The following is a 72089-nucleotide window of genomic DNA, read 5'->3' as shown; positions in this document are numbered from 1 at the left end:
ATGGCTGGATGATACACAGATATATCGAGATATTCTCATGGTAGCAAATACAAAAAAAAATGATTAAAGATTGTCAAAAACTATGGCAGATGGGGCCCTTTAAGTTATGCAGATCCCCCCCGACAATTCACAACACGATTCCTGTAGGCACTCGGAGATGTTGACTAAGTATAGCACGGAATTATAATGCCGCTCTCTTCAATTCTCTCAAGATAAGTTTTTGTAATGGGAACAAAGGCAACACTGAAAGGAAGTGCTCAGTCTAATGATGTTACTATTGTACGTTTGCATATTGGGATAGTGAACACGCCTGAGATGATGACGAACGTGGAGATGGAGCAAACAGATCTGGAGCTAGCTGGAGTGAACCATTATGACCATGGCGCCATGGTGATACAATGCAGAGGCGTCCACCCAGAGGTGGATAGATGGTAGCTGATGATGACGATGAGTGCACGTGCTTCAATATAAGTTTCCAATACAGAACATCTACACAACGTTATGTACGAATAGGCATTTGTTTGGTTACATCTCTGCAATGACTGACCGTGACAACTTGTGACCCCTGCTGTGTTTTGAGAGCCTCTCCAATGCCTCGCAAATTGAAGATTGAGAATGATCCCCTCGTATCAATGGGTTTACTCCTCCGGATACTCTGGTTTTCTCCCACATTCAGCAACACTCATCAAATGAAATTGTCCAAACGTCCCAACGAAAGACTCTGTCAGTGAATCTACTGCCCTGGGATGTATTGTGCTGTATCTCTCTCCGAGGTGGTCTCAGGCTATACCTCGGTTTGTCACCTCTCCTGGTTTTCACAGGATCATCGTCTCTTTGAGGCAGCTGTTCAGGGGAAATCTGTTCGTCTTTCTGGGACATTAAAAGCCCCAGTTTTTTGTCAGTTGCGCAATAATACAACACTCAAGATTTTAAAAAATGACATCTATTTCTGCCCGCTTCCTGTCTTGCGAGATTTTCTTCTTTCCATGACATGCGCCACGGTGGCGAGATGTTAACTACCTCGCCTGATATACATGAGGTCGTGGGTTCAATTCCGACCCCGACGATACCTGTATATTCGCATGTTCTCCCCGTGGTCGCGTGGTTATTTCTCTGGGTCCTCCGGGTTTTCCCTCCACATTTAGAAATATGCGTTTGGAGTGTTTGGCTGCTTTACATTTCCACACGATAAATCAATTCGTTGAGCCATCATTTGTGGCCAGGTCGTTTCTGCAAGAGAGCTATGCAGCTCAGTGGGCCTTACCCAGTAAAATACAAAATAGTTTAGTAGTTTAATATGCTAGTTGTGTTGGATCATACACAGCAGCCATTACCCCCTACAGACAGGCGATGCTCCTTTGGAGGCCACGTGTAGCCCCAGGGACAGGTGCCATTGGGGTCGTCCTTTCAAATGCTTCACGAGAGATGCGATGTAAAGTAGTTTCGGACGCCCCAGGGCATAGGAGGACACCTCCACCATTATCATTGCGTGTTGTAGGGTCCCCTGCCCGACGTTTTGTACCACGTCGCGCTGTGCATGCTGGTCGTCACTCACCTGGCTCAGCCTGCTGAGATTCTGCCCAAGGTGCGATGAGATCAGGGCTCATTGCAGGTGTTTTGGCCGTGGATGTATTGTGAATAGATTAGCTCCACGTCTTGTAATGAATGCAATTATAAAACTTAAGTTCTGCTACAACAGGAAGAAAAAAAACTCGTCAATAATTAATGGCAAGTTCATAATCATTTAGGACCGCCTCGTTTTTTTTCTCTGGGTGCAAAATAAATAAACTAACTCTTTGATCTGCTTTACTCTGTATTGAGAAATATTCTTCTATTTGTTCAAGTTTGGTGTTTACAACATCATCGCTCTGTGCAAATAAACCATGATTATTCAAAAACCACGAAGAACAACTCTAAATGATTATTGCAGCGTTGTGTAAACATGTTTGTCTTCGGTGTGTGTGTGTCATGTGTTTGTGCATGCCAGTGTATCCCATGGGGCCATATCACATTCCCCGTTTGAAAAAGCATACGTCAATCCTTACCCCCCCCCCCTCCTCATTATTGCCACCTATTGACGAGATGGTCACACCACAACCCAAAAGCACGCGCGGACGAGGAAACACATTTAAATCTACGTCAAATATAGCAACGAATTGCAAATAACGTGTTGCATGTCTTTATGATAGGAAAAGCCTTTTGATATTGAAATTGGGATTTATACAAAATGCACATCGTCACAAAACAGAGTATGGGTTGCATGTGTGCGTGTGTGGTGTGGTGGTTAGCGCGCTACGCTTCGCTATGAACTCGGCAATCCGGGTTCGATTCCCGCTCACGGCCAACACCAGTGACGATTATCTGAACCGGTCCTGGGCCTCCCCTAGGTCGACTCAGCCTCAAAGGAGTATCTGATGCGGTGTGTAAACATTGCCACTGGGGAGACAAAGGCGATCGTGCGTGGTGCTGGCCAACCCACCCCCTCGTGTGCCGTGCCGGCCTTCATAGGTGCTCGCTAACAGCACTTGCCCCTACGGCCTGTTACGGCTATACGGGAGATCTTTGTCTTTGCGTGTGCGTTCAAGTCAATTTTATTCGATGTGCTCCGTTCCGTAAATGAGCAAAAACCTTCTAATGACCTTCCCAGGCCAGGGGGCTGCCTGTGAAGGCGCCACACTGTGTAATGTGTTGGGTTCGTGCTGGGAGCTGGGCAGGTAAGTGTCACACACACACACACACCACGTGCAGTGAGGTTCGGAATAGCCGGAGATGGGGGGGGGGGTACAGTGGGTTTCTGTTTCACAACTATTGAAAGTTTTTTTTCCTTTCTAAATAGAAAAGCCATACGCACGATGTATGACAACTCCAGGTTTTTCCCCGGAATCGTACTATTTTTGAAGTAGCCGTCCTGGTAAATATTTCAAGACAACGCATTCACGTGTCCCCCCCCCCCCTCCCACCTCTTCTGGCGTCGTGAAATATAACTCCTTCCCATCGTACGTCGTGGTTTATTTCTACCCCAGATGTGGCACCGCTCACTGAAACGCACGCTCACATTACAGGCGGCAACGTCGACCAGGCAATTCTGTTCTGTTAACCCTTGACACCTGTGTGACCTCCTGCCCGTGAGCTCTCAGCGTGGCCTCAAAGTGCACCTAGCCTGGCGTCAGTGCCGTGCTAATGTCACCGCCACATCGTGATGAATTGCCACCGCTGGATTCCGATTTAAAGCTTTCGTGACTGCAGGGATTCGTCTTCTTGGTTCTTTCGGTAAAGTCACGTAGAAGGGAAGTAATAAAATAATTTAAATAAAACATCATAAAATAATTCTCACGACGTTTCGGCCACAACGCAAGCAGCCGTCCTCAGGTGGAGAACAGGTCATTGTCATTCAGACTCTGTCTTCTCGACAGACCTGTTCTCCACCTGAGGACGGCTGCTTGCGTTGTGGCCGAAACGTCGTGAGAACTATTTTATTATGTTTTATTTCATCATTTTATTATTTCCATTCTACGTGACTTTACCGAAAGAACCAAGAAGATAAACCGCTGGATTCGTTATTGGGATGATTTAGTCTCCCTTATGCTGGAGCTATTTTCTTCATCCACGCCTCAAAATACCATCTGAGCATCTCCTTGACACGGCTGCTCACTGTTTTCAAGCCGGGCGTAAATTTCTCACTCGCGATATTTTTTTGGACCAATGCTTGGCTGGAATGACTCGTGGAAGGGAATTGTCGGCGTCAGGCTCCGCCGTTATAGGGTACAAGGTAAACCTATTCATAATAAGCCTATATTATTGTCCCCAACATTCCTATAAACCTAGCTCACAGGACAGTCACAGGTGCTTTGGGTTAACAGAATAAAGTAACTGGTCAACGCGCCGCCTATATTTGATGTGAGTGTTGACATTGTTTTCGTTTGTGTTTAGCGTGCCTTTCAATTCGGGTTGTCACTTCTAAGCACTGTTCCGCGTTTTTTTTTGCAAACCACTGCACACACCGCACCGCACCGCACACAACACACCGCACACACCACCCTAGACACACCACCCTACACACACCACGACACACACAACACACCGTACACACCACACCGCACACACCACACCACACACAACACACCGCACACACCACCCTACACACACCACCCTACACACACCACCCTACACACCACCCCACACATACCACCGTGTGCACCACTGCAGAGTGAGGACAAGACAAGAAGGCAACGCGATGGATGCGGCGTTGCCAAACTCATTCCTGGAACGGCGTTCCATGCCTCGGTTGCAAAAAATATATATTTGTTAATGTAAACTTCTCCTCGTGACATTTGTTTGCTGACATCGTCACGTCTCTTTGCACTTGCATCCAGCGGGGAGGGGGGCTGTGGGGGGCAGCGGGGGGGGTGGCGCTGTGGGGGGCAGCGGGGTGCAGCGGGGGGGGGGGCAGTGATGGCTTCGTGGAAATGGGCACCCGACTGCGCGTTGGGACCACTCGTGAGCAAGGGCGCGATGAGCCCAGAGCCTCCGCCACGGCGCGCAAGCCTCGGGATGAATTATTGAAGCGGGGTGCAGTTGTCGACGGGATTTCGGAAGTTCATCCGACTCTGCGTGAATCTTAATAAATGTCACCATCTGCCAGGCGCTCCTGGATCCGTGCGCTACATCGGCTCTCGGTGAAATAACGGCGCAATTAGTCAGAGGCGAGAGTTTATTTAAAAACGCCGCCCGTTTGGATTCGATTCCGCCTGCAGTTTGACTTTGCCGTGCCAGCTGTGACGCACGGCGGCACGGTGCAGTTTCCGGCTTTGCAAGTTGGAAGCGGCCGCTGTCTGTTCCACGTTGCATTGCTCGGCAGTGGCATGGCCCGAGATAGAGCACCTTCGCCACTTGTTGCAGCGGTTCGAATCTGGCAGGCCGCACCGATTAATACTGCAGAGATATTAAACACGGGTACGACCTTGCGCTGGCCACTTCACGGTGAATGTTAAAGATCCCGTGATGCCATTCGAAAGTGGAGGCCATCGTGTGCTGGTGTCATTGGTCCAAATCTGAAACGTTCCCTGCAAATTACGCAATTGGGATTACGCGTAACACCGTGACCCCCCTCTGTGAAACTACCGCAGGTTATGTTTGTGAAACGTAGCACAGTCCTTCGTGATAGCCTTGCGCCATAAGAACGGCATAAATACCAACTGTACAAAGTTATGTATTACACTGGTCAACAAAAAAAATATTTTTTTTCTGGCCTGGACTTTTGCAGCTGTTTTAGACTAATTTCAGGGTGCTGATTCCAAATCTGATCTCAGATTTGCTCTATCATATCTAATTTTTATGCTATCGACATGCCCCATTTTCATTGATTTTACCCAAAATTAACTCTGTCACTTATGATTGCAAATTGTTTTGAGTCAGTGACTGCTTTAGTTTTAAAAAATGGTGCTGCATTTTTAGGATATTGTGTTGATAATATCATTTTATGTAGATATCCACATTTATTTAATATTTTTCTTCTGCAGTTTTTATTGAAAATGCAATATTTGATATCTCAAAACCCAGTTGTGATAGACAAAAACAGATTTGGAATCAGCACCCCAAAATTACATTAAAACCGTTGGAATACCTTATGTCAGAAAAAGTGTGTTGACCAGTGTTATTAAGCCTGCCTACGACCAAATCACCCTAAACGCACACCAATCTCACGCGATGTCAGAAGCTAAGCAAAAATGTTACTCCACAATTAGTTGAATTGAAGTTTGGTTAACCGGGCGGCGGTGGCTATGCATGCCTCTACTGGAGCACTGTGGAGACGAGGCTTGGTGGACCACACAAATGTTGTGAAATTACTTCCCCGTGGACGTCGAGGTGCGATACCGTGGCTCGCCAGGAGAATGCGGCACACCAAAAACGTGGACTCCTTCTGTTCCATCTGTATGGGATAGAGTGTGCTCTCTCTATTTTTTTACGATCAGTGGTAAACAAGAAGATGCTCGGTGTAGTCGGCACTTTGCTTCGTTCATCATTTCGCAATATATATAGATTTTTTAATTTAAACTTTGCTTTATGTAAACCCCCACCTCTCGCTCACTCTGTCGCTCACTCTGTCGCTCACTATGTCGCTCACTCTCTCGCTCACTCTCTCTCACGCGTGTGGCTTCTCTCCGTGTGCTCCGGTTTCCTTCCACATGTAAGCACTCATTAATTGTCGATAACAGGTCCCTGCGGGGTGGGCTGGTAGGAACGAATAACCAAAGAATATAAACATAATGTATTATTACACTTGTTTAGCCAGGAAAGCCTCACTGAGTGTAAAGGTTTTTGTAGGGTCCTGCCAAGTGTTTGCAGTAGGGGGCGATGTTGCTACACCTAATCGGACGATGCGAAGGGAGAGTTTGAGGCCTAGTTTTAGGCTTTAGGCCTAGCTGTAGGCTTTAGGCCGCTGTGAGTTAATTTTTAATTTAAATGTTTTAATTATTAATGTATAATTTAAATGTTTTAATTATTAATGTAAAAGCTTTAAATGTAAATGTTTCTATTTTAAACCATCAGGGAATGTAACATTGTTAATCATTAACTCCCTTACACACAAGCGGGGGTACGATACGAAGGGAGAGTTTGAGGCCTAGTTCTAGGCTTTAGGCCTAGCTGTAGGCTTTAGGCCGCTGTGAATAAATTTTTTATTTAAAATTTTAAGTATCTATATATATAAAATCGTTCATGTCTGTCTGTCTGTGTGTGTGTGGACTTTGGCCCATACGCACTTTCATTGGACGGCGGTTGCCCCTGGCAACGGCTAGCCACGCCTTCGCCGCTTTCATTGGACCTGGCAACGGCTAGCCACGCCTTCGCCAAGGGCTGCAGTTTCATTGGACGGCGGTTGCCCCTGCCAACGGCTAGCCACGCCTTCGCCACTTTCATAAGCTCCGTATTTAATTAAATAATAGCCATTACACAGTATTGTTGGAGCGCTAGGGGGGGGGGAAGGAACGCCACCCGTACCCTGCCTCTTCCAAGCCGACAATTTTAGGCGAGGCCGCAGGCTTTGCACGCTACTAGGCCTCGACACCCACCACGCCACTCTGAGGTAAATTCATCAAAGTTTTTCCTACTCTTCACTACACCCCCACCACAATGTGTGCTATTAATATTACTTTTAAACCCAACGCGCCAACAATCGATTACTTTAATGTTCACTGTACAAATACTCATTAAGCTGGGTGAGCGTACTGCCAGTCTATCATGTACACTGTAGCCTGCTTATTAAGCTCGGTGAGCGTACTGCCACTCTATCATGTACACTCTAGCCTGCTTATGAAGCTGAGTGCGTGTACTGGCAGTCTATAATGTGGACTCTTGCCTGGTTATTATAATCGATTCTTTATATGTTCTTTGTACAAACAGTCATTAAGCTGCTTGAGCGACCCCAGTTCGATTCCAACTCACGCCCACCACCGCTGACGATTATTTGAAACGGACCTGGCCCTCCCCTAGGTCCACTCAGCCTCAAAAGCGTAACTGCTGTCGTGTGTGAACATCGTCACTGGGGAGACAAAGGCGGCGGGGCATCGTGGATCCAAGTCCCGGGCGAAGCCGGGTCATGTGTATGTGTGTTTGTGTTTATGTGTATGTCTGTGTGTCTCTATGTATGTGTGTATGTATGTGTATGTATGTGTTTGTGTGTATGTGTGTGTGTATGTATGTGGGTTTTTTTTATGTCTTTATGTGTATGTCTGCGTGTCTCTATGTATGTGTGTATGTACGTGTGTGCATGTGTTTGTGTGTATGTATGTGTGTGTCTATGTATGTGTGTGTCTATGTATGTGTGTGTATGTGTGTGTATGTATGTGTGTTATGTGTCTGTCTGTGTCTGCATGTATGTGTGTGTGTATTGTGTATGTGTTTGTGTGCATGTATGTGTGTGTTTGTGTGTATGTGTATGTCTGTGTGTATGTGTTTGTGTGTATGTGTGTGTATGTATGTGTGTGTATGTGTTTGTATGTGTTTGTGTGTTTACGCTCGCATTACACAAATGTGTTGCTGGTCTAAGGCGTTCCTCGCACAGCATTGCCGCTTTATTATTTCAGTCGTTTACTGCCTTACGCACCCTGAAAGTCGTGTGTGTCTGCAGCAAGCGCGTGTATGTGTACCTATGGACGCGCGCGCGTGTGTTGTGTAGGGGGAACGGTAGTGTAGTGCTTAGCGTGCTGTCTGTGTCTGTGTGTGTGTGTGTCTGTCTGTGTCTGTCTGTGTGTGTCTGCGTGTGTCTGTGTGTGTGTCTGTGTGTGTGCGTGTGTGGTGTGTGGGGAGCGGTAGTGTAGTGCTTAGCGTGCTGTCTGTGTGTGTGTGTGTCTGTCTGTGTCTGTCTGTGTCTGTCTGCGTGTGTCTGTGTGTGTCTGTGCGTGTGTGGTGTGTGAGGAGCGGTGGGTGTAGTGCTTAACGCTACGCTGCGCTACCAACCCGGCGAACCCAGTTCCATTCCCGCTCACGGCCACCACCGGTGACGATTATTTGAACCTCCCCTAGGTCCACTCAGCCTCAAACGAGTAACTGGTGTGGCGTATTAACATCGGCACTTGGGAGACAAAGGCGGCTGGGCGTGGTAGATCCAAGTCCCGGGCGAAGCCGGGTCATGTGTATGTGTTTATGTGTATGTCTGTGTGTCTGTATGCATGTGTGTTTGTATGTGTGTGTATGTGTTTGTGTGTATGTCTGTGTGTGTATGTATGTCGGTTTTGCCGCCGTGGTGGATCCAAGTCCCGGGCGAAGCCGGGTCATGTGTATGTGTTTATGTGTATGTCTGTGTGTCTGTATGCATGTGTGTATGTATGTGTGTGTATGTGTTTGTGTGTATGTCTGTGTGTGTATGTATGTCGGTTTTGCCGCCGTGGTGGATCCAAGTCCCGGGCGAAGCCGGGTCATGTGTATGTGTGTATGTGTTTATGTGTATGTCTGTGTGTCTGTATGCATGTGTGTATGTATGTGTGTGCATGTGTTTGTGTGTATGTATGTGTGTGTGTATGTATGTGGGTTTTTTTGTATGTGTTTATGTGTATGTCTGCGTGCCTGTATGTATGTGTGTATGTACGTCTGTGGATGTGTTCGTGTGTATGTATGTGTGTGTCTATGTATGTGTGTGTATGTGTTTCTGTGTTTGTATGTGTGTGTATGTATGTGTGTTATGTGTCTGTCTGTGTGTCTGCATGTATGTGTGTGTGTATTGTGTATGTGTTTGTGTGTGTTTGTGTGTTTACGCTCGCATTACACAAATGTATAATGCGGGTCTAAGGCGTTCCTTACACAGCATTGCCGCTTTATTATTTCAGTCGTTTACTGCCGTATGCACCCTGAAAGTCGTGTGTGTCTGCAGCAAGCGCGTGTATGTGTACCTATGGACGCGCGCGCGTGTGTTGTGTAGGGGGAACGGTAGTGTAGTGCTTAGCGTGCTGCCTGTGTGTGTGTGTCTGTGTGTGTGTGTCTGTGTGTGTGTCTGTGTGTGTGTCTGTGTGTGGTGTGTGTGTGGGGAGCGGTAGTGTAGTGGTTAGCGTGCTGTCTGTGTGTGTGTTTCTGTCTGTGTGTGTCTGCGTGTGTCTGTGTGTGTGTCTGTGTGTGTGTCTGTGCGTGTGTGGTGTGTGAGGAGCGGTGGGTGTAGTGCTTAACGCTACGCTGCGCTACCAACCCGGCAAACCCAGTTCGATTCCCGCTCACGGCCACCACCGGAGACGATTATTTGAACCTCCCCTAGGTCGACTCTGCCTCAAACGAGTAACTTAACTACTGTAGCGTATTAACATCGCCACTGGGGAGACAAAGGCGGCCGGCCGTGGTAGATACAAGTCCCGGGCGAAGCCGGGTAGTACAGCTAGTTAATGTATAATTTAAATGTTTTAATTATTAATATAAAAGCTTTAAATGTAAATGTTTCTATTTTAAAACATCAAGGAATGTAACATTGTTAAACATTAACTCCCTTTCACACACGCAGGGGTACGATACGAAGGGAGAGTTTGAGGCCTAGTTCTAGGCTTTAGGACTAGCTGTAGGCTTTAGGACACTGTGAGTTAATTTTTAATTTAAATGTTTTAATTATTAATGTATAATTTAAATGTTTTAATTATTAATGTAAAAGCTTTAAATGTAAATGTTTCTATTTTAAAACATTGGGGAATGTAACATTGTTAAACATTAACTCCCTTTCACACACGCGGGGGTACGATACGAAGGAAGAGTTTGAGGCCTAGTTCTAGGCTTTAGGCCTAGCTGTAGGCTTTAGGCTGCTGTGAGTTAATTTTTAATTTAAATGTTTTAATTAAAAGCTATCTCAGGGAATTTAAAGGGAATGTTACACTTGTTTAGCCAGGAAAGCGTCACTGAGTCTAAAGGTTTTTGTAGGGTCCTGCCAAGTGTTTGCAGTAGGGGGTGATGTTGCTACACGGACGGACGGACGGATGGACGGACGATATAATCTATTGTAGGCTGGTTCACTTCGTTCCTACCAGTAACACTGTAATATATAGAGGATCACAAAGCTTGGGCAATCGTTGGTGCAATCGTTGGTGCCTTCCTGCTCGTCTGTGGTTCCTCCTCACACGTCTGAGACCGTTCCCTGTCTTCGAGATTGAGCGAATACTGCGCGCGTTACAAGTTGAAATGATTCCTAGAAATTGGATGGGTGACCACCGTGACTTGCCATGCGCTGCAAGCATGGGGCTGCAAGCTGGCCAGGAGATAGCAGTGCTGAGTGCCACACTCTCGTGGCTCTTCCCTGCCTTCTCTGGTTTCCTCCAACACAAAGCCAAACACTCATTGCTGGTATCCAAACACCCCAATGCAGAAGCGTCTTGCAACAAAGCCTCTAGACTAATTCGCTTCATTATTATTTATAATTCAAGTAATTTGCATTCTTATCATTTAAATAGTGTCCACGTGAAATAACACGTGTTTGTTTTTATTCAGCTCTCTCTCCGTCATTGCAATGAACCGCACAAATTCACTGAATCGGTGGCACAGGCGGCACATTAAAATGAATACTGCCAAGGTTCGTAACTCTGGGATTCGGGCCATTTTCACAATCTGTGAGAACGGATGAGGTTACACCTTAGACAGTGGCATGAAAGTCTGGGAATTAAAGCAGAAGCCTTCAGAATTATATTTCTCATTACGCCTCGGCTTATAACTTGTGTGTGTGTTTAATAATTCATAAGAGTCAATGCAAGTTCATATTCTATCTTGCGATTAAAGTCACATATGCGATACTGTATTGGGAAAGCGGGTGGATTGGGAATCTTAAATTTTGGAGCTTTCGTGACTGCAGGAATTATTCTTTGTTTTTTTCGGTAAAGTCACGTATAAAGATAAAATAATAAATAAATAAAAAGCATACGACGTTTCGATTGCAACACAAGCAATCATCATCAGGTATAGTGAAATAGCGACATAAAATCTAACCAGAAAACTATAGACAGACATATAAGCAGACAGATATCTGTCTGCTTATATGTCTGTCTATAGTTTTCTGGATTGGGAGTGCTTACGAGAAAGATCTGTCAGCGAAGGGAATTTTACAGCTTATAATTCTAAACATGTACTACATCTATGCAGAATAAACTGCATGAGGTTGTGTTCACAATTCATTTTTATCTTTTTACTATCATTTTAATCTCTTCCCCAATGTTATTTCAATTGTACCATCCGCATCACTGCACGAGACAGTGTCCATTTTGAATGATCACAGTGTTCGAGAGCGGCTCACGGAAAATATATATCACTGAATAATTATTTCGAGATCCTTTCAAGTATGTTTTTTTTATTTAAATCTACACCAAAGAGGGCACTTTCCCACTGCTGCAGAGAGATTTGCGTGGCAGTTCAACCGGGATTCTACTTCTCAGAGCTGGGATTTCATGTAATGAAGTGAATCAAACGAACATAATGCAGTGGGCTTTTTTTGGTAATGGGGCTTAGACAATCAATCCACTACTCTTAAGAACCCAGTTTAATCACTTGGTGGCTGAAACCCAGATTCAAGCACTGCATCTCAACCGTGCCAAACTCAGTGATACGAACCTGTACTACCGGCAAACCATCTCGGTTATGTTCATATTCCACACTTTAAAAATAGACACAGATCTGTATTATGGGATGAAAGAAAAAAGATTTGCAAAAAAACACATCTTCAAAATTGCATATTGATTTAAGACTGCATTACGAAGGCACACATGTTATGTTTAACGTGTGTGTGTGTGTATAGCCTACAGATTTGGTTCCCAGGTTATATTTGTGCAATGAAAAAGCTCTAAATTTTTACCAGTGAGATCATTAACAACCGAAATATTTAGACTTTGTGGTCATGGCAAATCAATGTATTTATCTTTCAGTCAATTGGTGTGCATGTATACTGTATGTATGTTGAACTTCATTCACATCATACGTAGCAAACCATGGTAATCGGAGCTGCGAGATATGATTGTAAGGGTGTGTGTAGAATGTAGATGTGTGATCATGGATCTGTGTACGTGTCTTTGTTGTGTGAGCGCAGAGGGGAGCAGTGGCGCAGTGGTTAGCGCACTGCACGATAAAAGCTGGAGACCCAAGTTCGATTCCTGCTCTCAGCCTTAAATGAGTACATGGGTGTAGTGAGCAAACATCAGCATGGGGGATACAAAGGCGGTTGGGCGTTGTGCTATCCACTTACCCCCTTGTGCACCGTGCTGGCCTGAATCGGTGCTCGCTAAAAGCACTTTACCCACTAGGCTGCTAAATGCCATTTTGGAAATATTTGTGTTTGTGCGTGGAAATGCATTTATGTACGTGTTCACATGTGTGCACCTAGCCTGGCACAAAGCCCCGTGGGGACGCCACCGCCACTTAGTGGCGAATGGCGGTTGTTGTTGTTGTTGTTATTCCACATTGTGTGTAAGTGTAGGTCTATACGTGGGTGTATATACTTTTGCACGTGTGTGTGTGTTTTCATTTCCGCCAAATCCAAGACATTTAATTACTGCAGTTGTTTTATTTAAGACCTAACTCACTTGGCGTTGAAGGTCACGGCGATGCTCGTGGGGGATCTGCCACAGCACACGTTGCAACGAGCGTTCGTCTTTATTTGTCTTCATTGTAGAACAATTGCCTTTGCTTCCCTCCGAAGCAATACTTGTTTTGTGGCCCACAAAATTGATCATTAATATTTATGAAGGTAAACAAAACAAGTCTCTATGTTTATGTGCGCGTGCGCTTACATATAAACAAATGATAGAGTTCTAAATCTGACTTTGATATATCTCTATATATGCCCTATTTCAGCGCTTGCTTTACTTTATTGTGCACAGGGCTTTATATATCACGGGACGGTGGCAGCACTTATTGGTTGTGGTGTGTACCTGTGGCTGTGTGTGTACGTAGAAAGCAGCAATGCAATGTGCTACAATCTCCACGACCTGGGTTCAAACGCTGGTCACTCACACGAGTTTCAATTGATGATCGTGTTAAGCCATAGACCTTTCCTGGGTCAAACGCTTCACATGGGTATATTCCTTGTAAGGGTGAGTATATTAACTCACTCGCCTGGTATGAAGGTGGTTGTGGGTTCGATCCCGAACCTGACGCCTATATTTTTTGAGTTTGCGTGTTCTCCCCGTGGTCGCGTGGATTTTTTTTTTCCGGGTCCTCCGGTTTTTCTCTCCACATTTAGAAACATACGTTTAGAGTATTCGGCTGCTATACATTTTCACATGATCAGCCACTACGCATGATTAGCCACTTCGTTGAGCTATCATTTGTGGCCAGGTCGTTTCTAAAAAAAGAGATATACAGCTCAGTGGGCCTTACCTGGTAAAATAGTTTTACATTTTAGTTTTATATTCCTTGTAAAAAAAGGTTCATGGCTCTCAACGGACTCTTCCAAGTTTTAGGATTGATTTTGAGGGCACGCTCTTGACATATAACACTCGTCATAACCGTGGTCCCTCAAACCTAAAACAGCTGTTGGTCCCATACGTCCGGAGGAACCGCCTTCGTCTGTCACAGGATGCAGCCTGGCTCAGTATCTTCATGGTGCAGAGCTTTCACCTACTTATCATAAGCACCTACACTATGCGGTGACCTTACACGATCTGTAACGGAGGTTGCCTTCTGTTTCTGCTTTGACAGGAATGTTGCAAACAGATTTGTGCGATTTAGCATTCACATTCTTGTAAATTATGTGTTATCGCTAAAATTTAAGAACGGTGGTTTATTTAATTCATATGTATTTGCACTTATTACAGTATTTTCATTCGTATTCTTTATTATTATTGGTTTATCTGGTGTGTCTATTTACAATCTTTGATTCTTAACGTTATCTTCCACAAAGCGATCCTCTCGTGTATGCATGTTGAACTTCTTTCGCACCGTACGTAGCCAACCGTGCTAATCGGAGGGTGCGGGGGAAGGCCAACAAACTAAACACCAAAAGCAACACAGTGAAAGGCGCAATACAACACAAATCAAGAGGTGAGAGATTGAACACAACTTCTATTGTGATGTGCTGACATAATCGAGGACGAGAAGGACAAGGCTATCACTTGCCGTGTCGGTCTTCGTGGCTGCTCCACTCCGCTTCCTTGACGAGTTAACCGGATTGCACCACATCATTGTACACCACAATGTCTGTCGTTCCGCTCCGCGTGCTGTGAGCTTCTTCACATCCCGAGTCGGTTAACTCCGGAAGAACACGACAACAAACGTCGGGGCAGCGATGAGGATAGCTGCCCCAACCTCTGGCGAGTAAACCTTGATGGCCATAATAGGTGCGAGCGAATGTTAGAATATGTCCAACGTTTCAAACAAGCTAAAGAGTAGATGGTTTTTTGTTTGGGTGAATACACGGTGAGTTGTCTTGATCAAAGAAAATAGCATGACAAAAATGTGTTTAAAAAATTAACAATGAAGTGCACTGTGTTTTTACGACATTAAATGTAATGAAGCTGTTTTAAATGCATTAATTCTATACAAAACTATTGTACTTGCCTTTAATAACTTCACTGGTCTCGCTGCAGTGCGCCAGCAGGTTAAACAACATTCTTTTTATGAGAATAAATCTCATTAATTAATAAGTCTTTTGAAATGAGTCAGTCTAACCTTTAAATAAACTCTCATGATCTCGTACGTGGGCGAGTGGTGTAATTCGGCTCAGCGATGTATCTGAGCGTGTGAGACGAGTTGTGGTTTTGCGCATCCAATCACCCGGGTTAAATCCTGACAAACGCGAGTAACAAGAAGGAGACACAGCAAGGACAAAGATCCCCCGTATTGCCATAACAGACTGTTGGGGCAATTGCTGTTAGCGGTACACGAGGGTGTGTGGGTGGCCAGCACCACGCCCGACTGCCTTCGTCTCCCGAGTGGCGATGTTTACACACCGTACCAAGTACTCATTTGAGGCTGAGTCTACCTAGGGGAGGCCCGGGACCGGTTCAAATAATCGTCACTGGAGTTGGCCGTGAGCGGGAATCGAACTCGGATCGCTGGGTTCATAGCGCAAAGCGCTAACCACTACACTACCGCTCCCCACAACGAGAAAACCTACACACACATACACATACACACGAGGTCTACAGCGACAGGTTCGTGAACCTACGTTCTGAACTGGCATTCCAAATGCAGACAGCGCGTATTTTTTTCTGTGGTTAACGCACCCGCAGTCAGTTTAACACGTAGGCTATCACGACCAATATTATCCATAATAGAGGATTTTGGGGGTTACATCGCGTGGATATAAACATGTTGCGACCGAAACGTCGTGTTATTATTATGTATTCTATTTACGTGACTTTACCGAAAGAACCAGAGAGTATGACTATAAACGTGTCGTTAAACCCGCCACCACCACCAGCCGACACAGGCAATTAGTAAGGTTTGTCACGTAAACAAAACATGCAAATTCGTTACAAGTACGGCACACCGACGTGTCGGAGTAATTCCATTTAATAGCCCGCACCTCCGATGGCAGTGCGAAAGAAGCTCAGCATGCATACGTTTACCAGGGCGGCCTTTTGAATTCAAACCACGAACTTCTTCCACAAGCGCCGATCGCGCTACCACTGGGCCATGTCACGACCTCACGATGATGGTGACCCCAATGTTGACCTTTAACTCTGATCATAAATCTTAGCCTCTACTCGGACCTTAATTTTAAAATTCTAAAGACGCAACCGCTATTGGCACGCACTGGCTCGCGCACACACGTGCCCTGATGACTCATTGTCAAGATAGGTCGCTTCTTACTCTTAGGTTTTTTTCGGTAAAGTCAGGTAGGTAATAATAAAAATTATAGAAAAATAATAGAAATAAATTAATAAATCACGACGTTTCGGAGGCAACACAAGCTTCCGTCTTCAGGTGAAACCGTCACAGCACGGCGTGATTTATTATTTTATTTCTATTTATTTATTATTATTATTTTACCTACGTGACTTTACCGAAAAAACCTAAGAGTATGAATCCTTGCAGTCACGAAAGCCTCAAATCGAGAATAGGTCGCTTCTGTTGTCGATTTAATTGTAGAAAAATATGTCGCAGGATACCATTGGTGTGTTTACTTCCAAAAAACAGGAGACTGATGTAATGTTCAATTATAGCTAGCTTCCTTCAGTACTGAGTATGGAATTATAAAAAGCAAAACGATTGTGAATGTAGAATTAATGACGCTAAAATGTACGTAGTGTTAATAACGATGTCCTGTATAGGTGTAAATAGAGGGCAGCTCGTCCCGACAGACGCGGTTATCTTTCCCAATGGCTGTCCCCTTGGCTCAACTATTTTCCCTTTTCTGGTTTCTCCACCTCTCCTCTGTTGGCCACTCTCAACACTCACCAGACACTCCTCACCCACCTGCCATTGTCTGGAGATACTCACCTATCACCACTGCCAGTCACCCACCACTCACCTGACCTCTGGTCCTCACCAGACACCTCACCACCCCCACGACACCACTCCAAAGTCATCCACCTGACCATCACCAGACACACGTGACACCTCCACCACTCGGTAGACGCTTAGCAGGCACTACTCTCGATTTGAAATTTTCGTGACTGCGGGGATCCATACTCTTTGGTTCTTTCGGTAAAGTCACGCATGTAGAAAATAAATTAAACCACGACGTTTCGGGCGCAACACAAGCGTCCGTCATCAGGTGGGACAACCACAGCAAGAACCAAAGAGTCAAGGCACTACTCTGCTGATACCAGACATACGACTCTCCTGAAACTCAGCAGACATCACCCAGCACAGCATCAACCACCGGTCTCAAGGTTCTCACACACACACACACCAGACCTCAGAATCAGAAGATTTTTGTTTATACTGGAGGAATCCGATGAGCTATGAAGCAATTTTTTCACAGATGTCCAGTAAGGGCAGGTAAGAATGTTACAACAACAAACAATACAAACACATTATAGTCGTGCAAAGTACAGGAAAGATAATCAAATCACCCAAACACATACAAATACATCACTAAACCATCCCCATGGTATTAACTTATTTTTCAAAAGGGACCTGGCCACAAATAATAGCTCAACAAAGTGGCTAATGATGAAACACTCACCACACACACACACCTTTGACAAATCCCGACTTGATATGACGGCACGACTTTCCCACACAACACAACTACACTACACCCCTACTCTACACCATTACATCACACACTACACCACTGCTGTACACTACTACACCAGTTCACTATACAACTAACGATTTACCACACCACTAAACCACTGTACACCCTCAACTACAACACCAAACTATACTCCAACACACCACTTATTTACTCACTCATTCTCTTATTTATCCATTCTTTCCTAATTATATCATTTATGCCTCATCCAGTTACTCATTCCCCATTCATTGGCGCACGCGAAACCTCTCATTCTCACCTCGTTTTGCTCATTTGCACCGCACGCTGTGTTCTGCCGAAAAACATCAGCAACACATTTACTGGGCGTCTGTGAAAAAGCGCTTTAGAGCTCATCGGATTCCTCCAGAATGAAGAAAGATTCTGATTTGATTTTTCAATGCACATACATGTTTAAGGGCACAACTCCTGATATTTCACAGCGCATATAAACGGCATTGTGAACGATTTTTTAAAACAGGTTTTAAATGCAAATTTGTCTCATTTCTCCCTCATCCAATCACTCATTCATTTAATGCATTTTTTGCCTCATTCAATCAAACATTCCCTACAGCACCTCCCCACCAGGTTCCACGATGCTCACCAATGGCTTCCTGCAGGCCCAGCCGTTGCTAGGGATGCCGTTGCTAGGGATGCCGTTGCTAGGGATGCTGTTGCTCGGGATGCCGTTGCTAGGGATGTCGTTGCTAGGGATGCCGTTGCTAGGGATGCTGTTGCTCGGGATGCCGTTGCTTGAGATGCCGTTGCTAGGGATGCCGTTTCTAAGGATGCCGCTGCTAAGGATGCCTTTGCTAGAGATGCTGTTGCTAGGGATCCCGTTGCTAGGGATGCCGTTGCTAAGGATGCCGTTGCTAGAGATGCTGTTGCTCGTGATTCCGTTGCTAGGGATTCCGTTGCTAGGGATGCCGTTGCTAGGGATGCCGTTGCTAGGGATGCCACTGAGTGCACTCCGGTCTCTCATCCTCCATCTCTCGCCACTCACCGTACCCCCTCCACCAGTCTGGGCTCCGACCTCCCCATTCCACTGAAACCGCCCTCCTTCAACATCCACGACCACCTGGACCAACTCGAGTCGCTCCGGTCTATCCTCCGTCCTCATCTCTCTCGATCTGTCTTCTGCCTTCGACACACTCGACCACCCCCCCCCCCCATCCTTCATGTCCACTCTCTCCAAACTCGGCATCTCTGACACCCCGCTCTCTCTTGGATCCGCTCCTACCCGACTTATCGTTCATCGACCGTCTCTTTCAACCGCTGATCCTCCTCCACCACCCAACTCCCCTACAGTCTCTTCTTTCCTGCTTCGATATCTCCTGTCACCACTTTGCCGATGAGACTCAAATCTTCTTCTCCGCCAAATCATTCACCCCCCGAGATCTTTCCCTCCGCGTCTCGTCCTGCCTGACAGCAGCACCAGCCCGGATGACCCACAACTTAATTCCCATGAATCTTTCAAAATCTCGTCCCCCCCCCCACCACCACCTTAGCCTCTTCCCAAACTCTACCACCATAACCCTCCGTGTTGCCTTCAATTCCACTCTCTCCTTCCCTCCCCACATTGCCAATTCCACTCACAACAGCAGGACACACAGCTCCCTCATCACTACCACTGCCCCTTGTCGTCACTCGTCTGGATTACTGCAACTCACTCCTGGTCGGTCTCCCTGCTTTTATCCCTCTCCAACACATCCGAAAGGCAGCTGCCTGCACTATTTATCAACCTTCCGCACACATTTCACTGCTCTCCGCTCCTTCAACAACTTCACCGGCTCCCTGTCTGTCACTGCTATCTTTTAAAATTCCTCACCGTAGTATTCAAAGCTTACTCTGACGTTTTTTCGGTAAAGTCACGTAGGTAAAAATAAAAATAAATAATAAAAAGAATAGAAATAATGATAGAAATAAAATAATTATTATTTATATTATTTTTAAATAAAAATAAATAATACAAATAATAGAACTAATAATAGAAATTAAACTAATTATTATTTCTATTATTTGGAAATAAAATAAATAATAAAATTGATTGGAAAAATAATAGAAATAACATAATTACTTATATTATATTTAAATAAATAATAAATAATGCAAATAATAGAAATAATTTTTTTTCTATTATATTTAAATAAATAATAAATAATAATATAAATAAGTAATTATTATTTCCATTATTTTCATTACTTATTTTTATTTTTTACCTACGTGACTTTACCGAAACAACCTAAGAATATGAATCCTTGCAGTCACGCAAGCTTCAAATCTAGAATTATTCAAAGCTTGGCACGGTCCCCCCCTCTCCATCCATCCATCCACATGTCTTCTCTCATTTCCTTAAATGTCCCTTCACGCTCCCTTCAATCTCAATATTCCTGTTTTCTCAATGTCCCTTCACCTCCTTGCGCCCAGTCTCGCTTCCATTCGTTCTCTCTTCTTGCCCCATTGCACTGAATCAAACTCCTTCTCCACACCAGACTCTCACCCTCGCTCCACCCTCAGCTCCCTCCTCTTCTCTGTTGCTTCTCCTCTTCCACTGCCTCCACCACTTACCGCTTCCTTCCCCCGCCTCTAACACACTCCCAGTGCCACGGTCATCTTCCTCCCCCTGACCCGACTCCCCACGTCTCGCTTTCTATGTGCCCCTAAGCACATCTCTCCCCGTGCCCTACGCAGTGCTCCTCAATCAGCTCAACTATCCCGCCACCAGACCCCTGCCCCTACCACCCTTCACCTACTCTCATCCGTGCCCATTTTACTACTTCACGCACGTGCCCCATACCCCACTGCCTCTCATCCACGCTGCACCCGTCAGACGCCCTCACTCACCATCACATTCCACCTAATTCCGCCTTCCCTACCCCAGCAACATTCGGCTCCATTCCCTGCCCCTCCATCCCTTCCGTGACCTCCCTCACTGACAGCCGCTCCACCCCACCCGTTGCTCCCCTTTGGCCCCTTCTCCTGTACCGCCGTCGGCTTGCATCGTAAAGCGCCCTGCAAAGGGCGATAGATTAATCCCAAATTGAATAGAATTCCGTTGCTAGGGAATGTCGTTGCTAGGGATGCCGTTGCTAGGGATGCCGTTGCTATGGATGTTGTTGCTTGGGATGCTGTTGCTAGGGATGCCGTTGCTAGGGATGCCGTTGCTAAGGATGCCGTTGCAAGGAATGCGTTGCTCGGGATGCTTATGCTAGGGAATGCCGTTGCTAGGGATGCCGTTGCTAAGGATTCCGTTGCAAGGAATGCGTTGCTCGGGATGCCGCTGCTAGGAATGCCGTTGCTAAGGATGCCGTTGCTAGGGATGCCGTTGCTTGGGATGCCGTTGCTAGGGATGCCGTTGCTCTAGATGCCGTTGCTAGGGATGCCGTTGCTAGGGATGCCGTTGCTATGGATGCCGTTGCTAGGGATGCCGTTGCTATGGATGCCGTTGCTAGGGATGTCGTTGCTTGAATCACCGTTGCTAGGGACGCCTTTCGCTGGGCTGACGGTTGGTCCTCGCGACCAGCAGAGAAACTTTGATTTCGTAATGCACATAAGCACGTTAGCGTCGAGGGGTCTTGAATTCTGTAGTCCACATAAGTGCGTATTTCGCTCATAAATCGGCAACGAAAGATTGTAGAGTAATTTTGTTTGATTGCACATCCTCAGACGGATTTTCAAACGATACCAGCTATAGATAAAAAAACATGAAGTTTGTAAAAGTTCGTACGAATAAACAAACTGGGGTGGGATGTTATCTACTGTGTATATAGATAGATGCTATGCGCTGTAGAAATATTGCCCACAACAAAACAGATTCTGGACATGCGTACATATTGCCTCATGTCCCAAGCAGAGGATTTGAAATTGAACCAGGGGAAATGAGAGGATCCACTCAAACTTAGAGACTTCTGACGACAAAGGCCCACAGTTTTTTCTGAGTCTATTTTTACTCACAACAATTATTGCCAAAGCTGAGCCGGTGTTGGTGCTCGGGACATTGTGCTATCGGATTTTCTGGCCTTTTCACAGCCCAGATTACATTCCCATGTGTTTATTTCTACAGTGCCGGGCATGAATAAAAAAGCTTTGAATATCTGAAACAAAAACCATTTCTTCTTGCATGATGTCTACCTGCCAACGCACACAATTCCCATTGTCAGCTTTACAAGAGGAATATTGTAAATGTTGGCCGTCACTATGACGGAGTGTACAGGGCGGTCCAGATGGCTTGTGATCTCCAATTGTGTTTTTTGTTTATTGTTGTAACCTTCTGACCTGCCCCTACTCGACAGCTTTATAGCTCATCAAATTCCTCCAGTATAAATAAATATTCTGAATTAATTGACCCCTCAATTTTTTCATCTCTTTTTTTAAATACGCCTGTTAAAAATATTAAGTTTTAGGGAATTCAATGGGAGTCTCAGGACATTGAGAGCCTCCTGTACAGCTGTACCTGGGTGTCCAACACCGCCTCTGGGCACAGAGCTGCAACCTGTCACAGTCCGAAAGTGCCAGATAAGTTGAGGTGACGAGTCTGGGGCTCAGCAAAACAACAACCAACCCCTTAAATCAAATGTTCCACTTGACTTCCTCTCCTGACCCATCAATCATACCCATTGTGACATCTCCCATCTCACAGCGGTACTCATGTGGATGCTTTATATATAGTTTTAAAGCACGAGCGTACACACACACACACACGCACAATGAAGAGATGCCATGTGTTGCCTCCTGGCTACATGCTTATTCCAAATGGCGTCTCACAGCGCAAGGGACATTCTGCTAAGTTGGTGCGCGCTGTAGAATTTAGATAACTTACGACTCTTATTCAATCCACTGCTGGATTTAGGTCAACCCCGCGCCCACGTCAATCGTGGGGGTAATTTGGCAGTATCTCACCGTGCCGGTCAGTGTGGATTAGCAAAGTGAGGGGAGCCAGGACAAGTAGAGTTATCACTCACTCATCTCCGATTAGCACGGTTGGCTACGTGCGGTGCGACAAAGTTCAACATACGTACATCACATATGGTAGCCGTAGCTGAGAATTGAATTTGGTTCACGGGGTTCATAGCGGAGTGCATGAACCACTAAGCTACTGTTCCCCCCAGTAAGTGGTGTCATTCTATAAATTAGGCCCTTATTGCAGCAGTGCAGAGCCGTCTGCTTTTGCTCGTGGGGCAATTTTTATCTTAGCACATTGGCAGAGAGAATACTTACGCTGATAATTCACAACATACGTGAGCTTGGATTTGAAATTGCTACATATATCCTCATGACTTTTTTTCTGCTGTATAACCCAGCTGCTTTTGTGTATAAATATAAAACATATATACACATTGGTGTACGGTATGTGTGTGCAGACAAGCGTGCACATCGGAATGACACGTCGCAGAGCTCAGGATGCTATCTTGATTCCGATTCAATGGGACAGGTCAATCTTTGAATTCATATCTGTATCTGACATTGCCCTTATCCACTAGCCAGTAGGGCAATCTGTGGCCTGCATCAGTGCCCTTGTCACATAAGGCAGACAGGACACACACAGAGTGAGTTATACACACTCGACAATGCCATGCAACAGCATCCCAACACCCTTTTTTTCCCCTCATCCAACAGTGGATTGAGTAAATCACCGTCCGTGTGCTATACAAATGTTCACTGTGTGTGTCAGCAGCTTAACGAGTGTGGGGTCAGAGGGCCAAAGCGACGAGTCGGGGCCCCCTTGACAACAACCATGAGATGTTTTCAACAACAGTGTAAAATAAACAAAAACAACGTGTTTAAAACGCGGTTTAATTTTTAGTTTTCTCATCAAAATGCTTTCATGTTTTATTTAAATTTAATTAGAGCAGTAATGTTTGGCCACCGTGCGAGACAAATCAAATATTGGGGCCCCATCTGACCGATTGTTGAACTTTTTTCGCACCGTACGGTGCCAACCGTGCTAACAAGTAAACCCGTAAAAACAAAGTTTTTCACTCTAAATCCTTTAAATGCGTGGCGGCTAGTTCTCTCGTCCTCTGGCTTGAGATGGCTGCAATCTATGGGTCAGATGATTGTCTGCCAGTATTAAGCAATTGGTAATTAAATATTTAATTTGTTTTCCCTAAACAGTGTAAAATTTTGGAAAAAAAATTTCACGAAAATTAATTGTCACACACAACGAGTCTGTGTGGAAAATGTCAGCTCGATTGGATCACGGGGAGTGGGTTAAAAAACGACCGAAAGATTTGCACGGTCCTAAGCAAGCAAGCAAGCACGCAAGCACGCGAACTTAATATAAAGGATTAAAAAATCACGAACCACAGCTGTGAATGCAGAACTTGAAGGGGCCTGCCACCACTGCGTGTTAACGTGTGGTTCTACTGAGCAGGAGTTCTCGGTTGTTGCCGTGCAGCTCTGCGGCACGCTTTTGGGCTGTACATTATCAAGCAACTGAATTCAACACGTGGTAGACATTCGCGACCAATATCATCCATAATAGAGGTTTTTTGAGTTAGATCGCGTAAATATATAAATGTGTCGTTACTCAATTTGTAAATGTCGTGGCTTGGCTCTCCAACACACAGGCGGTGTGCTGTACTAGTGACGCATCGGCCACGTTCTGTTTACGTGACAACCCTTACTAGTTGGCTGTGTCGGGTGGTGGCAGGTTTTAACGATATTTTACTAGGTTATTTAATGTTAGTGTGTCCTTCTCCTGATTTTCAGGCTTGCTTGCCGTGTCATCGCACTTGCAGCATCACGTTTGTTGTCCACTCATTGATATGCTAATTTTTTCTCTAACCCCGCCCTCTCTCTGCCTCCGCCCCCCTCTGTCTATTTAAGGCCAGCCCACAGAGACGATCACCCCTCTCTGTTACCTGTGTTGCTCTCTCTATGTATCTTGGTGATATCTGTCTGCTAATATGTCTGTCTATAGTTTTCTGGTTAGATTTTATGTCGCTATTTCATTATACCTGATGATGATTGCTTGTGCTGCAATCGAAACGTCGTATGCTATTATTTAATTAAATTTATTATTTTATCTTTAGACGTGACTTAACCGAAAGAACCAAATAATAATTCCTGCAGTCACGAAAGTTCTAAAATTAAGATTTAACGACACATTTATATATTTACGCGATCTAACCCCCAAAAAAACCTCTACTATGGATCAACTGAATTTAGTTCCACGTGTCGAGAGAAAGGTCGGACACCGTGCTGAGCAGCACGCGTTCGCAACAAGCCTAGCGGAGGGGGCCTCCAATCCAGCACTGTGGTGGCAGTGAGCGTTGGTGGATTGCACGAAATGTTGTGAAACTCACATCCCGTGGGCATCGAGGTGCCGTACCCTACGCTTACCAGGAGAATGCAGCACGGCAAAGTGTGGACTGATTAATCTGCCCCTTGTGGTTTCTTCTCGCATGCATAAACACTCACTAATTGGTGGGAAATAGCTTAATATATAGAGAATTGCGAGCTCAACGTTTGGCAACCTTCCAGCTTGCCTTTGGGTCCTCAGGGATTGTGAGATGCAAATTGCATGAACGACGACACTATTATAAAGCTAATCATGAGAGAAATATACATATTAGAAAATACATTGAAATCTGTGGTTTTAGCGCACTGCCCTACGAACGAGTTTGATTCCTGGCCAAAGGCGAACATCAATAGTCAGTGATGTCTGAAATGATCCTGGGCATTCCCTGAGTTGACTCAGCCTCAAATGAGTACCTGGTGTGGTGCACAAATATTAGTACTGGGGAGATAAAGGTGGCTGGCGGTGGTGCTGGTTACACCATGTGTTCATGCGCTGTGCTCGCGTTAATAGGTGCTCGCTAAAAGCACTGGCCCCAACAGGCTATGAAGCTATATGAGGATCTTAGTACATGCTTGGTTGAGTTGCTCTTGAAATAGTGATCATATCGGGAATCATTGAGATCAAATAAAAACAACATTGCTTTTCGGTCACAAGTTAAAACGTAATCTAAATATGTATTTTACTCCCAGTGATAGAATTAAAGGAAGCTGTCGAGTGTTGTTTGTTGTTGTAACTTGCTGACCCGCCCCCGACTGGACATCTTTGATAAAGAGCTTCATAGCTCATCGGATTTCTCCAGTAATATATAAATATTGTGTCATGGTCAGCACGCTGGCCTTGTCATCCAGAGGTCGCCGAGACACATTTCTTAAGCCCCGCCCACCCCCTCCTCTGTCCACTCAGCAGTATAAATAGGAGCACTCCCACCTCTTCCAGGACGTTTGGCCAGCTTAGAAGAGTCGGTCAAACACCCTCCAGAGGGCTGGTCTTCGGTTCCACGTAGTAGGAGGACCTTCTGGCAGCAGTGGCATGAGCAAGCGATTGCAGTGCAGCGCCTTTACCGTTACGTAATCCAAATGACGAACATATTTTTGTTGTAATGCATTCGAATTGTCTCCGAACAGTTCCAATACCGAAATGCTCCTTTCAGAAAAGCTGGGCCACAAAGCTATCGGCCGCTCAAGTGAACCTTGTTTAATTGCACGCACCTGCTTTCCGCAGACCGAGCCAATTAAATGTGCAAAGGTCACTCTGCCTTGCGGCGGAATAATTGCCTTTACACATCGGTGGGAACGTGCTTAGTGGAGAGAAATGAACAATACCAGCAATGCATGCCGTTGGGCTTTCCATCCTGACCACTGGATAGGGAAACATATGTGGTTGCTTCTTCGACTGTACAACACGTCACGGGGAGCTCAACGGGTATTCAGCGAATACATTGAGCATTAATAATAATAATAATGATGTTAGCTGCTGCCGTGTTCTACGTATGCTCGACACGAAGCTATACATCAGTGACTAATGGGGAGTGTGCCGCTATCAATGCTCCATTTACATTGTAACCCAAAGCGTGTACACTATGCTAATTTTGGTATTACCACATGAAGACCGAATATTCAAATTATTCGCTGTGTTGTTTTTTTTTTGTAATGAGTAGTAACGAATCATCTGACCGTAACATGCGCACACAGTTTATTGCAAATGTTTTTTTTGGGCACGTAAAAAAAGAACACAGCTCGGTGTACGGTCGCATACGATGCACTGCCGCACCTGCGATGATATTTACAACGACTCATTCCACAGGAATTAGCACAGACGGTGCACAATGTAATACAGCCTCGCTGCTACCAATTCAACCTCCGAAGCACCCGACAGAAACGCAGCCAGAGCCACCCCCCCCCTCCGCCCGCCCCATATCGCAGTGAATTGGACCGCATCTCCAAATTGATGATTCACCTGTTGTACATAACCAGCAGTGACCGTCCCGATCCTCTGCCTCGTCCTCCGCGCGTCTCCCTGGCTTTGCGCTCTCCAATTCTTCCCACTCGATATTTCTTTACCCAACCACCCACCTTGTCAACCACTCTCAAGCCAAGCCTCCCCCGCCACTAACTCTCAATCTCTCTCTATAAACTCTCAATCTCTCTCATTCTCTCTCTCTCTCCTCCACGCCCCCCTCCATCCAAGCCTCGCGTATTCCCTCCCTTGCGCAATGACGCCTCCTACCCCCCCCCCCACTGCCTCGCCGCCTCTTAAATAGAAGCGGACGCCGAGGCCACCGCTGCTGCTGCTGGGAGCCACCGCTGAGGCTGCTACTCGCTCGCGTGTTCGAGTTTCTCCGGGGCGGCACGAGAAGAGCACGCGAAGAGCACGGGAAGAGCACGGGAAGAGCACGCGAAGAGCACGGGAAGAGCACGCGAAGAGCACGGGAAGAGCACGCGAAGAGCACGAGAAGAGCACTGGAAGAGCGCGAGAAGAGCACGCGAAGAGCACGCGAAGAGCACGCGAAGAGCACGAGAAGAGCACTGGAAGAGCGCGAGAAGAGCACGCGAAGAGCACGCGAAGAGCACGGGAAGAGCACGCGAAGAGCACGAGAAGAGCACTGGAAGAGCGCGAGAAGAGCACGCGAAGAGCACGCGAAGAGCACGGCTCTGTGGGACACGCAGGCGGCATGGCGAGCGTGGACGACGCGTCGGCGGCCGCAGGCGAGGGCAGCCCCTCGCAGAGCGCCGTGCGAGCGTGCGGGATGAGTTCGACCCGGGGCATGTCGGTGTTCCAAGACGTGAGCGCGGTTCCCACACACACACACACTCATGTGTTGTGTCTGTTGTGTGTGTTGTGTGTGCTTTGTATCGAGTGTGGAGCGGTGTTGTCGCAGCGGTTAACGCACCGCTGCGCTCCGAAATCCGGCCATCCGAGTTTGATTCCCGCTCACGGCCAACACCAGTAGTGACGATTATCTGAGCCGGTCCTGGGTCTCCGCTAGGTCGACTCGGCCTCAAATGAGTACCTGGTGCGGTGCTTAAACAGCATCACTCGGGAGACAAAGGCGGCCGGGCGTGGTGTTGGTCACCCACCTTCATAAGTGACCGCTAACAGCACTTGCCCCAATAGTCTGTTCAGGTCATACGAGGGATCTTTGTCTCTGTATCGAGCATCGCCATCTATGTATGCACCACCCATTGATTGATCATCCACTGATTGGAATCCAGTGTTATTGACGAATGTGTTGATTTTTTCCTCCTTCTCATTAATGGGTTTAATAGCATCGTTGCCAGGAGCAGCCGTGCCACAATTCACCCCGACTGTGTATGCTGTCCAGCTGTTGTTGCGTTCGTTGTGTTACGACAATCCTCAAATGTTCCACGGGCCGCTGAATGTGTTGCTTTACTTCAAACTTACAGCGGAGGATTGTATCTCGAAGCGCTCTCACTCGGCTCCAAGCGTAGGGGCTTCCAGCGGTGTGCATCCGTTCTAGCGGGCAATTGGCGTGCGCTTTAACAGCGAGGTGTGAATATATCTTCATTCCGACCGCGCGTGGTGCTCCTCGCTTCAACTGCACCGTGTGCGTTAAAGTGATGTATTGTTGTATGTTTTAAAAATACACGTCCCGATCAGCGTCTGGCGTTGGATGCCACTGTGTGCAATTATCGTCTCCGCGTGCGGCGCTGTCGAGGCCATTGGATAGCGAGCACAGCGCGTGTGCGCGCGCACCCGTTAGCAAAGCGATGTTACGATCATTAGCATCGCAATCCGTGTGTGCGTGGTGTCCCCTATGGAAGCCCACGTCACAATTCTAGATTTGAAGCTTGCGTGACTGCAAGGATTCATACTCTTACTTCTTTCGGTAAAGTCACGTAGGTAAAAAATGAAATTAATAAAAATAAAATAATAAAAATCACGACGTTTCGGAGGCAACACAAGTCTCCGTCATCAGGTGGGACCGTCACAGCCAGATTAGCTGCATCAAGTGAGGCAAGGATTCAAGATGTAATCCCTTAAATGCAAGTTGAGGGGGGAGGAGACGGGGGGGGAGCTCATCAGAATGTGGTAGCCAATGAATGGAACGTATAGAGTAATAATGTGAGTGGGATGTAATAGGGTATCTCTATATGTATGACTTTATTGCAGACAATGGCGATTTGATCGATCCCCACGCATAGTTATAACTGGCCATGAAGCCTCTCTTTAAAAATATGGTACCGCGTTCTCAGAATCGGAGCGGTGGATCCAGCGCCGTGCTAGTTCTGTGCACTCCGGGAGCCCCACACACACTGCACGCATGCATTTATGCAATCTCACCCATCAAGAAGGTGCAAAGTTCGTTATTAATGTGCGACGTGGCAATGTAGGCGTGTGCACGTCCCGTCACAAAGTGTGGTGGGTTCCTAATGGTACGGTGGTTTTGTTGTTGTTGTTGCAGTTTATTCGTTTCCACAATATTTGTGTGCGCGCCCGCGCAGACACTCCCTGTGACATGCTCTTCCGTGCATTCAATTATCACCGTGCATCGATGGTGTTGTAACATATAATGAGCATGTGCATGCATTGGCATCATTTTGTGCACGAAGAAAACTGCTCGATTTAGGCAAATTTGTCGTCTGACCTGTTTATGAATCGCACATAATGGCAGAGGAATGTTGGCACATGCTGTCGTGTGCGTGTTTGTACTGTACTGTGGTGCTGGCCACCCACCCCCTCGTGTGCCGTGCCTGCCTTCATAGGTGCTCGAAAACAGCACTTGCCCCAACAGTCTGTTAAGGCTATGCGAGGGATCTTTGTCTTTGTACGCAGTTACATTTCTCGCACATATGCGCACATTATTTACATAATGGCACTCTCAGGGACATCCACCTCGATGCAAGTGCGTTAGTGAGCACCCAAATTAATATCCTCACGCACGAGAAGATGATGGCTTGCACAATCAAAACTCACTTGTCTGTCCATTCGGTTGTAAGTGTTCACAGATTGTGCCACGTTGCTCATTTTAGGCTGATTAAAACCTCATGATGGTCATACACGCATGTTTTGTACTGGGGAAGAGGTATTAATTTCATTTTTTTTAACAGTGAATATTGCTGTTTTTCTTATTTATGTATTTTTTACCCAATTTTATTTCAATAGTTGCAGAGCAGCACAACAGCCCGTGTTGTTAGGGAATGGTCCGTGGAAGCAGTTATCGTAGAGCTGATTCCGAGAGCCCTTAAAGTGACCTCTTATCCACACGAGACGGCACTACTTTCCTAAGTGTCTTGCTTCAAAGATAAAAAAAAAAATTCCCATGACAATTGTAATGTTTAATTCTCAGGGTTGGAAAGTAACCACAGTTAAAAGCAAAACGAAACTTAATAGGATTTTTTTGTGTGCAGTCATTGGTCACTGTCAACTCATTACAGTTGAAATTCCAGTTTGATCGTAGACAGATGCCCAGATTTTCAAACACATTTAATGCACATGTAGCGGTGTAGGACTACACTGAGTTGTACCTCTTATACATCTGCCTTGGAACTGAACGGATAAACACATGTCTGTGTACCATGCATTCCCCATGCATGAAAGACGGCATGCCCTATTTGTGTGCATCTCCGGCCAGATCTGTCTGCGTGGAAAGAGGACCCACCTCCATTGACATCTACACGCGTGCATCAGGAGTGTTTCAATGCGTCCACACAAAGACGCGGACGCATTAAAGATTCATACTTTAGCACAGAAGGCAACCCATAATAATGACTATATTATATTTTTAAGTACATGTGGTCAGTACACCATTCTCATAGCACAGCTGCGATCACAACGGCACTATGTTTCCCAGGTGGATATGGTCTGCCATTAGGGAATCATGTTGTCAATGTGGAATCGCAATATTTGTGGTGTAACTAAAAAAAAGAACGCGGTGCATTTGCACCGTGAAACCCGCGCACTTTGCTCTACTCTCGTTTCAAATGTCGCGAGGAGGGTATCTTTTAACGTCCACGACGGAGCGCCGTCGGTGATAACCAGGGCGGCCCGGTGAATTCAAACCACGACAGCTCCTCGACAAGCGTCGAACGCGCCTACCGCCGGGCCACATCCTGACCCCGTGGTGGATGTGACCCTTGCGTTGACCTTCACCCTGATCGTGACCTTAACCGCTACCCAGACCGTAATTTAAAATATAATCTTGTTTCACCGATCGACACATGCTACTTATTCGATCCTTTTCAGTATGGCATGCGTAGAGGGAGGGGAAGCAACAGTTTGTATCGATGTCATAGTTGAATGTTAAGGTCCTGCGACGAATCCAAAGTGGTAGGCGACGCTGTATGGATTGCAGCGATACCGCCAGGGTGTGCGTGCATGGCGCACACTCATCGGTGATGTGTTTGATGGTTTGGGCTTTACACACACACACACTACTAATCGTATTATACAGCGCTTTCTCAATCCACTGCTGCACGAAGGCTTCTCCATGCAGTCTTGGGAATCAAGGGGGTGGGGGACACCACGGACCAGTTCAGATCAGACTCGCCACAGATGCTAGCCGTGGCCGGGAGGCCAACTGGGCCACCCATGACGTGTGCGGCAGGAGCACTTGTACAATGCTGTAATTAGGGACATTTCCAGTTCTAATTAAAAAATGTGCACCAAAGCTAGAAACAGATAATTTCATATTAGAAGTGTGTTGACTTCAATTTATAATTTCTTAATTACAACCACAATGGACTTGTCATGTCTGATATTCTACGCGAGCTCCGTCCATGCAGACCGACGCACACCATTACGCATTATACTGCATGTGCATAATAAGGACCGAAAAATGAAACTGATGAAGAAAAAGCGCTCTGCTCGTACAAATAACCGGCGGGGCTTCATGAAGATTGATGACGACCCTTCGACGGAGATATTGACTCAAATGAAATATAATTTGTCTTTTTTTCTTTCCCTGGCCACACATTCATATTTTCGGTCCACTTGTTTTCTGCGAGGAATGAAACCTTACAGGTTTGCTGGAGCGGTAAACACAGTGGTGTGAAGGACACCCAGGCTGGTGGGCAGTAGACGCGTTTATGTGATGTAGTTATGTCAACAGAGGGAGGAGGGAAGAGGAATGAGGGGCTAGTGTGCACTTTTCATAATAAATTTATGCTGGGATAAAACAAAGAGGAATGGATGCCATGCCTGATAATAAATTAAAGGGTTTTCTGAAAATAACCTTTTTCATTACTTGAATCAATCCACACATCATTGATCTCCACTGACGTGACAATAGCGCAAAGACTAATTATATCTTTTTCGTTTTTTTTACAAAAGAGCTCAACACTTGGTCGTATTTTTAGTCACGGATGCTTACAGAAAAACGTATCATTTAAAAATAATGTTAAAAATGCCCTCGAAATGGTTCCAAGGACAGAATTGCGTGTGGGTGGTGTGCGGCTTGCGTTGATTGCTGTGACAATGTGATGAAACATGTAGGACCCATTGAGCTACGTAGTTCTTTTTCAGAAGCGACCTGGCCACAAAAGACAGCTCAACGAAGTGGCTTATCACGTGGAAATGTATAGCAGCCAAATGCTCTCGACGAATGTTTATAAACGTGGAGGGGAAAAAAACCAGAGAGACCCGGAGAAAAATCCACACGAACATTCAAACTCCAAATATACAGGCGTCAGGGTCGGGATCGAAACCGCAACCTCCTGTATACCAGGCAATGGAGTTAACATCTTGCCACGATGGTGTCCCTTTTTAAATCCTTTATATTAAGTTCGCTTGCTTGCGTGCTTGCTTAGGACCGTGCAAATCTTTCGGTCGTTTTTTAACCCACTTCCCGTGATCCAATCGAGCTGACATTTTCCACACAGACTCGTTGTGCCAGACAATTATTGTTCGTGAAAAAAAATTCCCAAAATTTTACACTTTTTAGGCAAAAAAAAATTATTTTACATATATTCAAATAGAACCCATTCATGGCTTTGGCTGAAAGTCAGAGTGTAAGAGCCCAGAGCGTAACCCCTCCACAGGCCGTGGTGGAGTAGCGCAGTTGGTAGCGCCCTCGCTTCCCATGCCAAAGGTCGCGGGATCGATCCCCTGCGTCCTCCACAGGCGAATATATTTTTAAATCCTTTATATTAAGTTCACGTGCTTGCGTGCTTGCTTGCTTAGGACCGTGCAAATCTTTCGGTCGTTTTTTAACCCACTTCCCGTGATCCAATCGAGCTGACATTTTGCACACAGACTCGTTGTGCTTGACAATTAATTTTCATGAAAAAATGTTTCCAAAATTTTACACTGTTTAGGGAAAAAAAATATTGAATTACCAATTGCTTCATTGTGGCAGACAATCATCTGACCCATAGGTGGCAGCCATCTCAAGCCAGAGGACGAGAGGACTAGCCGCCCGTTTCATGACGCAAATGTTGACTAACCACATGGCATGAAATCCCTGCCCCCACGCTGTACAATGGAGACGATAGAGCAGTTAAATTGAAGCCGCCAGGTTCTTGAAAGTGGTAAAACGGGTCAACGCTAGTGCTCTCGGGAATATACGGGGCATGTCAAGAAGTGATCTTTCATTTTTAAATCCTTTATATTAACTTCACTTGCTTGCTTACTCAAGAAAAACAGAAATGAATAATAAAATGAAACCAATGCCACGCATATAAAGAATTTATAGTGAAAAACTTTGTTTTTACGGGTTAATTTTTTAAATCCTTTATATTAAGTTCGCTTGCTTGCTTAGGACCGTGCAAATCTTTCGGTCGTTTTTTAACCCACTTCCCGTGATCCAATCGAGCTGACATTTTCCACACAGACTCGTTGTGCGTGACAATTAATGTTCGTGAAATTTTTTTTCCAAAATTGTACACTTTTTAGGACAAAAATATTATATTTAATTACCAATTGCTTAATGGTGCAATGCAATCATCTGACCCATAGGTGGCAGCCATCTCAAGCCAGAGGACGAGAGGACTCCGGCCGCCACGCATATAAAGGATTTAGAGTGAAAAACTTTGTTTTTACTGGTTATACTTATTATAAACATATATACATACCTTATAGCACTGTGGAGGCAGCAGCAAGGATTGGTGGATGGCACAAACATTGTGAAACTCCCGATCTGTAAGCGTCGAGAAGGTGCCATAGCCTGACTCGCCAAGACAAAGCGGTACAGCAAGTTGTCGAATTGCCATCTGCGTCCATCTGTACAGAGGTGAAGTGTTGTCCTCTCGCGCATGCGGGTTTTCTCTGTGTGCCCTGGCTTCCTCCAACTAGTACTATACGCACCCATCATTAATTGGCATAAAACATCTTCAAATCAAAACTCCAATGTAGTAGGACTTTCCTGGACAATTTATGAATTATATGTATTATAATATTGCCAACAACAAGCAACGTGCACACCATTGTGCTGCATGCATCAGAATTAGCTGAGGAGCAAGACAAAACGAGAAATCCATTGGCCTCTGTGGATTTGATATCCAAATGGGAACAATTATAATCATATTAGACACAGCATGACCAATTATCACAGTGACCTAACACTCTGTAGATGTCTCTGCAGGGAAACGGAAATTCATTTAGATGCTTCCTTCAGAAGGTTTGCCACCTCTTCCTGGTTTTCCCATGATCAGCTTCTTTTTGATGTAGCTGTTCTGGGAAATCCTGAATATAAGTCTTCCCACAACGTAAAATAAAGTCCCCGTTTATCTTGGTTGCGTAATAATGCACCGCTCAAGACAAAGCATTTTACACGGAGTCCTCCCGTCTTCTGCTATTGTTAGATAGGGGCCGTCCATAAATGACGTCACGCACCTGGGGGGGGGGGGGGTCAGACATTTGTGACGATGTGTGACGAGGGGGGAGGAGGTGTTTGAGAAATGTGACTTCACATCAAAATGCGCAACTTTAAATATAGACAACACGTTCTACTTACGTAAATAGACTTTTTAATAAATGTTTTCTCTTACAACATCAGAGTGCAGCGCCGCATTAAATACGCACTACAATAACAATAGTTTAAAGCGATTTGAAACATGTTTTATTTTTTTTGGGGGGGGGGCAGAGCTTTGTAACGTAATATTTGAGGGGGGAGTCTGACTTTTTGTGACGCCGTGTGACGAGGGGGGGGGGGTCAAAATCGTCCAAAATCGCGTGACGTCATTTATGGACGGACCCATATTCCTTTTCCCATGATATTTCCCTTTTTTTATACCCCCAGGGGTGGAAACGCTGTCCTCCAAATGCTCCTGAACCCCAAATCCGAACTCACGCCGGCTCCTTGTTTTCCTTTGCTCGCCGAGTATCAGCTCGCAGGAAGAACTTGTGGAATATTGTGCATTCAAAATAAGTGGCATGGATGTAAGACCTCGCATTATTTTTCGTGAACTAACTAAAGGGTAAAAACCTACTACTATATTTTGCCACTGGTAAAAGAGGTCTCATAGTGAAAATGTGTCCTTTTTTGCAGATATTTCGGAGGGCTGACAAAAACGGTAAGAATTTGACATTGCCAATCTTGACATTCTCTACTTCACAAAAAATGTTTTCAAAAATCAAGCACATTGTGCGTTTTTGTTTATTTTCTTTTTCATGAAACTGAACATTGATGGGTCACTTTAGTGACGGTGGAGAGGGCATGACAATCTGTAATGGCTGGGGAGTAAATTGCAGCATCTTGTAGTCAGATCGTAAATGTTGCACAGCCAAAGCAACGTGTGTACAATTCTCAGGAAACCTGAACCTGGCGACCTGTCAATTTTCCAGTCACGTTGCGCCTCTCTTATTTGTCGCCAGTGTGACTGACTCCACCACGAAATATTTTTTGTAAGCGCCAGGTGCCCAGTACTGAATTGATTAACTCTTTCCCGTTCCGATGACGAACGTGTACTTCATGGTGTACGTGTACGTCATCAGTCTTTCTTCCGATTCCATTCCGACGACATACAAGTACATCATAAAAACGCAGCTGGAAAAAAAACTGAAATAAAATAACTTTATCCCCGGCACCGAGACTCCCACAAGGCCGTGTGGGAGGGCGCATGGCACAGTTTGGCGCCAGCTATCATAGAGTGCGGTCGTGTCGCTGCAGTTCTCTGCGGTGAGTACACACGTCTTTAAAAAGAACGGCGCTATGCCTATATAAATAAGATTAATGCTGCTCCGCTGGTGCGTTCCGAGATTTAGACGTGAACGGGACCTGCACCCAGCAACTTGCAGATATTTCGAAACGGGAAAGACTTAATTGATTGGGCACATACACATGCACACTCTCTGATTTATGGAAAGGTGTAAACATATCTTTGCGATCAATGCATTCCTATAAAAAAAAAACTATTTTATGAATTGTTTCTCCCCCACCTTTTGCTTCTGCATTAGTGGCCGTGATAATAAAACCTGTGGTGCATTTACAACCGCACAAATGTAATAAGCATGCGATTATACAGAGCGTCCATAAAGTTGTCCCATCTATTATTAAAGCGGTATAATTTTACAGCAGTTCAAGCAAGATCGATAAAACTGTACACACACACACGTGCGGTGCGCGCGATAGCATCAATATTTCATAACGAGTCTCATCCCCCTGAAACTCCACGTGTCCGCCAGGGGTGATTGGTGCCATCCAGGCCCACCGAGATTTCAGAGTTCCCAAGTTGTTCGCCGAACACCGTCGGTCTAAATTTCCTCGAATGCTTCTCATACGTGATGCTAAGAGTTCACTTGAGCATATTGATTTTTAAAAAAAAGTGTGTATAGAGCGTACGGCACACTGGAAGCAATATGTGGCCTCCATTTCAACCACACAGTTCAAACTGCTACCTCATTATCATTCTTTAACAGGAGATCATACCATTATGGAGAGACGCACAATAAGCTAATTGTCATAATTTGTCGTTATATTACTGTGCATCATTTTTATATAAAAAAAGTATACATATGCCATAAACACATGTTAATTTATTCGTACAGCAATAGCCCAATTTACGTCTCTCCGTTTTACGTCGTTTTGCAAATACGTCGCCACTTTACGAACACCACGACCTGATTTACGTCGCCTCAACGCACAAGTCGCTGACAGCAGCATCGTCCATCCTCGCTCGTTATCCGTCGCCTCTCAGCCTCCGCCTCCATCGCCTTACCCCCTGTAAGTCGCTTCGATTGACGTCGTTTCGATATTCGTCGTGGCGCCTTCCGGAAGGCACCGCCGACGCGAACCGGGGAATTTACCGTACCTACCTACGCACTTAAAAGCAACGCGCTTGAGTGACGCAGTGACCTAAATTCAACGCAGAGCAATGGAGAGCCTCGGATCTGATTCTCTGCAATGCGCCAATGATTGGTGAGAGTCGCCCCCATGTACGTGCGACCAGGCGTGAGTTGTCGCCAGAGATTGGGTCAATTGTTGCCCGGGCTGAACGCGACATTGAAGCGTAAGCCTCCAAACCACGGTCGCCTTCGATGGGGCGATGCTACAAATATATTATTGTACGACACGAGGTGCACGCTAATAGTATCGTCCGTCTTGCAAATATCTTTCCGGTCGTGATTATCGTTGTAAAAAAAAAAATCCGGAATAAAAACATTTATGCAATAACAAACGTTCTAAATAAGGAGACATTATCTATTCCATTATAACCGGTCACGTGCCTTCTGCTGTAGAGCTCCAGTTTGGTGGGTAACTCAGCCCATCATCCCTCTGGGGTCGATCAAATGAGTACCACTTTGTGGGAAAACCAACAGTGATTGTCCTATGGATAGGCTTGACCTTACCATAGGAATAGTGAATTTACATCACTGGTTCAGGGCTGTAAACACGAGATAAGCACTGCCCTGTTCATTTGTGCAAAAAAAATACTTTTTGACTTTTATCCTTCAAATTAGTGCTTAGAAAAACTTTTCTGGAATAATTGACTTCATATTGATAACGGAGTAATAATTTTTGTTGTGCATTTTTAAAAATCAATTTCCTGCATAACTGACAGCGTATGGATTGTAAGCGTTATAGATCATACATTTGCAATGAATATCAGACTTGTGGCAGACCCATATTGAGTGAACTACAGTTGAAGAACTGTCACGTTATATTTATTCCTACTTGGAGTACAGTCAGTAAAAAAAAATTGTAATATGATTGTACAGTTATAAAACAACAACAAATATCGTAACCAAATCGCATTGTGAAGAAATTATATTGCATCTACCCTAGCCTCCAACACCCACAGTCGTATTTTTCGATTTAAAGCTTTCGTGACTGCAGGGATTCATCTTCTTGGTTCTTTCGGTAAAGTCACGTAGAAGGGAAATAATAAAATAATAAAAATAAAACATAATAAAATAATTCTCACGACGTTTCGGCCACAACGCAAGCAGCCGTCCTCAGGTGAAGAACAGGTCTGTCGGAAAGACAGCGTCTGAATGAACACCACCAGGCTTGGCAGCGTATATTTAAGCTGGGTTGGAGGGGGAAGAGCGCCTTGACAAAGGAATTTAGTTTTCGATTTAAAGTTTTCGTGACTGCAGGGATTCATCTTCTTGGTTCTTTCGGTAAAGTCACGTAGAAGGGAGGTAATAAAATAATAAAAACAAACATCATAAAATAATTCTCCTGCATAACTCTTACAAATAATTATTTTATATATTGGTTCTTTCGGTAAAGTCACGTAGAAGGGAGGCAATAAAATAATAAAAATAAAACATAATAAAATAATTCTCACGGATAATTATTTTCTCACAGAGAATTATTTTATTATGATTTATTTTTATTATTTATTACCTCCCTTCTACGTGACTTTACCGAAAGAACCAAGAAGAAGAGAAAAAAAAAGGAATTTCGCTTCTGCAGTGCGATGCGTGGCCCCCATTGTCTCTGTCGTGTGTGTGCTCACATGTCCATCAGATGATGGGCGCCTGTCGTTCGAGGAATTCCAGGCCTACTTTTCCGATGGTGTGCTGCAGCCTGACCAGATGCTGGAGCTATTCCGTGACATCGACACTCACCAGACCGAGTGAGAACCGTTTCTTCAAACCGCAGTGGCGTGCCCAGCAGCAGCAGCACTACTAACACTCCCACCTCGAGCATCATCAATATATTACATCTGTATCCTCTCAATGAGAGGATACTCTGCTGCGGGTGGTGCTGCTGGTGCTGCTGGTGGTGCTGCTGGTGGTGCTGGTGGTGGTGGTGCTGGTGGTGCTGCTGTTGGTGGTGCTGCTGGTGCTGCTGGTGCTGGTGGTGGTGCTGTTGGTGGTGCTACTGGTGGTGCTGGTGGTGGTGCTGGTGGTGGTGCTGGTGGTGCTGCTGGTGGTGCTGCTGGTTGTGCTGCTGGTGGGGTTCGTGCTGGTGGTGGTGCTGGTGGTGCTGGTGGTGCTGCTGGTGGTGGTGCTGGTGGTGGTGCTGGTGCTGGTGGTGTTGGTGGTGGTGCTGCTGGTGGTGGTGCTGGTGGTGCTGGTGGTGGTGCTGGTGGTGGTGGTGCTGCTGGTGGTGGTGCTGGTGGTGGTGGTGGTGCTGCTGGTGGTGCTGCTGGTGGTGGTGGTGGTGCTGCTGCTGGTTGTGCTGCTGGTGGTGGTGCTAGTGGTGGTTGTGCTGCTGGTGGTGGTGCTGGTGGTGGTTGTGCTGGTGGTGGTGCTGCTGGTGGTGATGGTGCTGGTGGTGCTGGTGGTGGTGGTGGTGCTGGTGGTGCTGGTGGTGGTGGTGCTGCTGCTGGTGGTGTTGGTGCTGGTGGTGTTGGTGCTGGTGGTGCTGGTGGTGGTGCTGCTGCTGGTGGTGTTGGTGCTGGTGGTGCTGGTGGTGGTGCTGCTGGTGGTGATGGTGCTGGTGGTGCTGGTGGTGGTGGTGGTGCTGGTGGTGCTGGTGGTGGTGCTGCTGGTGGTGATGGTGCTGGTGGTGCTGGTGGTGGTGCTGCTGCTGGTGGTGTTGGTGCTGGTGGTGCTGGTGGTGGTGGTGCTGATGGTGGTGGTGCTGCTGCTGGTTGTGCTGCTGGTGGTGCTGCTGTTGGTGCTGGTGCTGGTGGTGCTGGTGGTGCTGCTGCTGGTGGTGGTGGTAGTGCTGTTAGTGGTGCTGGTTGTGCTGGTGGTGGTGGTGGTGCTGCTGCCCCGGTTGTCTGGATGCCTCTGCTCCCAGCCACTCGTGCTGCCATCTTCCTGCCTCTTCTCCTCTGCATATGACTATGTTGAAAACAACGTCTTCATTTGCACCTTACCATGATCAAATCTATACTATATACATACACACACACATCCCTTTGCATAGTCCACGTGGTGCACGTCCCATCGTTTGTATAACGTTTTGTATGTACGTACGTTGAACTTCTCCCACGTGAATCGGAGGTGCAGTTGCATATAGATGCTAGCCGCCGTGTGAATCCCAATTGCATTGCAATTGTATCATCGGGACATTCCCGATGCTTGCTTTCCACATTTGAAGCCATTTCCAAAATCTTTTCCGACATGCAACGTTTGCGGGAGTCTCCACATGAGGGTTGCCATCTCTGGGATACAATTTCCTGGTCGTGGGAAGGAGAAAGTCTCACAATATCAGAGGGGAGCAGAGGGATGGAGTTACATGTAAATGCATAGGTTTTTAGTGTTGTATCATTCAATAGTATGAAAGGATAGCTACCTCCGTAAAGAGTTTGTCCTGGGAAGACCAGGTGGTAAACCGATTACAGACACCAGGCTTCCAGATGCATCTTACTTAAGCAACATTGGAGTATAATTTGAACTCATCTGAAAGAGTGTATAAATCACCAAACATCGGGCAATCAACTGGCATTATTTGTTTCAGTCGACTGCATATTTCTTGTTGGTAATTTCTCATCATTTCGTGTGTTTGACAGATTTTTGGGCAGTCCCATCACAGCAGCCACACAGTGCAAGCAAGCCTCCGATGCAATCAGAAACAACTCGTTCACCTTTGGCCAATCTGCCAATTGTCCCGTGGGGCTTACGGAGAGTTTGGGCTCGGATAAAACTGGATTGGCATAAAATAGACATCGCGGGGCCACTGCTTGTTGCTCCGCGAGAGAAATGTAATCAGAAGAATGAATTACCGAGTGCTGTGGGTGCTAATCTCGGCGTGATATTTGACGCAGGTAAACCTGCGTCACCGAAAAGTGTTGCTGACATGCAGTGTGTTGATTGCATTTCTTGCGACTTTGTTTTTTTCTCTCCCATCGAGTCATTATGGAACGCAAGATTGAAATATTTGTTTGATATGTGCGTGTGCTCTTTGTTTGTTTATTGCAGCAATCTCAGTACTGATGAGCTCTGCGGTGAGTGAATGCCCCTTTTTGTTGAACCTTCCGCGTGTCTTTTCGATTTAAAGCTTTCGTGACTGCAGGGATACGTCTTCTTGGTTCTTTCGGTAAAGTCACGTAGAAGGGAAATAATAAAATAATACAAATAAAACATAATAAAATAATTCTCACGACGTTTCGGCCACAACGCAAGCAGCCATCCTCAGGTGAAGAACAGGTCTGTCGGAAAGACTTATTTTATTATGTTTTATTTTTATTATTTTATTATTTCCCTTCTACGTGACTTTACCGAAAGAACCAAGAAGATGACGTTTGCGTGTCATTTAATACGTGACAAAAACAATGGGACTTGTAATTGTTAATGATATCATTGATTTCGTATTCACTATAACTTCCAGTTTGGTTTCATGTAGGGAATGTCGTTCCCTTTTTCAGTGTGTTGGCTAATAACATGGCAAAATCAAATAAAACAAACATTACCGGTGTAATACAATGGCAATGTCAGCTCCGACAAGGTGGCTGTATAATTAATTTAATTGCAAAGTGTCAAGAGAAATTGTTGAAACTGATTTCTGTCACTTTTATTACAAGCGGGTGGAGAGCAGTGTTGCAGTGGTTAGCGCACGACACTACCAACCCAGCGACCTGAATTCGAATCCCAAACTACGGCAAACTGCGAGTGGTGACCTCCTAATATGTGAACCGGTCCAGGATTCCCGCACATCACCAACCCACACTGACCAGGGTGGTGAAATATGTTCAAACACCCCCACCCCCACCCCATTGCCAGGGGTCGACAATGAAAATGACAATAAGATAATTTGTTTGCTTTCAAATTCGGTATATTAAAAAAAACCTCAATATTGTAAGAGCCGCAATGCATGTGAATAGGGGACGGTCCTTAATACACAGCGTCACGAAGCAGTCCTGCAAGATTGCAGGTTGCCAAACCTAATGCCCTTGGCCACACGACCGAGATAATCCTTCATTAAGCAGAAGTGCAAACAAAGGGCTGTTTATGAAACACTGTAATAAAATCCCAAACTCTGTGTGTAAGGGAAGGATGTATTTTAATCACCCAGGCATATTGTATCCAGCCCTGCATAATTAACCGCTTGTATTTCACAGGCCTTGTCAAATTCTCTTGTAAAACATCAATTAACATTTCATTTTTTTTCTCCAAATAACTTCCATGAAAAAAATCAACGCCAACTGCTCAATTGCATGTCACGTTGCCGTGAACAAATACATCTACACTTGATAATTAATTAATTAATTCGCACACTTGTTGCGTGGCACATGCATATAAACATAACCGATCAAGCGCCCATGCCCTGGCTAGTTAGGCAAGATCACTGTATTGCCGTAAAATATCAAATGTATTTATTTATGTTTAAGGCATTATTATTGACAAATGTGTTTTTTGGTGTGGTTGTGTACCACTGCCAAAGTAGTCACATCACCAAATAATTGTTTTAATTTCTTTGGTGCACACAACACTTATGACGTCTGTCTCTCTGCATTGTGTTTTTTTTTCTTTATCTTAAGAGTACTTCTCAAGGCACCTAGGAGCATATGGCAATGTCCTGTCAGCCTTGGAGCAGTTGAACCATGCCATCCTGAGGGCCATGGATTGCACGAAGCGGGTGAGTGCTTGTAGCCTTTGTGATCACGTGGCTAAAAAACTAATTGTGAAAAGAAACATAAAAACATATCCCTTATATCGTCTGCACAATCTTGTTTGGGCACCGTTACCCTCCAGAGTATGGAGAGAAAATTGCTGTGGGCTGTTAGGAAATGTCTCCAAGCCAAAAAACGATCGCACTGACAATCACACTGACTCTATTTACCATTGTAATGGAACATTGAAATACTGCATTGTCCCTACATTCGGCCGAACATAGAAGGCATTGAAATTAATGTTTCCCAGCTGAGAATGCCATATTTTGATGCAATTTGTTGGTATAATTGTCGTAAAAATATGTATTTTTTCCATTTGTTCTGGTAGTTCTGTATATGCAAGTATGATATAATTACATTTCCCCTTAGCATTCCGCCCATCGGCACTGCACTAAAATCAAAAAGAATTATGTTCAAATAATATCCTTGGCCCCATAAAAAGTTTAAATTATTTATAAACGCTTTATGAGGGTGATAATTTTTTTGTCAGGGAAAATATGTATATTTTGGCTTAATCTGCTGATTCCTTACCAGTGTTAGTTCTAGCTTTCATTTGGATTTAAGCAATATCTTCCAACGAGGGTTGCCACACTCTGAAGTACAAAAAAGAATATGGTGAGAAGAATATTTCGCAGTTCCAGAAGAGGAGCGAACTAAATTTGAATGCATCGTAATGAGTGATGAATTTTTATGCAAGTGACCAAAAACCCAGGATTTGTAACGTCCACGGAAGACTTCGAGATTTCCTAGGACAGTTACCTCTTGAAGAGGAAGGTTTGGAGTAGCCTTGACATGTTGCAAACCCTACTTCCAATCAGACTTTGCATTATCCGATCTCTACTCCTGAACTAATATGCTTGGGTCTATTTGCTGACATCAAGATAGAGTTTGGAATCGGTACGGGAGAAATCTAATTAAATATGATTTTGCATAGAGACAATCATTAGACAATCAATGCATATAGACAATATGTATGTTGTAGTACTTGCTGTATGTGTATTCATTCTGACTATTTTAAATGTTGTTTCTTTCACTTAATTAACATGGTCCATTGATAATTAAATTATATCACTGAGTTGGAGTTTTTTATGTGTTGTTGATATAGCATTTCTTTTTCTATACAGTACTTAAAATAATTGCTTAAAACTTAAACAAAACAGAATCATTTAAGTTTTTTGGCCAAGTTAAAACAAGGCCTCAGTTGGGAAACCTAGATCAGAGTAGCCCACAACCGAGTGTGGCCTCAGTTTTCATAGGCCTGACTTAACTTAAACTAAACTATTTTGTATTTTACCAGGTAAGGGTCCACTGAGCTATATAGCTCTTTTTCAGAAGCGACCTGACCACCAATGATAGCTCAACGAAGTGGCTCATCACGTGGAAATGTATAGTAGCCAAATACTCCCAAACATATGTTTCTAATTTGGGAAGAAAAAACTGGAGGACCCAGAGAAAAATCCACATGACCACGGGGAGAGAGACATTCAAACTCCAAATATACAGGCATCAGGGTTGGGATCGAACCAATGACCTCCTGCATACCAGGCAAGAGTGTTACCATCTCGTCACCGCAACTATGGCTTGGTCTGTTTGAACCAGACTGTGCCTCAGCTTAGGTATCCTGTTTTAGGCAATGGCTATGAAATCGTTCCCAATTTTCAGATTAATCTGAAATCGTTATTTTATTCAGATTGATCTGAAAACGTGATATCACAGTAGGTGATGCCACTTGCTGTGATGTCACCTTCATGGCATTATGGAGCATCGGGGGACAACTAAATTGTAGGCAGAAAGATATGTAAAATGAGTAAATGTGATCTGAAAAACAAAAATTCTGGAGATCTGAAAATTTCCTAAAAAATATGAAAATCCAAAATCTTAATTGTTTAAGTCAAAAAGTCATCCCTCCTATGGAAGACAATGCTATTCAATATTTAAGTCTGTACATTTTCGAACCACAGCCTATCCTGACAAACATTAAATCCATGAATACCATTTGCAAGTCCCTTTTCATCTAACGATCTGTGGGATGAGTGTTTCAACGCCGAAAATACTTTTTTTTCTCTCTAAGATTTAATTACATGCCAGAGTGAAAGGGCGTACAACATTGATCCCATTAGAGCTGCACAGCAACCAGAGCTGCCAGAGCTGTCTCCAGTCAAGTCGATGTAAGTTATCTGTGTCGTTAAAATCTGTTAGTTCTGTCGTGAGATCAGAGGTCGCAATCGGGTACCCGATACCCGTACCCTACCCGATACCCGGCTACCCATACCCGGTCGGGTACGGGTACCCGTTTGCGACCCTGGTGCGGCCGGATACGGGTACGGGTAGGCCGTGAGTCACTGGTGAGTAGCCGTTTGTCACTCATTTCGGGTAGGGTACGGGTAGGGAACGGGTAACTGGGTACGGGTACGAGTCGCCGTTTGCGACCCTGGTGCGGCCGGGTACGGGTACGGGTAAGGAATCAAAACCCGTTTGCGACCTCTGCATGAGATGCAGGCGCTTTATTAATGGGGCGGCATTCTCATCTTGGGGATCTAGGACGAAGCGATTCCACGCAAATTGCAGACTCTTTGCGAATTGCTTAAACACCCTGTTTGAGAACAATTATGTGTTGTGGCATTTTAATATGATTTCCATTCTTAATTAAAACTTTGCTCGTATGCATGCATGGATACGTGTGGAAACCTTATTTTACTGAGATGCCATTACATGGTTATGCTGAGGAACAAAAATTCCACCCGAAACATGTACTCAATATTTCTATAAATGAATCGGGACCACAAACTTAATGATGTCAATAAAGTTCTATATTTTAATTGTGTAATAAAAGGCATGCTACATTCACTCTCGTGTTCCATAAACGTGCAATTTTCAGAAGTGCAAGCCTCCACGGAGTTTCATTATTTCTGGATTAGTGAGCAGAAAACTGGAGGATTATGTTGCAACCATTTGTTTAAAAAGTCTCCATGCTGACACGAGTGCCATCACCAACGCGTTATATATCTCTGTGCTGAAATATATAAATCATATCATCGGCCTTGATCCATCCACTGTTGAATGAATGCCTCCCAAATCCATCTCCATGTTTCGCAATGCAGTAATCCACGTAGATTCTGCACACAGGCTAAGTTCATTGCTCCATCTACGAGGTGGATGGACCCTCTGGCTGCCACTCCTAGTGGACGCAGTACAGTATGTTATATATATAAAAATTAATCCGAATACAAAAAAAAACATGCACTTGGACATTCATCTTTTAAAACATGCTTATTCTTGATTAAACTCAATAACGTGGAGAATATCGCGAAACATGACACTTCGCAACACGGTTATTCACGGTGTCATTGTACAGACCCCGCACACAGCACGGCAATTTGGATGCCATTGATTCTCCGCATTGGCAGTCACCGTGCACTTGAGCACCAAAAGGCTTTGCCGTATGATGGAAACAAGACACTCGGCAGCCAGGAGACGGCATCTAATGATGCCTTGGTCAGTCGGCCACAGAACACTCCCGTGTCACCACGCAGATTTGGCAAATGTGTAGGAACATAAAGGGCAGGGCAGTCCTTGTCAGGTAATAACAGGGGGTGTCTAAAGTGTATTTTTCTAACGCAAGAATACAGTTTGTTTAGGAATGTTGCTATGGCGCCATTGGTATCGCAATGGACTTGCAATCCAGAGGTCACCGGTTCGATCTCCTGGCTTGGCAGTTGAAACAAATGGTGCAAATTTCTTAAATTCCCCGCAACACCCTAATTCCACTCTCCCCACCCAGCAGGCATAAATGGGTTCACCGCAGTTAGCTGATCGGCAATCCGTGCGTGGTGGGGTAGTGGCGTAGCCGCTTGGTTGGCATGTTGCCCCGGTGCAAGGAACGCAAAGGTTCCATGGTGGTGGTTGGGGATCGTTGTGTTTGTGTTGCACACTCGAAATGAAGGACGTTGGGCAGGTGCTCCAAATCGAGGGCAAACATTCATTATGATTAAACTTTGGGTGAATTACTTGTAGAATGCAACAGCACGTGTCACACACAGCACAATCTTCACCGAGTCGCCATTAACCACGTGACTGGTGTACACGTCCAGTTAATCATGAACCCTGCCAGCTCCCCCACAGGCCCAACTCAGTCATCACATGCTGGTGTACACACGTGCATTGATGTACTGCACAGCACATAAGGATTTATTAAAAGAGTGGTCCATTCCTAATGTGCCACACTTGTCCAGGACTATGCGGACGCCAGCGTGTTGCAGCAGTTCGTGACCCGCTTCCTGCTGCGGGAGACCTGCTCACAGCTGCAGTCCCTGCAGGGCTCCCTGGAGTGCGCCACGGAGGCCGTGGAACGACAGACCTGCCCGGGCCGGTGCGTCGCTCGCACACTCGGACTGCCAGACTCCCGTTACAGAATCACACACCACCCCGCCAGAGCCCGATTATCCTAGGAGCAAAAAGTAGGTACATATGTAGTAGCTATGGGCCCTGCACTTTCAAGGGCCCCGCGCTAAATGCTTTCAAGCTATCAATTCCGGTTCAGTGATTCTGCAATTGCTTTATTACTATAGTACTATACTGCCTTCAACTTTTATGAACGACTGGGTGTTTAAGGTTAGCGATTTCGTCGTATTATCTGGCTGTATGGCAAATGAAAAATTACAATTACTTTACGATGCAATGTGTGTTTTAATATTTGTGTTTTTGTTTAATTTAGGGCCCCTTTGTAACATATGCTACAGGCCCTGCGCTAGCTTAATCCGGCACTGCAACCCGTGTGTTACTTCCAGTCTTCAAATATCACCACACGCCGATGTGTTACACCCAGTCTCCCACTCACATCTATATTGCCCGTGTGCTACTACCACTATTTTTTATTTTACCAGGTAAGGGCCACCGCATTATATAGCAAGGTTGCTTTTTCAGAAGCGTCCTTGCCACAAATGATAGCTCAACGAAGTTCCTAATCATGTGGACATTTAAAGCAGCCAAATACTTTAAATGCACGTTTCTCAATGTGGAGGGAAAAGCCGGAGGACCCAGAGAAAAAAATCACACAACCGCTAGGAGAGAGACAATATGCAGACGTCAGGCTCGGGATCGAACCCATGTCCTACTGTAAAGCGGTCGAGGTAATTAACATCTCCAACCCATATTCGCATTTCTGGTATGTTAGTTACATCCAGTTTCTCATTACTCCCGGTCTCACGCTGACGTTGACGCCCAGTAGTTTATATTCTTTGCGTCTTTCAGTAAAGTCACGTAGAACAAAGAAATTTACAAAAAGCTACGACGTTTCGATCGCAACACATCTCCTGGTGGCGATTGCTTGTGTTGCGATTGAAACGTCGTGATTTTTTGTAAATTATTTTGTTCTACGTGACTTTACCGAAAGACCCAAAGAATATGAATTCCTGCAGTCACGAAAGCTTTAAGTGAAGACCCAGGAGTTTGTCCGGGGTCTTTCACTCACTGCCGCAGGTCGGTCTCTTAGACCCACACTGACAGCATTGCTTTGCTCAAGAGGGCCTTTAATGCCGTTACTAATACTCGTATGAATTTTGAAGGTAAAACACTTTTTCAACATACGTGCTTGAAAGACAACAGCAGTTGTGGTTCCTGCTTGTAGTAATCATAATACTAATGATGATGGAAAACGTAGAAAGGGTCCTAAAAAAATGTACACTTCTAAAGTGCCTTTCACCCGGAGGTCACATGGCACTGTGCATTTTCCAAAATTAAGAAATCCCAATAAAGGAAACAGGCCAACACCAGTTAAATCTAACCCCAATACAAATAATTCAAACAATAGAGAAAAGCCATGAAAATAAGTGCATCTAAGGCGAGATTTGAATAAACCGAGGGATGATTACTGTTATACACAAATTTTCTTCATTTTTTTAGAAGCCAAGTCTTATCGTAACATTAGACTTGATTGCGCATGTTATTCTGGTAAAAAAAGCCTCAATTTCTCAGCTGGGTCTTTCAGTGCCACTACAGGGAGTCCACAGAAAATAAATTTCAAACTGGCACTGGGGGAAATGTGGGTCGCTATTAGGCTGTAATCAGGAAACTGACGAGTTGAAACGCAATCAAGAGCGGCATGGGACGGCCTATCACTGTGATGATCTCTATTTGTCTGGCGTTACTACCAAACATTGTCTTATGCATACTGTTCAGGAGCAATGCAAGTTTCGGATAATGGCCTTTAATCAAACAATGTTTTGATCACTTCTGTAAGATGCATCCTATGCTTTTTTTTCATGGAGCCGTGGTGTTTAATAATAGCCCATATTTTCTAGCACCAGTACTCACACGTATCCTGACAGTCTGTGCGACATCGCATCAGTATTCAGAGATGGTTCTCCAGACCAACACAAATCATCGCAGCTTAAGCCAGGGCTAGCTTGTTGACCCATCACAAAGAAAATGCGATAATAATTGAAGGCTGAACTCTAAGCCACAAGCAGTGCAATTCTGACTGCATGTGCCCACTGGAGGATAGCTGTTAAACGATTTCCCAAGATGCCACTTGGCAGCGTTATTTAAAGGTTATTTTTAAACAGCGCTTGGTCATTCCACTGCTGCACGAACACCTCCCCACGCTGTGTCAGTCATGGGGATTGTTTGACCGTAATTCTCCATACTGGTGAGTGTGGGGTTGGTGAGGAACCGAGGTCCGTGTGTGTTAGTGAAGGAGGCGGGGGGGGATAAACCGTTATAGAGGTCACTAACCAATTATGTTCGCAGTGGCCAGAAATCGAACTCAGGTCGCCAGGTTCATAGCCACCACTCCATGAACATCTGAGCTTACTGAAAGTCATATTGTGGTTTACTAAGAGCACTGACTGAAATTGAAAATTCCAAGCCTGAAGTAAATTTAAGTTGGCATTTTTAAGTCGAGGACGCAGTGTTATTCATTTTAGGTTGCGTTGTTGAACGCATGTTTTATACAATCTTGATATTTCATGCCATGGAACAAGGTGTGCATCTGTAACGGGCTTCTTCCACTCAAAATGTGGTGTCCTATGTCAGACAAATAACACGCGTGGTTGCATAAACTTCTGACTGTTCACATGACTACAATGACAATTATTTTCTGAAATGCATGCACTGTATTGTGGGAAATATTGAACAGCTAATACTGAAATAGCATCCTCCTTAACTAGATGGTAATTGTGCATGTTACTACAGCCTGTTTGTCGCTCCACTGCTGTATGAGGGTCTTGTCACACCATGCAGTGCAGCACATACGCGGACTCCACCTGTTCCGTCTGCGTGGGATATAGTGTTTCCCCCTCGCACGTGTCGGTTTTATCCACGTGATCCGATTCCCTCCCACATGTAAACACTCACGAATTGGCCCAACGCAGAAGATCCCTGGGTCTAATCTTCCACGAACCTAGATGGTCCACGCTAAACCGCATCCGCACAAACCATAACAGATACGAATACCTGATGCACAAATTGGAAATCAAAAACTCTCCAGTGTGCGACTGTGGTCATCCACAACAGAGCGTACAGCATATAACGACGCAATGGCCCGATCCTCAAATACGAAGGAGACATCACAGCGATGCACCTTCGATTCTGCTGACGCGGTTGTCCCGGTTTGACCACCTGGATGAGACATTGCAGTCGTTGCTCAGGTGCCAATGGCACCTACCTTCGCCGCTTGACTGTGGTTCCCCGTGCCTCCCGAGTAATTTTCTGTGTATGAGAGTAAGCGAATAATGGTTGCGTTATAATATTCGTTTTTTTGAGCATACTACACCATACTGGTCAGTGTAGGTTGGTGAATGTCGGGTTAATGCAGAACGTGTAATTATTACTGCACTGCCCTCTACTCTCCGCAACGCCTGCCACACCTGTCTTGTGCACGTTCGGTCACCCGTCCAAGCACTATCCGAGCTCAAGCCTGCTTGGCTTCGTACGTAGCCAACCGTGATCATTGGAAGTGAGGGGGAAGGACAAGAAAGTAAACACAAAAAGCAGGTCTAAAGAAATGGGTTTTAAGTCTGGACCTAAAAGTGCGTAGCTCCAGTGGTTTCCTAATATCGCAAGGAAGAGCGTTCCAGACGGCCGCAGAAGCGCATCTGAAAGCGCGCGATGCAGTGGCCGTCTTTGTTCGGTGTCGAGGCAAAAGGCTTGATGGTCTATGCTCCTTGACGAGATCAGCAAGGTATTATGGCTCCTTTGTGGAAAGTACTTTGTGTGTAATGAGTGCGACCATTAAAATGTAATCATTCGGGCATTTCTGACGGGATCAAGGGTGCATTCCGCGTGCTTTGGTAAACACCGTACTGTAATGCAGCGTTCACATTTAAGAAGGTGAAAACGGACAGCCTGAGAATTCAAATACGGGCATCTCCCTGTGTGTGTGTGTGTTTGCGGTTTGCATGCATGCGTGTGCGTGCGTGTGCGTGCACGCATCAGGGTGTGGGCCGGCAGGTCAGAGGTCGCCTCCGTGAGCCGCACCGTTCGGAAGACCGGCCGCCGAAGCCAGAAGAACAACGGGCTCTCTCCGAGCGACGGGCAGCACCGGGCAGCCTTCCCAGGTAGGGCTGCAGCCGCATTGTGGGCTAGCGAGTGGTTCCTGGTGGTTACTGGGCAGTTCACGTGACTTTACCGAAAGAACCAAGAAGATGAATCCCTGCAGTCACGAAAGCTTTAAATTGAAAAATGGGATCCTTGAAGCTCACCCCCACCCCCCATCTACCCCCCCACCCCACTTCGTCAAAGATGAGGAGTTTTACCGCACAATGATTATTTTGCGTACTCGCACGTGCTGTCTGCGAGTACTGTTTGTGCGCTACTGTATGTAAAGGTTTCACCGTCAGCATAATCGGCGTTTATGTCACCCTGTTGAGAGGAGAAAAATTTTAATATTAGATTTTTAGACATCCACAATTTAGGAGTTCTCTCAGTTTTATCTACACGTGGAGAGGTGCAGATGCCCACGAAACCCACCCCTGTTCCCAGATCTCTCTTTGCACCCTGTTGAGAGGAGAACATTTTTAATATTTGATTTTTAGACATCCACAATTTAGGAGTTCTCTCAGTTTTATCTACACGTGGAGAGGTGCAGATGCCCACGAAACCCACCCCTGTTCCCAGATCTCTCTTTGCACCCTGTTGAGAGGAGAACATTTTTAATATTTGATTTTTAGACATCCACAATTTAGGAGTTCTCTCAGTTTTATCTACACGTGGAGAGGTGCAGATGCCCACGAAACCCACCCCTGTTCCCAGATCTCTCTTTGCACCCTGTTGAGAGAAGAAAAGTTTTAATATTTGATTTTTAGACATCCACAATTTAGGAGTTCTCTCAGTTTTATCTACACGTGGAGAGGTGCAGATGCCCACGAAACCCACCCCTGTTCCCAGATCTCTCTTTGCACCCTGTTGAGAGGAGAACATTTTTAATATTTGATTTTTAGACATCCACAATTTAGGAGTTCTCTCAGTTTTATCTACACGTGGAGAGGTGCAGATGCCCACGAAACCCACCCCTGTTCCCAGATCTCTCTTTGCACCCTGTTGAGAGGAGAACATTTTTAATATTTGATTTTTAGACATCCACAATTTAGGAGTTCTCTCAGTTTTATCTACACGTGGAGAGGTGCAGATGCCCACGAAACCCACCCCTGTTCCCAGATCTCTCTTTGCGCCCAGAATTTCATCAATAACCTCTGGGCCCGATCATCATTACACTTTACAGCCTCTCCTATCCCATCAGATGGCTTTTCACGGATTCCTCATCGCATAGAATCGTTGTCTGGCATTTCGTTTCTGTATCAGGCCTGGTTGTGGTCTTTCTTGTGTGTTTTAACGCGATCTAAACCCAAAAACGTTGATTATGAATAACATTGGTCGCGAAAGCCTACGTGTTAAACTTAAGAAGAGTCATCTTCTTGGTTCTTTCGGTAAAGTCACGTAGAAGGGAAGTAATAAAATAATAAAAATAAAACATAATGAAACAATTCTCACGACGTTTTTATTATTTTATTACTTCCCTTCTACGTGACTTTACCGAAAGAACCAAGAAGATGAATCCCTGCAGTCACGAAAGCTTTAAATCGAAATTTAAGAAGAGTCATTGTGTTTTTAATCATTGCATTTTCCTGCCTCTGAATCTCCTTGTAGTCTTGAGTCCTGACTTCGAGAGCCCTTGGAACGCCCAGCTCAGCCGTCTGGAAAAGCTTCTGGATAAGTTGGAGACAAAGGTGAGGTCCCTCACTGCTGGGGCCATCCTCCACGGCCTACGCCACTCATGATCCACACTTCCACAGGGCCGAATTATCCAATAGGCACAGCAGGCACTGTGCTTAGGACGTACGAAAACTAGAGCGCCCATGAAAAAACATTTGACCATGTTTTTTGTTTTTATTATAAAAATGTTTTTACTAAATATCTTATTGATCGATTAAAATGAACGGCATCCTTTTAAAGCTGCGTCATGCGATGTGATCATTATAATCACAGCAAAAAAATTGTTGAATAATTTTTCGCTCATAATATTTTAGGCATTTTGAAAAAAATGATTGCAAATTAAATCTGCTTATTTGCGGCACACAGCGCACTCCCATCGATTTAGGGCACAGACCAAATTATGAACGTATCAGTAATGACATCTGTCCAGCGGCTGGAACTCGTACCGTGTGAAACAAGCGGAGTGACAGCGGCAGTAGTAGCATGGGGCAGCAGTAGTACCAAGTGTGGAATCACTGAAGGCCTACAAAACAGAAGTGTCTAAGGCCTACAAGAACCTTAATCCGGCCCTACACCTCCATACATTATGTCGATGTAATCCGCATTTTAAATATTTTATTCAGAGTCTTAATCTAGTCCATGTCAACCTGTGAAATAATAATCTGTGGAGTAATGTGTTCATTATCTTAGTCTACTAAAGCAGTGAAACATTGAATCAATTCTCAGTTATTAAATGTCTGTGTGAGGGTCGCGCAATTCCGCTCTCACTTCCCAATATTATCATGGCAGCCAAGCTGTGAACTCGGTAAAAATGTATTTGGCCAATCATCGTTTTTTTGTTTTCCTCGGGGCTCCGCTGTCTTGCTAAGAAATGAGCTTAGTCTTCGTCAACGCCTTCATTCGGCATCGTTAATACTGGTAGGAACCTCCTGGTTACACCAGCCCACAGGGGATTATTGTGTCCGTCGTGCAAGCAGGGGCTGGGTGGGGAGGGAGGGGCTGGGTGGGGAGGGGAGGGTGGGGAGGGGCTGGGTGGGAAGGGTGGGGCTGGGTGGGGAGGGGAGGGTGGGGAGGGGCTGGGTGGGGAGTGTGGGGAGGGGCTGGGTGGGGAGGGGCTGGTCACCCCGTGGTGCCCTTTTAAACTCAACGTTTAACCTACTCACGCCGGCTTGTGCCCGCCCTCACAGTTGGGTATATTTGCGGAATACACCACGCCGCCGTTGACCCTGGCCATTGACCGAGAAACCCAACGTTCCTACCAGCTCCCTCCACAGGAATGTGTTTTCATACCATCACAGTCGGTCGTGCTTTTGTGTTTGGTGGGTGGTCTTAGTCATCGTCACGCTGGATGGCTTTCATGGACTCGTGGTCATGGTTGACTCAAATGAAATAAACCCTTTTGATGAATTATTTCGTCACTAAATTCGTGAAGAAAATTCACACTTGCTTCTACATCTCCTGTACACCTGGACCAATTGTGATCAGCAATGGCACATTGTTAATAAGGCCTGTTTCAGTTACTTCAATGTACAAGTGTGTGATGTGCAAGTTGACGCATGTAAGTGGTTTAATTACGAATTCTTTTGCTGGAAAACAGGAGCTGAAACTGGAGCCTCTGGAGGAGGAAGAAGTGGAAGGAAGTGACACTGTGAGTTGGGTTTGTCTCGTGTTGTAGTCATTCATTTTCCCTGCTTGTGGATCCATCACCAGTTCACTCAATAACGCCGTCCATGCTGCTCCTCTTTCCATATTTACAATCAATGTGCGTTTAGAGTCTTTGGCTGTTGTAAATTTGCACACGATAAGCCACTTCGTTCAACTATCATTTGTGGCAAGGTCGCTTCTGAAAAAGAGCTATGCATCTAAGTGGGCCTTACCTGGTAAACATTTGAAAAAATAGTTTTGCTTAAAATTTGAGTTGAGTTTCAGCCAAAAGTCTGTACAAGTGCAAGGCACTGTTTTTTTTTGTATAATTATAACATCCCCACTCGTTTTGCTTCCAATTATATTCTTATCGTGCTGTTGGCATCATATCAGGAGATGAAGACATTTTCATTTGGATCTCTCACAGCGAGCAGTGCACTACATTGTGTCCCAGAAAATGCCGTTCAAGATGATGTCAGAGAACTACTTCTGGATTCCATTAAAATGGGCCTCTGTATTCATTCTTAAATTTTGGAGCTTTCATGCCATGCGAACACATTTTAATCACCCTGCAAAGTTTGTCGCAAAGCAGTGAAATACATTTAGAAAATATGTTTTTTAGAAGTAGAATTCACCATATGAACTGAATGATCAAATTTTGTTCCAGTATAACGTTTTAATCGCAGGTGGCTCAGTCTTCTTAAACGGTATTAGTCCCCCTGATCCTACCCAGCCACTCCTGATCCTATCCGGCGTACACGCTTATCAGTGGATCTTCTCACTCTCGCCATATGTATGTATGTATGTTGAACTTCTTTCACGTGTACGTAGCCAACCGTGCTCATCGGAGATGCGAATGTGTGTGCCGTTCCGGCCTTCGTAGGTGCTCGCGAACAGCACTTGCCCCAACAGTCTGTTTAAGTCTAGATTTGAAGCTTTCGTGACTGCAAGGATTCATACTCTTAGTTCTTTCGGTAAAGTCACGTAGGTAAAAAATTAAATTAAAATTAATTTTGTTTTTTATTTTTTATTAATTTTAATTTCATTTTTTTACCTACGTGACTTCACCGAAAGAACTAAGAGTAAGTCTGTTTAAGGCTATGCGGGGGATCTTTGTATTTGTTTTTGACAGCACGTGCTGCTGGTGCAGAGGCAGATGCCCGTGCAGGAGGAGCATCTGGAAGCGTTCCGCCAGGCTCTGAGGCTGTACGCTGAGCACACGATGGCCGAGGGTGGATGTCTCTAGTGAGGAGCACATTCAAGCACGCACGCACGCATGCACACACACGCGCACGCGCACGCACACACACGCGCGCACGCACACATGTGCACGCACCGGCACGTACACAGGACACACGCGAACGCACATATGCGGATGTAAGTTTTGGTTTTCCGTGACTTATGATGTGCGTACGTGTTAAGCGTTCACATTGTGCAAATATACACACGTTCACAATTTTTTTTTATGCTTTACGCCCCCAGAAATTCGTTTGATCGTGATAATTTAAGATTACGATTCGATTTAAGAGTCAATTTGTATTGTCCATCTCATACGTTTTGTCTTTTATTAGTTTTGTCATCCTTAACGTGTTTTTGCATGAAAGCATAAGGATGTAGTTTAATCGGAGACTGGATGAATAATTAAATGCCAAGTGTGCATTTGTGTAGAACACTGGCATGTGTATATGCAGCACCCCCTTGTGTTTGTAAAAACATAGCAGTGAATGTCCAGGGAGTGAAACTCAGCCCTGCGAGAATAAACATGCAGACACAGAGGCATTGAATGTTATATAAGCAAATGCAGACACAAATTGACAAACAACACTCACAGGCATCACCGAAGAAAGTGACTCCATATCTATGCTGTGTTCTGTTTTATATTACATTGGGTCCGCAACATTTGCAGCACAAGCGATGCTCAACTCTAAATCCACGCCTTGCTCCTTGCTATATATAACCAAGGCTTAACATTTATACATGCATATATATTCTTTTTGAAGTCTCGAGAAATAAATTATTCCTGGGAGTGTATTCTTGTTCAAAGTAGCCTCTTTAAAAACATCAAGTCAGGATTGCACACATGTTGAGTGTACTCATGCTCTGCAGCTGACAGCAAAACTTCAAAGTGGAGACTTTAGAGAGTGTTTAACCCACAATGCCTTCGCATCGTTAAGGATTTTTAAAGCCATAGGCGATGTCAATGTGAGAGATATAAGTCTGTCACCTCCAAGATTCTGGCTTCAAACCTATTTTGTGAGTAATGCGTGTTCATTAGCTTCAACACAATTATACAACATTAGCGTGAGCATCATTATGGAGAATATAAGTTACTAAATAAATATCAGACACTATGTGTCCCCCATATATCTGTTCCTCCACATAAACAATAATGTTGTTTTGTTATACGTCCCCTAGGACCCATATCTTAAAGAGAGGGCCCTTCCCTATAACATCTGGAGATTAACCTGCATCGGTTCAAGCAAGCTTGGCTCTGCTGATGAGACACTATATGAAAACCAATTCAGAGTGTTGCTTGTACTGAATCATATCTGCTGAAAATATGCACTCCTAAACTGAACTGAACTATTTTTGTTATTTTACCAGGTAAGGCCTACTAAGCTACATCGCTCTTTTTCAAAGGCGACCTGGCCACGTGTGTTAGCTCAACGAAGTGGCTTATCAGGTGGAAGTTTATAGCAGCCAAATACTATAAACGCCTATTTCCAAATGTGGAGGGAAAAACCGGAGCACCCAGAGTGAAACATGCAAACTCCAAATACACAGAGTCAGAGTCTGGTTCGAACTCACCATCTCCTACTGATAGGGTTTTCCCCCTTTTTTCTGGCAACAAAACTGAAACCTTTTTACAAGGATTCATGTCTGCATTGACCACAATACTTGCAGTCAAAATGCAAACCAAAAACACACTGATAATATATGCATTGTCCTTGAAACTGATTGGTCCACACCAGAGATAGCTTTCTTTTGAGCCTCGTCTCAATTGGTGCTCGACCAGATGACGCCAAAAAGCGTAAAGCTCAAAGACAATGCACCATCAAAGTAATGAGGGCTCGGGGTAAGCATCTATATTTTGGTACTGGCAAAGGAGGTCTAATGATGTAACCATCTCCTGTATGCCAGACGATGTAGTTAACATCTCACCACCGCGGTGCCCTTAGACATAGCATCCAGTAGAGTGTCTGGCAAAATTAAGTACCCAATCCATACGCATCGTGTCTCGTAATGTTTACTGACCGTACATTACAGCACATCGGCAACAGCCATGCAAATTGCATGTAGAACTGATACATTGGCTGACTCATAAAACTTTGCATTGAAAATGTTGGATATTGTGGGTAAACAGTCATCTAGAGCGCTGTGACTCTCACCAGGACAAGTGGGTTGAGAAACGAACGAACGGTCATCTAGAAATGGGTACATAATTTGATTCGCATTTCGATGTTACTCTGTCTCAGGGGTGGGGAACCTTTCTTCTGCCAAGGGCCATTTGAATATTTATAACATCATTCGCGGGCCATACAAAATTATCAACTTAAAAATTAGCCTGTGAAATTTGGTCAAACATTGAATTAACTCACCCCTAACGTGATGGCTGGAACTGCTTCTCTTTGGCGAGGCGTGTGATGTTAGCTGGCATTGATGATGTTGCTACTCGCAACTGCTTTTCCAGGTTTGCTCCTAGATTTATTGAAATTCGAGTCCCGCCTGCGGTTGCCTTGGCAGGGCCAGACCAAATGATTCCGCAGGCTAAATTTTGATTTAAAGCTTTCGTGACTGCAGGGATTCATCTTCTTGGTTCTTTCGGTAAAGTCACGTAGAAGGGAAGTAATAAAATAATAAAAATAAAACATAATAATTTTAATTTTATTATGTTTTATTTTTATTATAATAATTTTAATTTTATTATGTTTTATTTTTATTATTTTATTACTTCCCTTCTACGTGACTTTACCGAAAGAACCAAGAAGATGATTCCGCAGGCCTTATATGGCCCCCGGGCCGGACGTTCCCCACTACTGCTTTATCCACATAGTTTTACTTTGCTGACTGCAATATCAATAAACCAACACATGTGTGATACTGGATGGCAGTGGGGCAGGTGCAAATGCACAAATAACACTCAACAGATTCGTCAATAACACTGCGCTAAAAGAGGAGCAAACGTTTTGGGTAATGGCCCATCACAGCAGAGAGATAGAGGTTAGATAGAATGAAAGAATAATCGTTACATAGTGGGGCACCGATAGGGATTTCATTTTCAGTCTTGGTTTTGACGAACAGCCGTTAACTGCTATCATGTGAAGCTTACCCACGACAGCAGTTTATATTTAGTAGCAGACAGAGATTTGAAAAGTCAAGAATGTACGTACAATATAATTGCATTGAGTCAATTTATCAAGCGTACTTGTGGTTGTAGAAATTCTTGAAATAAAATGTATAGTGGAGTCTCCAACTGAAAATCACTCAATTTCTCTGGCCTCTCTGGTTTTCTGCTAGAAAGAGGGCTCATTACACTGAACATGGGCGAGTATATTTTCTTCTTTTTTTAGTCCCTGTGCCCAAGGTTATTACATTTCATATGAAAAATTTCGCGACACTGCATTATAATCGCTACGTGTGCATCGCTTAGCCAGCTCGTCGAGCAAATTTGTAATGTGGTGAAGTACATTGAATGTATTTTTGTTATTTCTTTATTTTGCAGCATTGCTGTCCAGAAACTTGCTGTCGAAGCAAAGTTTGTGATTTATCAATTCTGGGAGAACAGCTCCCTTTGGAAAAGGTAAGTGAACGAGACGTGTTCTGAACAAATTGGAAGCGATGCTTGAATGATTCTACTCCCGGGTCTCCCTCTTGCACCACCCTGATACTCGGATCCATCTGCTGACTATCCAGTCCCAAATCAACTACAAGGTTGCTCTCAGCCTTTTCAATATCCCCGATAGACTCATCGCTGCCTCCCTTCCCTCTCATCTCATTATACTCCACTTCACTCGCTCTGTGCTCCAGCAGCCAAGGCTTTCTGTGGCCTCCAGTCAACCTCCGTCCGGTGGGAGGCTGCCCATTCCATGAATTCAAATTATATTGTACACATGAGCATGAAATGTGACTAATGCACTGATTTATAGCCTTGGTATTTCCGTCCACTTGCTTGTTAGTGAACCCTAAGCCGTATTTATTTAAAATGTAATATCAACCTCCACTCAAGGGGGTATAAAAACATTGCAACGCTAAAATAAAATACACAGAAAAATGAAATAACGTTGAAGTAAACGCCGTGAGAAAATATCAAGTCTTGCACTCCCTTCAAAAACCACACAGCGAGGCTCGTAGCGTGCCGCATCACCGCCAGCGAGGCATTCCAGATCCTTGGGGCAATGCATGAGAACGCCCCGATCCTCCAGCGTCGAGCGCAAGAGCCGAGGTCGGGAGAGTAAGTAGGTCCTGCTCAGAAGAGCGTGGCGTGTAAACCGCAGTCGTGTGACAGATCGGTCGGGCCCGCAGGTACATTGGATCCAAGACCATGCAGAGCGTTACAGTGATGGGACACTGAAGCGATTTGCTTAGTTTGGATTTTAAGCCGCAAGTCCACTATCAACAAATACATCCTCATGGCAAACATCACGCAATGTAGAGCGCTTAATGAGAATGACCTATTGCTTTGTAATGCAGCCACAATGCGTTAAAGTGCATTGATATATGTTTTGAAAGTGTTTGTATTTTTCTTCTTGGTTCTTTCGGTAAAGTCACGTAGAAGGGAAGTAACAAAATAATAAAAATAAAACATAATAAAATAATTCTCACGACGTTTCGGCCACAACGCAAGCAGCCGTCCTCAGGTGAAGACCAGGTCTGTCGAGGCGACAGCGTCTGAATGAAACAGCACCATGCTTGGAGCGTATATTTAAGCTGGGTTGGAAGGGGGGAAAAGGGCGTCTTGACAAAAGAATTTGCATATCAAGAGGAATTTAGCATATTTATGGGAAATGCAGGTATGTGATTAGTACTACTTATGCCCGTGCATTATGCAGGATTAGCAGCATCAAAGGGAGGGGATATGGGAAATGCCCCTTCTACGTGATTTTACCGAAAGAACCAAGAAGATGAATCCCTGCAGTCACGAAAGCTTTAAATCGAAAAAAAATGTTTGTATTTTAATTAATAGATCTGTGATTAACCCGGTCGGTATGCTTATTTGGGTTATGCAAATGATTACAAATACCGTAATAAGGTGGGTAGCGTGGCACAGTGGTTATCACACTGCACAATTATCTGAACCGGTCCTGAATACCCCCCTGCCCCTCTCATGTACCAGAATGGTGAAGTATGGTAAAATAATGCCAATGTCCAACATGGTTTGGGAAAGCGCGATTATTTTATTTACATAATGAAAAAAAACTATTATTTACCAAAGAATGCCTCGCTGAGTCTCGACAATCTTTTCTAGGAAAGTCCTACATTGGGATGTTAATGTCAATAATCATAACTCAAAATAATCATAAACGTCAATGTGGTGAAGGTAATTAAAATGAGCAAACAATGTCTCATTCACATGCAGCATTCATCACTCCACGTAAAAAAACTAATAAATAAAATGGCACACAGCCCATCCATCACACATGGCCTTCTGGAATTGTTTCAAGACAAGAAAATTCTGGATCGATTTTGACATACAGTGTCTCATCTGCAGCATCAGGCTTCGTTGGATCAATGCTGGTGAACTGCCTATCTTAAAGGCAAGGACCCACTGTTTAAGATACAATGTTCCCAGTTAGACGCAACATTGCATAATACATAACTCTCACTAATAACTGGTCGAGAATATAAATAACAAAGTTGATGAGCACACAATAAGTCTCCATCATATCCTGTATCTGAATCTCCACGTACAAAAAGTATTTCTTCCACATTCTAGATTTGAAGCTTTCGTGACTGCAAGTATTCATATTCTTAGGTTTTTTCGGTAAAGTCACGTGACTTTACCGAAAAAACCTAAGAATATTTCTTCCACAACCAATCAGCCGCACAGCCTTCTGGGAGTGCATCATTTCAGGATTGTTATTTGAAGATCAGCAAACTCTGAGCTGGTTCCTTCAATGAGTAGTTTGCATGTGAGAGGAAACTGGAGTACCCGGGGAAAACGTATGGCTATAATACCAAAAGCACTGCACGGATGCATTCAAGAATCTATTCCTGTACAGTATTGCCATCTTTTGGCCATCTTGCTCGAGATGTCAATTGTTGTTAAAAAATTAAATATACACTATTCAGATACAACCACTACATGGACTCATGCCATAATTTTGATATATTTTTAAGAAACCCAAATAACAACACGCAATATTAGTGTACAGTCACTGAATACTACAGTCTATTATACTGTTAAATTAGACTTGACATTAATGTATAATGTTAAGTAGTTGCTACGAGTTTTACAGTACTTTTTAGTTCCACAGTATTTACAAAAGGATGTATATTTATTTTCCCAATCACAAAACATGCACACACCATTTAGGCAAAATCTGAAAGTAGTTCTGCGGTTTTATGAGTGCTCCTGAGAAATTATATTAAATACTACGGCCAATTATCATAACCACCGTTACTCTGCCAACGGAGAGGCGGAATTTGTGAAATGATGCCAAGGGTGCACGATGGCTTATTGCACGCTGCAGCGCACCGCAGGGTAGCTTAAGGGAGGCACACCCTAGTAACACACTCCGAGCACGTCTGTGAATTTCAATAGAAGTACGTATCCTAGAAGCTCGCCCAGATCCGGAAGAACGCCGATGAACAGAGTGGAACAACGCGGACGTCTGAAAACACATTCCTGCGGAGGGAGCTGGTAGGAACGTTGGGTTGCTCGGTCAATGGCCAGGGTCAACGGCGGCGTGGTGTATTCCGCAAATATGCCCGATTGTGAGGGCAGGCACAAGCCGGCGTGAGTAGGTTAAACGTTGAGTTTTATAAGGGCACCACGGGGTGACCAGCCGCTTCCCACCCAGCCCCACCCCACCCTCCCCACCCTCCCCCTCCCTGCACGATGGACGGACACAATAATCCCCTGTGGGCTGGTGTAACCAGGAGGTTCCTATCAGTATAAGGATCTCATTCGAGATCCAATGATCGCACCTTCTGGCTTTGACATTCCTCGAAGACACTGGCATAACCATCAACCGCATCAGAACATCAACAGGCCAATGGGCACTTCTCCTTCATGAAAGGGAAATTAAGGACAAGCCATAGTGCGACAGTGTCCATGCAACCCAAACGACGGTCCATGTAGCAGAGGTCGCAATCGGGTACCCGATACCCGTACCCTACCCAATACCCAGCTACCCGTACCTGGCCGGGTACGGGTACGGGTACCCGTTTGCGACCCTGGTGTGGCCGGGTACGGGTACGGGTAGGCCGTGAGTCACTGGTGAGTAGCCGTTTGTCACTCATTTCCCAACGTCTTGTCTGTTTTCACAATTCAAGTTCCTAGAATCAACCCACCCGCGCCTGCAACATGGCTTCATTCCAGAGGTCGCAATCGGGTACCCGTACCCTACCCGATACCCGGCCGGTTACGGGTAGCCGGGTTCGGGTAGGGTACGGGTACGGGTACCCGTTTGCGACCCTGGTGCGGCCGGGTACGGGTAAGGAATCAAAACCCGTTTGCGACCTCTGCCATGTAGTGAACTCATGTAGTCTGCGCTCCCTCAATGGAGGAATAACAAAACGACACAAACTCTCTTCTGAATCCCTCTCGCGGCTAGGAGACCTTGACATTGCCATTTAGTCAGTGGACGTATTGCCATCCGTACGCAAGAATGGACCGGAAGGGGAGTACAGGAACGAACTTTGTAGCTAGTTATCAGATGTGTTTTAGGGTCATCTGTACAGCTGGGACTTCTAGGCAAATCATTTCTATTTATATAAACTATTTTTGTTTATTCTACCAGGTAAGGGCCACTGAGTTGTATCGCTCTTTTTCAGAAGCGACCCGGGCCACAAAAGATTACTCAACGAAGTCGCTTATTAACGTGGACATTTATAGCAGGCAAATACTCTAAACGCATGTTGATTGTAAATGTGGAGGGGAAAACCGGATGACTCGGAGAAAAATCCACGCGACTACGGGCAGAACATGCAAACTCCAAATATACAGGCGTCATGGTCGGGATCGAACCCATGAACTGTATACCAGCCAAGTTAGTTAACATCTCTTAGTTCTGGGGGCCGCCTGCATCACCATATTTTCCCTGGAAACACATACGAATTTAAACATTCTACATTTTGTGTTCGTATCAGCTTTCTGCGCCTGTAGGTATGTAGTACTATCAGTGTTTTACAAAATCGCTGTGCATTGGGCAAACGCGTGCATTGAATTTCACAAGAAGCCATTTCGGAGTTTTTATCCACTCCATTGCGTTCTAGTTTATTGAGCCATATAATATGCCTCTGGAAAAAAACTGTCTCTTTGGGACCAATTAAACTCAGCTGTAGATTTTGATTAAGCATCAGCAATCTGCTTGGTTAGGCTGCGAGAGCCGTTTGTCTACAGCATGGGTATTTATTCAGACTAAATAGAGTCTATGTCATCAGCATTTCACAGGCCTGCCATATATAGTGATTGCGTAAATTTTGGGTTCTCCCTTCAGGAACGCTGTCAAATGTATGCTAATATCTGCCTTCAACAGAAAGACAACAGGGATCCCAGAATGCTTCGCAAACCAAGAGCACATCACCACTTCTGCACATACACACTGCGCATATTCTGTGCATAATACCAATGCGGGTACAATTCTACAAATTGCTTAAATATTTATCTCATCATCATCATGAGCCATGATAAATCCACTGCTGGAAAAAGACCTCCCTCCAAGTCTCGCCATCTATTTTGGTCTCGCGATATACAACAACGCCTCGAGTACTTGTACATTAGCTGGTTCTATCGCTCCATCTTCACAGTGGGTGTTCGCTCTCAGGCAAGTTATCTCCTTTAACTGCCGCACTGTCATTAGTCTGAAACCACAGTGCCATCAACCTTGCTAGCAACTTGCCCTGCCCAAACCAACTTGACTTTCCTCAATAGTCAACCTTGTGTATGTTCTCTGATCCATGTGCATCTCCATGCTTCATACAATTATTTGGCCATTATTCGCTCATCATCATCATTATTATTATTTTTATCATTCGTGTGGAGGAGTTAGCCAAATACCCTCCGAGCTTCGTCTAGTGTGGTCCCTTCCACCAGCAGCGTATTGAGGAGGCAATTGCAAGGCTGCACCTTTACTTCATTTATTATTATTATCAGACCATTATCTATGCCATTACAATAATCAGTGGAATGCTTGGTTTAGTTTTAAATCCCACCAGCCGGATTAACCCTGGTTCGCTTTTTCACTGTGCACAACACCAGTAAAAACAATTTGAAAGTGAATGTTAGCCAGTGCCCACCTCTCCCCCACAAGGTCAATTCGTCTTGCAATTAATACCCAGCACAGTATGGTCAGCACTTGGATACAGAGCCAAAATGGAACTACATAATAATACTGGCCCCACCACAAACTCGTGTGGCACTGCCGCCTTAATAATAAGAGATTACTCACAACACTGTACTTACATCCAAGAGTATGCAACAGGCTAAACAAAGGAGCTTTGTGATTGAGCATGGTTGGCATGGGCCCTCGTGCAAGGAATGAAATAGAGCCCCCTTTTCAATGTTCTCCCCCCTCTACGTAGCTCGGCACCTGGGCTCTGGTCCAGTTTCACTGCCTGGACACTCGGATTATTCACAATACCCATTGCATTTTCAGATAATGGGTATTGCAGTGCCTACCTTATTACAGACCAATTGAGATCGTATTGGTTACCCCGTGCCCTTATAAATCTCAAGGTTCATCCTACAAAGTCCCATCACAAGGGAGAAACACAAACAAATAGACAAAACGCATGTATTGCCCTATTGAAACGGCTGTACGCAGTAATGTACCTGAAAACTCAATGTCCCTTTACAAGAATATAGGTAAACCATATGGGTTGACAGGTATGTCGTACTTAAGGTGCTTGATGACTGTACTTGAATTGTAATGGGCATTGTAAGCTCATCGTCGTCGTCATCATCACCATAAGCCATTATCAATCCACTGCTGAAAGAAGACCTCCCCAAGCCATCACCATCGCTCATGGTCCTCCGATGTAACAAGCTAGTCTAAACCCGGACTTGTAAGGCTTTCATAACGGTGACGAATAAACAACTTGTTCACAGCCACCAACAGACGGGCCACAGCCGGAGCTTCCAGAGAAGCATGGTTGACCAACTGGAGTCCCCAGAGGCCATAGCAACGATGCTGGTTCCAGGTAAAAATAAGTTAATGTTCCCTCTGCATTCCGATCACACCAATGACACATTCTCACTGCCCTTGGGAAGCAAGCAGTCCTGGTTTGAGAGCAGACAAGCCCGAATATCTTCTTGGTAAAGTCACGTAGAAGGGAAATAATTAAATAATAAAAATTAAACATAATAAAATTATTCTCACGACGTTTCGGCCACAACGCAAGCAGCCTCCCCGACAGACCTGGTTTTCACCTGAGGACGGCTGCTTGCGTTGTGGCTGAAACGTCGTGAGAATTATTTAATTATGTTTTATTTTTATTATTTTATTATGTCCCTTCTACGTGGCTTTACCGAAAGAACCAAGAAGATGAATCCCTGCAGTCACGAACGCTTTAAATCGAAAAAAGCCCGAATATATTATCGCGGCTTTATAAGGCCAAGTTAGCACCAGCTGAAAAGCAAGCAGTCCTGGTTTGCGAGCAGACAAGCCCGAATCTCTCATCGTGGATTTACCTGGCCAAGCTCGCACCACGTGGGCCATGCAGCCAGCTTATGCTGGACCACGTGGGCAAGCTTTCATACGGGAGCTGCACACTTTTTTTTACCGAGGCGGACCTTGGAAACAGTCGTGATAGCACAGTCGGAATTCGGACTAAAGATGTGATATCCAAAGGTGTTTTTGCACAGAGCAACTTCAGACCAATGTGTAAAAAAGGCAGCCAATTCCCCCAAAAAACACCCCAAACTCTTAAAAATAACATCTTTAAATATCAATGTTGTCTGATTTATCTGAAAAGACCACCTTTACACCATTGGTACCTCATTTGCCAGTAAAAAATATGATAATTGTTTTTTTACCTTTTTATCTGGCAACAAAACTGACACCTTTTTTACGAGGAGTCATGTTTGTATAGACCACAATACCTGTAGTCATAATGCAAACAAAAAAACATAACTCTGATAATGTATGCACTGTCCTTGAAGTTGATTGGTCCACACCCGAGACAGCTTTCCTTAGAGCCTAGTCTCACATGGGTTGGACCAGATGACGTAGTGCGCCTTTTGGCGTCATCTGGTCCAACATCATGTGAGACTAGGCTCGAAGGAAAGCTGTCTCGGGTGTGGACCAATCAACTTCAAGGACAGTGCATACATTATCAGAGTTATGTTTTTTTGTTTGCATTATGACTGCAGGTATTGTGGTCTACGCAAACATGACTCCTCGTAAAAAAGGTCTCAGTTTTGTTGCCAGATAAAAGGGTAAAAAAAACAAGTATCAAGACCACCTTGACTGGGTTAATGTGTCGATTGGGATGATCAGCATTTCACATCTCACAGTCTGCTTCTTCGCGAATCGCTGCGCGCGGTGACCATGAACCTGCTGTTTGGAGCAGCTGCAAAGTGAAACCTGTGGCGAGGACAAATGTTGTTGCTGTTCGTCGTGTGCCGCTCGTCTTAACGCTGTCTATCTATTTCACCGTCTGTATAAAATCCCTGAAGCACCGCTTTATTCCAACGAGGCATATATTTCAAGAGGAGAGAGTGTACGCGGACAAAGGTGTGGGCCAGGGTGTCATTAACTGCAATGCTTTATACATGGGGGTAACACGGCGTCGAGAGTGGGACATTACAACCCATCTTTCAAGGGCGGCATAATGAAGTTGACATCCGTTATAGTGATGTAATGATTCGGCCCCCTTGTAATTCAATACATTTCAGTAGAATGTGGATATAAGCACACTTGTGTACTGTCTGTCTATGTGTGAGGAGCGGTGGGGGAGTGGTTAGCATGCTGCGCTACGAACCTGGTCACCCGAGTTCAATTCCCGCTCATGGCCAACACCAGCGACGATTATATGAACCGGTCATGGGCCTCCCGCAGGTCGACTCAACCTTAAACGACTACCTGGTGCGGTGTTTAACATCGGACACTGGGGAGACAAAGTCAGCCAGGCTTGGTTCTAGCCAAACCAACCCCTTGTGGCCATGTTGGCCTTCATAGGTGCTTCAAGGTGCTTGCGAGTAGCTGTCAGGAATCCCTCATCATTTATATCGACGTCACTTGTATAGTTATGCTGTATTGACAGCTAATGGTAGTTGTCAGAGGTGTGGACTCGAGTCATGTGACTTGGACTCGAGTCAGACTCGAGTCATGAATTTGATGACTTCAGACTCGACTTGGACTTGCATAACAATGACTTTGTTCCACCTCTGAGGTGTGGACTCGAGTCATGTGACTTGGACTCGAGTCAGACTCGAGTCATGAATTTGATGACTTCAGACTCGACTTGGACTTGCATAACAATGACTTTGTCCCACCTCTGAGGTGTGGACTCGAGTCATGTGACTTGGACTCGAGTCAGACTCGAGTCATGAATTTGATGACTTCAGACTCGACTTGGACTTGCATAACAATGACTTTGTCCCACCTCTGGTAGTTGTACCAAAGCACCTCCATTTCATTGCTGTTAAATGATGTGAATTTAATGCAATGTCACTTTTTTGTTTGCAGCTTCCTGGTGGACTCTGAACAGCAACTGAACATCCACACACTTGCGTGTTTCTGGGTATTTAACGTTGTATTTGTGAGCGCAGATGCTGTGTCCACGCTTGGTGTTTGCAACGGTCCATGGCACTTACACGCAACTTGTGCACACGCGCGCGCACAAACCACGTTTCCTTTGAACATTGACATTCAAGGAAAGACCAGAGATCAATGTGACAAGGTTCGTTTTATAGGAGTGGTATTTAAATGCACAAGTACGTACTGTGTTGCTGTGTGTTGTAAAGCAAACCGATTTGTAGCACTGTGTTTGGTTAAAAACGCAGTGGACACAACTGACCTGGATAATGTATGCTGATTTTGGTACATGATGTCTGTCGGTGCGTATTTGCATTCCGTATCTTGATAAATTCATATAATATTGAAGTATATTCATTCCATGGAGTATCACGATATAAACGTTTACAGTATTGTACTTAAAATGTTTTCGTAAATTCTACAAAGTATCAATAGAATGTTCTATATGGTCAGTATACCACCGTTAATTGACATGTAAAGATGCTTTTAAATTATAGTTTTACATCACGACACAATACATTTTTCATAATGTGTCTCCGCTATAAATTCAAATTATGAATTGTGATTTAAATAGGAGTATTTGATTATTTAAATCATGTCGTGTTGCAAACCAGACCGTATGCGTTGAGAGAACGGACAAACATACACAAATACTACTGTGCGGGTTTTCTGCGGTTGAGCTGATGGCTCCGGTGATGTGTTCGCTGCTCGTACCGCGTCTTGTTCGTCACGGTGTCTGAGGACTTCAGGTACAACAAAGAAATTCCCAGCACACGGAGAAACACATCAGACGAGCTTAACGACCCGCGGTACAACGCGAAAACACATTGACATCGGATACCTATTTGGATTCATTATTTACGACTTGCTAAAGTTACACATCAAGTGATATCCCCTGGTTACATAAAACATGGTATGCAGGTAAATGATGCACCAAAGGCAGAATTGACTGGGGCTAAGCGAGTTTCGGGTCATGTGAGTTGCAACAGCTGGCCCGAGTGACACAATCTCCCTATTGATGGCAGTATAAAGGAGTTGTGCATCTGCACCCATCCCAAAGGTGTGAGAAGAAACACAGCCACGCCACCACATCTCAGCTCGGCCACAGTTTTGCCCCCCAATGCTCCTATCACAGCAAATATATGAAATCTGACATTTGGAAATATTGTCGTGGAATGTAACACGCATATTTTGGCTTAACTTCATTTTCGGTTCCAAAATCTGACGTAAAGCCTTAGGTGTAGCATTCACTTAACCAAAAGAATTGTCACCCACTGTGCTGGAAGAAGTACGGCTTTATCATACTGCAGTGTTATTATAAATATTCATTTTAGATTATTATAGGTAAGGAAAGAACTCGCAAAAAATATTTCATATTGGAGAAGAAATTGTCGCAGTGGGAGAAACATCGTCTTGGTGAGATATTTTCTTACCTATAATTGATTTTTTTTCATTATCTACCGTGGGCGATGGCCACATTTGCTTGCTTTGACGCATGTTGGAATCTGAACGTCGTAAACTAACTTACAACACGGGGGAAGCCGTACCAGACACCAGCAGCGGTGTTCAGATAAGAATTGGGTGGTTCAACGGCTGACGATGAGTCCACTCCATGCACTTGAGCTGCTTTTTATGAGCATGCACTGTACACATGTCATTTAAGTTGCATTAATGTGGCACTCAGGGGGGAGGGTAGTAGTAGTAGTCGGCAGTCCAGAGGACAACACTTCATTCTTGGGGGTCAGATGTTGTCCCTGCTCCCGCATATGAGCTTTTTCTTTTCTCCACTTATTAAATGCGTCTGCTCATTTGTTGAAACATTATTCTGGTGACTTGTCTCTTTTTTTTGCACAACAGCTATGGGAAATGTACATCTTGCAGAGTTATGGTGGTTCCATTTACTTGTTAAACACCAGTTGTCGAATGATTATGCCATTCTCCAAGTTGACATACGGTAGTTAGAAAATATATAAAATTAACATAGAGACATTGTACCCACATTTTATATCCGATATTGTACATATACCGTACATGATCGTTGACTGACTGGGTGAATGTTATAAATTTTCATTACGTTCGGGTAAGACAGCGGGGAGCATGAGCGCAGTGGTTATCACTTCGCTATAAACCCGGTGACCCGGGCTCAATTCCCGGCGACGGCTAATATCAGCGGTGGGTGATATCTGAAACCGTCCTCCATCAACCAGTGTGGTGAAGTATGGTGAAATATTCATTTGAAGCTTTCGTGACTGCAGGAATCCATACTCTTTGGGTCTTTCGGTAAAGCCACGTAGGTAAAAAAATAATAGATCACGACGTTTCGGCCGCTTGTGTCGCCTGATGACGGACTCTTGTGGCTTTACCGAAAAACCCAAAGAGTATGGAAGTATGGTGAAACAATGCTTATGGGCAATGCAGCATGGGACGGACCATCTTCCGCAGTACATTGTTATCGAGGGCGTGAGGTTTTTCTTTTCATATAAAGGTTATTAAGTTGAACATTTGCACAAATATATCCGTCTGCTTATGCTGTAACCTTAAAAATAAAAAATAAACACATGTATACATTTTTATTTATTTTACACTCATAAACACAAATTACAGCCTGGACATTTATTTAAAATCACAGGTTGAGTCTACATTTCTAAATGTTTCTAGGGCTTATGCTCAACACTTAAAATACTGTGTACATCATCAAGGGACAAATTTGCATGCCCTGTGGTGTGATGAAATATCTGGAAAGCGGACGGAATCGCAGTTCAAAATTAACATGTCCTCATGGTCAAAGACATTGATGCCACTACTCATATTTACTCGTATATAATTGTGCAACACCTATTACAGTATCTATATTGCACTTGTGCAAATCATTGTTTCATGCCTCAGAGTAATCTTGCAAAAAATGTCCACTCGTTTGCCGCATGCTTATCTGCAATGGTATCCACGAAGCATAGTGACAACGTAACCATGTTGTTTTTGAAAGTGTAGTGTTTGATTTGTAATGTGGAGAATAGCTGCATATTTGATGACGTTCATTTCATGGACTTAGCATCACGAACGAAGCGCAGCTGGCGATTAGCGTTGACATTTCTGTTGGCTCTACAGCATGTCATTATCATGGTCATGTCAAGAGGGGAAAAAAGTCAGGCGATTAAATGCATAACAAATAGCATGTAGGCACCACCGATATACCCATCTGTGTATAATGCAATTCATAATAACATGGACTTAGGAATTGATTTTAGAGGATCAGTTGCTATGGGAACCACTCCATGAAATTACAAGCACATGCCAAAATGACTTTTCAAGGAGAAAAACCTTTAATGCGCCCCTATGATAGTGGTTGAAATGTGATGGTGTCATAACATTGACACTGCTGTATTATACTCTCTTTTAAACAATACATTGCTGGACATTTTAATTTGGAAGCTCAGGGTTATTGTATCAGATAT

At 44.7% G+C, this 72089-nt stretch overlaps 1 protein-coding gene across 1 annotated transcript; it reads left to right on the top strand.

The window, feature by feature from the left end:
- The first annotated feature begins 27234 nt into the window (after positions 1 to 27234).
- On the top strand, positions 27235 to 70460 carry NECAB1 (N-terminal EF-hand calcium binding protein 1). Its single transcript, XM_061565660.1, has 13 exons — positions 27235 to 27735; positions 35398 to 35422; positions 38824 to 38932; positions 41172 to 41197; positions 42731 to 42828; positions 47095 to 47231; positions 51296 to 51417; positions 53006 to 53085; positions 54669 to 54719; positions 55848 to 55960; positions 59439 to 59516; positions 65988 to 66079; positions 68569 to 70460. Exons 1-13 carry the CDS (start codon positions 27625 to 27627, stop codon positions 68595 to 68597), a joined length of 1071 nt encoding a protein of 356 aa, XP_061421644.1. The 5' UTR covers positions 27235 to 27624; the 3' UTR covers positions 68598 to 70460.
- Positions 70461 to 72089: the final 1629 nt, after the last annotated feature.

Source organism: Lethenteron reissneri, chromosome 35 (assembly GCF_015708825.2).
Source record: "Lethenteron reissneri isolate LAM-NWPU_2019-01 chromosome 35, ASM1570882v1, whole genome shotgun sequence".
In the NCBI taxonomy this organism is placed as follows: Eukaryota; Metazoa; Chordata; class Hyperoartia; order Petromyzontiformes; family Petromyzontidae; genus Lethenteron; species Lethenteron reissneri.
This window is presented reverse-complemented; position numbering and strand designations above follow the sequence as displayed.

Excerpts from the sequence above, each read along its gene's own strand:
- NECAB1 (XM_061565660.1), top strand. The coding sequence starts at position 27,625 with ATGGCGAGCGTGGACGACGCGTCGGCGGCCGCAGGCGAGGGCAGCCCC. Across the intron at positions 53,086-54,668 it reads TGGATAAGTTGGAGACAAAG|GAGCTGAAACTGGAGCCTCT; the intron begins GTGAGGTCCCTC and ends GCTGGAAAACAG. Across the intron at positions 59,517-65,987 it reads AACAGCTCCCTTTGGAAAAG|CCACCAACAGACGGGCCACA; the intron begins GTAAGTGAACGA and ends ACTTGTTCACAG.